Below are 72089 nucleotides of genomic sequence, written 5' to 3'. Positions count from 1 at the left end.
AAGCTGTTCTTTGGTCCCCCCCCCCCTCTAATAGATTTTGTCCGAATCTTGTTCCCTTTACTTGTGTGCTCACGTAATCATCCAATTTAGGTAAACTAATCTTACTTACGTTTTTTTTATTTTTGATCTATATGGTTGATTTAGGAGTTAGGGTTTGTAGCTCATTTGAATGTCAAAACTGATATTTTAAATAAGTGAAATCTTTACTGCATGTGATTGGAATGTGTTTAGGATTGTTCTAGCATAAAACCCCAACCATTATTTTGCCCCGATTTGAACACTACATTGACCGATTCTGACTTTTATGGGAATTCACGACGCGAACTTTGGGCGTGACTATACTAGCTTCCGTTTAATTCTAATATGTTGGATTTCTCTTGTTTGGTTTCTGTTGTTGCTTGTTTTGCAGAAATAGCTCCTAGACGCGAGGTTCCAACAATGGTGGCTAGTTAGCACCCGTTTTATGTTTTCCTAACAAACTTGTCACAAGATGTTCTTACACATTGGAATAACCGTTTGGGGTGGCTACATAATCATGAGTTCGTTGTTGCCTCAACTATTAATTGGCAAAGGTTGAGGGAGGTTGGATATTTTGATCGGTTAAACCCACTTCTTACAAAGTTATTTTTGGGTAATGGCGACTCTTTTTCATGCAAATGATGGAACAACTTCTTTGCTATTCAAGAACGGGTCTATAAGGAATTATGTGTGGAGTTTTCTCAATTGTAGCATTTCATGAGAATGTTCAAGACCCCAATTACCCCCATGCCTTGGTTTTTCGCTTAGGATGAGAATACCAGGAGTCTATCCTGGTTGAATTTTAGTGGAGGATGGGATTGTATGAGACGCATGAGGCTATGTCCACGGATTTTGCTCTGTTCTTACGAGAGGCTATCCGTGGATATGAGGGAGGAATTTCCGGGTCCGAGTTCTAGAGCAATATTACATAGGGGGTTTTTAATTCCGGGGTGTCACCAGAAAGCAGTATCAAGTCGCCAATTCACCGTTTCATTCGCCTACTCATCACTTTTTCCATCCATCATAGGCTCCATGGAGACAAGGTTACAAAGATTAATTTGTTCTTTTTATGGTCTGTTTTGCAGCCGGGAATGTGTTGCAACATCCTATACTTTCTAGCCTGCTACTTGGTGGAGTCTGTAGTGAGTTCCCAACCTAGGAGCCCGATATGTAGTGGACATTTTGTGACCCGGTTGGCCCGGTCCTACGGTATAATAATTCCTAACATCATGAGGACTTTGACTTGCATGGATGTAGGTGAGTTTTCATTGGGATATTTGGAAACAATGCGGGTGGTTAGGAACTATGGGACATATTGGGGGATTGTACATTCCGATGGTGAATAGGATGATGACCAACAAATCGAACAAGGTGATGAACCCGCTCCACAACCAAGATCAAGAGGATGAAGGAATGTTAGAGTAAGAGGCAATAGAGGACAACCGGTGCACCAAAATGCACCCATGGGAGGACCCAACTTTGGGGGAGACATGTCAGGTTACTTTGATCAGTTGTCATTAAGTGTGAATTGGATCAGTAGGAATGTGGAGAATTTGGTGCAACACTTGCATGTTGAGAAACCTTTTCATTTGGGGTATCATTACCCAATTTTCCTAGGTGGAGTGACTATCAAAGTCAAGGAGGAGATGGAGCGGGAACAAGTGTGGAGCTTAAGATGATGAAGATGACGATTGATTATTTTTGATGGGATTAAAACCTTTAATCTATGAAGATCGATTAGATCTTGAACAAGTATATGAATATAAAAACAGTAAGAACGCAATAAAAAGAACAAGACAAGATTGAATCAAACGAGTCGAATGATTAAAATATAATCCTCAGAAGAGCTCGATTAAGAACATCAACTGTAGAGGATTGAAAGGTTACAAAAACGATTAAGAAACCTGCTGTACTCTAGATCAATCGCTATTCGTAAATCTCTATAATCGTAAACCTGTATCTCGTTCTCGTTAACCTAATACGCATGCAAGCATTAACTTATATACAATACATAAAAGGCTCTCGGTTGGACAGGCCCAAACCGGAGTGTACAAGGCTAAACTATCGAGCCCAAAAGACGCAACAACAAAATAAAACTCCAGCCCAACAATCTCCCCCTTTGCGTCAATTTGGAGCGAGACCTTCACTTTTTACTTGGGCCGGCAGCTGAAGCTGGTACCTTCTTCTTCATGGTGCTAAACAGACACTTGGTTATGGAGAGGATGGTCTGTCTAAACCGGATGTACCAATTGATCATATCATTGAAGTACTTGATGTCATCATCTGAATTGTCTTTACACCGCTTGATAATTGATAAGACGTGCTCCAAGCAAGCTGTGGTGTAAAGGTGTTTGTCAGCTAGAGCGAAGAGACATTTCTGTCCTTCGGCTCTAGTGAACATTACCGAGTTTCGCCTTGGATTAATCTTGCCCATTTGCATTTGGTTCAGATCACTGGCCGATCCCACAGGTGCGATCTTCGGTTTCCTTTTGAAAACTGTGGCGACCTCCTGATCCATTAGGGCAACCTCCATGATATAGGAGGCCAACATCCTTTTGACATGGTCTATGATGGGACCATATTCGGTTTCATCAGTCAAAAGGATATTGTATAAGACAATCCAGTCATGAGGATTTAGATTGGGCAGATCCGCCAGGGAGATGATGTGGGCAGTTCTTGCAGATCCTCGGATGAGCTTGAACTTAACGTTTGTGAATCTCCCCACGACATAAGGCTTCAGCACCCGAATGTTTACAATCTTCTGGGCGCTCCAGGTAAGATATTGAGGGCGAGCGGCCTCCAGGTAGAAGTCAATGAGCTCCCTGTCAAGCTCATCGTTCGGATGCGGGACTTCGAAAATGTTAGAGAAGACGTGGAAGATGAACGCCTTTCGAGTCAGCGGCATATCAAACTGCGAATCGACGGTGTTGTTGCAGTCGAATGATATAACCAGCTCGAGCCATAATATGCTTGGAGTTTCTATGGCCTCTTTTATCATACGTTCCCTGGTCCAGGCAGGGAAGAGCAGCTTTCGGCTCTCAAGGAGATCGTGGGCTTCTTTTGCTTGCGTTCGGCTTCTTCAGCTTCACACGCCACACGACTGGCATCACCTTCAGCATTGCGACTGTTCTTTCTTTTTAACATGTCGGCAATGGTCTCCTTGTCTTCATCTTCATCTTCATCTTCCTCAGCTATGTTTTTACCCTTATTCTTCACACCCGAACCCGAAGCATGATCAGCAGAGGGTGGTTCGGTGGTGTGAGTAGCTTTGGAGGAAGGAGGTGGTTTTGATCCCTTCTGCTCATCTCCCCCTTGTTTCGGAATGGACACGAAACTCGGTAGGCCTTCAATCTTGCTTAAAAGGTCCATGGCTGGAGAGAGCTTTTCAGCGAGGGTGCGCCTCACCGAATGGTTTAGGATGGGGTCGTGTGCTTCTAGGATGTTTGATAATGCTGCGTGGACATCCGAAACACACGTCTTTATTACCTCCCTTTCGGATCGAAGAGCTTCCAATTGTTGCTGGGAGTTGGAAAGTTGCGTGCTCTTGACCTTAAGGGCGGTATTCTTGCTCGCCAAAACGTCCATCAGAGAATTTTCAGCTGCAAGATCCTCTTGTAGCTTTGCCAGGCGGGCATCGATGGAGGCACGATGTGCCGAGTTCTCGTCGCTAATATGTTGTCTGAGAGTAGCGAACGAAGACAACTCCGTCGAGACAAACTTGGCCAATTGTTGAACAACTGGTTCCAGAGTTGTCTTAGTGGCGTCGGCGCTCTCCTGCAAGGACTTCAGCAGGACGGAAGCGTTGTTGAATAGTTTATCGACTTTTTCGGTCGCAGCCTCACAGGCTCGGGTGGAGGCATCGATAGCAGCAGTTGCTGAAGCCACCGAATCATGTTGAGCCCTTGAGAAGGCGTCAACAATCTTCTAAAGGGCAGCTTCAGAAAGAGATGACTGCTGGTCGGTGGAGGAGGCGAGAAGTAGATCAACCTTCTCGTTAAGCTCTCGGAGATGCTTCTTTGTTACAGGAGCATCATCCTCCTCATCACTCTGAACTTGAAACGGACTATAGTAGGCCGAATCGAAGTTCATGTGATCACCACCAAGGTATGGGTTGTCGCCATCGGAGGCGTCTTCTGGAGATGAAGGTGGTGGTGAAGCTGGGGGTGTTGTGGGTTTGGTTTGTTCAGGTTGAGTGGGTGGGGGGTTAAATTTGGGTGGTGGTTGAGTATGGGTAGTTTGGGTGGTATGGGTTTCGGTTGGTGGTGGTTCGGTTACAGGAGGGGTTTCGGTAACTTGTGGTGTTTCGGTTGATGTGGTGAATATGGGTGGACGAATGGGGAAAGAGGTGGGGGGAATAGTGGGGTTTATGGTGGGAATGGAAATAGGAATTGTTGGTGGAGGTGAAGGAACTGGAGATTGATGAAGTTCCATCTCTGGGGTTGGGGACCGAGGTGGTGTGTTGCCTCGTTGTGGAGATTCGTCTCCATGTGATCCTTCAGAGTCCGAACTTCCACCTTCGGATTCGCTTGAAGAGGAGGGAATAACTAGCTTTCGCTTCTGTTGGGTCTTCCTTCTCTTCGGCTGTGGGGATGAAGCAGCCTTCGGTTGTTTTCGCTTTTTGGGAGAAGGTCCCTTTGGAGCTTTGGACGCTTGCTTCCCCTTCTCTGCCTTTTTGCCCCTGCCCACCGGTTTGTCGGCATCATGAATCGATCGCAGCATGTCCGGTGTCAGTTCCCTCGGACCAGTTGGCTTAAACTCCTTGATCGTCCGGATCAGTCTGCTGTCGGAGGGCACACTACCATACATTGTCTCCGGGATGGAGCCAATGAATGAAAATTTTGATGCATCTGAGACGATGATCTTCTTGGTATGGAACGTACCAATAGAAGACATCGATGCACCATCAGCAGTTGGAACATCAAACTTGTCCATGGACCATCTTGTTATCAAGATCCAGAACCGGGCCAACGACACCTCAGAGTGTCGGGATGAGGAAGAGAGGCTCTGAACGAGCTGTTGCCATAGGACAAACCCATAGTCCAGGTTTATCCCGTTGTATACCCCATACATTATCGACAGGAAAAGACGACTTGCACCGTCAGATCCTGAGCTCCTCTCTGACAGGCCTTTGAAAAGAACTGTAAAAAGGCCATTCCATTGGGGCGGCAGGCAAGACTTCTTAAACTTGGCGACGGAGGTGAGAACCTCTGTGTATCCCATGTTGTAAAACATGTTATACAAATGGCCGATCGGAATCGTATCCGGATGAACTCGTGAAGGGTCAAATGCAAACCCTAGCATAGTGCAGAACCTTTGTCGTGAAACGGAGGTCTTGTGCTCTACGAGCTCGAAAAATACCCGGTCGACGGCCTTGTCGTAGTAAGCCGTCGCGTAGACCTGTGATAGAGCCACCATAGGCACACTTTCAATTCTGGACAGTGCAGGTGCAAGCTGAGAGTACTTTAGGCATTCAATGACCGGCGACATGTAGGAGTCATACGCCAGTGGGTTTAGATCAATAACGAGACACTGTTGGGGTCGGATGGGAAGAATCTGAGAAGTTGCATGAACAGAAGAAGATTCAGCCATTGTTGCAGGTTTGGAGAAGAAGATGAACGGGAGAGTGTTTGGGAGTATTTGTGCTTTGGGAATTATGGAGGCAGTAAAAAGGTAAATGGTGGTGTAGACGGCTTTTTATAGTAGGTGAGCGGAGAGAGAAAAAAATCGTTTCAAATCTCTTATGGAAATACGAAGCGGGTTTTTGAGTGACTGATTGGGGACAGTTGGGGCGTGCGATGATCACGTAGGAGAGAGAGTGTCAGTATCCTAGGATTACGCCGCCCAATAAGCGCCGGTACAGAGAGAAGAACCGTTTCCATTCCCACACACGCCTTTAATGCCAAAGTGAGGACGCTTCGATATCGCACACACGTCCATAAGTGTCAGAAAAAGCGCGGCCGGTTCAAATTCACGCGCGTCTCCTTTTTACCGCCGTTTGAATTTTTATCCCTTTAACTCCCGCCGAGTCAGCAACTTTTCGTCTTATTCCCTTTTGAACGGCTGTTTTGAATTAATGACCCACGTGGCTAGTTTTTTACCACAACTTCATTATTAACCATCCAGTAATATTCCAGCCTGTAAAATAAGTAGTAACAGAATTTTTGAAAATCTAGGATTTTCGTGCAAAGAGTGTAAAAGAAAAAGAAATAAAGCAACTCTTTTTAGGATAATCTGTGATGTCAATAATGACACGAAACTGATGATCCCGGGCACGAATCTCTTCCTTCAAGGTCAAGAGAGACCTCAAAGTGTTAGTGTGGAATCCCGTTGAATTACGATCAAACATTTATTAATAAATGTTGAAAAACTTCTTTTAATTAGGCTAATTAAGGGTGGTTTCGCTTCTATTCATCAATCCTATTCTTGATATAAGAAAGAAAATGAACAAAGTACTTGTGAGACCGGTGTAGCCTGTTGAACAAGTAGGTAGGAATTGATTTTGTTTTGGCTTGGATTAATATAAAATCTCAGATAAAAATTTAAAACTGGATCCCTTGGGGAGAAATGTTATGGTGTGTAACAATTTCATGGGAATCACGCAAAAGAAAAGGTGAGATATTATAAAGGTACATCCGTCAATTCATTGGTTAAAACTTGAGCAAATTAAATGGTCACCGTCAATTCGTTGGTGTTGTATTTTGGGTTTCACTCAGCTCGTAGTGGCACGAAACTAAGATCATAAACACAGATGTTGTGTAACCATAAACCTCAGTGGTAGTTTCTGAGAGTCTCAAGGGTTACAGTGATGAAACGAATGTAATGGAGAAGTGTAATGGGGATGGGGTAAGAAAACATAGTACCTCTGCTGCGAAAATAGGGACCAAGCAGGAAACTCTTAACTCAAGTGAGAAAAGAGTGAGGTAGCTCACGATGTGAATAAATGTGTTAGCCTTATTGGGAAGACAAGGTTTGTGTATACCAGGTCATGAAGGCTATTATTCAAAATCTTATGAGGTTTGGGACACATACAACAGCATGCTTCTAGGGACACTTAAATAATTCAACAAATATATCCCCACAGATGAACAGACACACAGGAAAAATAAGAAAAGAGAAAAATATATTTTTGGTGTTTTGGAAATTAAAAAGAAATAAAGAAAATAAGAAAATATGAAAAATAAAAGAAAAATAAGCAAAAGAGAAAAAAATTGAGACCAAAAAAAACTTTGGAAAAAGTTGAAAAACCGAACCCGAACCTTCGGTTGGGAAAAAGTTAAAAAAAAAAAAAAAAAAAAACGAACCCGAGCGTTCGGTTGGTTTCGGTTCTCGAAAATTTTGAAAAACCGAACCTGAACCTTCGGTTGGTTTTGGTTTAGGAAAATTTTGAAAAACCGAACCCGAACCTTCGGTTGGTTTCGGTTCCACAAAATTTTGGAAAACCGAACCCGAACCTTCGGTAGGTTTCGGTTTTGGAAAATTTTGAGAAACTAAGGAATTTAGACATACAAGAGATAAATACTTTTATCATAAAAAAAATTGTACAAGAAATATACAACACAGAAAAACTACCTTTGAAGTAATGAGCGAGTCATATGGTTGAACTGAACCCGAACGTTCGGTTGGGTTCGCTTCTTACGTTTGAGGTTGAGAGGTAGTGTGAGGTGCTCACTCTGATTCCATCATACCTAGCCCTTGCAAAATTTTATTGAATGATGCCTTAGGAAGAGCTTTGGTAAAGACGTCAGCCAGTTGATCAGTGGTTCTTACGAAGTGAACTTTGATGTTTCCATCTTCCACATGATCTTTGATGAAGTGATACATCAGTGCTATGTGTTTGGTTTTAGAGTGTTGCACTGGGTTATGACAGATCCTAATTGCACTTTCAGAGTCACAATATAGTGGGATCTTCTTCATATTGAGTCCATAGTCTCGAAGTTGACTTTGGATCCAAATCGCTTGTGATGTGCAGGATGCAGCTGCAATGTATTACGCCTCGGCAGTAGACAGCGACACACACGTTTGTTTCTTGGATTGCCAGCTGACCAACTTCCCGTCAAGGAATTGACAGCCACCAGTTGTGCTTTTACGGTCGAGTCCACATCCTCCAAGGTCAGCATCAGAATAGGCTTGAACAAAGAAGCCTGAGTTGGAAGGATACCATAGACCTAAGGAGGTGGTTCGCTTGAGATAGCGTAAGATGTTCTTCACTGTAAGCATATGAGGTTCACGTGGGTTTGCCTGAAATCGAGCACAATAACACACAGAAAACATAATATCAGGCCTGCTAGCAGTTAGATACATCAGTGAGCCTATCATTTGACGATAGAGCGTGATATCGACAGCCGGTTTGTCTAGAGATGGGGTAACCTTGGTGCCGAATGCCATTGGGACTTTGACTTTTGAGTCTCCCATCATGCCAAACTTTGCTAGGAGAGTCTTTGTGTAAGCTTCCTGATTAATAAAGATGCCTTCGGGTCCCTGTCTTATGTTTAAACCAAGCAAAAAGTTAATAGGACCCATTGAGCTCATTTCAAACTTAGTCTCCATCAACTTTCTGAATTCAGCTGTTAAGCTGGGATTCGTGGAGCCAAAGATGATGTCATCGACATAAATTTGAACTATCATAAGGTGGTTACCTTCCTTTTTGCGAAAGAAGGTTGGGTCAACCGAACCTTGTTTAAATTTAGACATCTTTAAAAATTTTGTAAGTGTTTCATACCAGGCTCTCGGAGCTTGTTTGAGGCCGTACACAGCTTTATCCATAATATAGCAATGATTTGGATACTTTTCGTTCACGAACCCAGGAGGTTGCTCCACATACACAGTTTCTTCGAGTTCTCCATTGAGAAATGCACACTTGACATCCATTTGGAAAACCTCAAAGTTTTTGTGAGCAGCATAGGCCAGGAATATTCTAACAGATTCTAGCCTAGCTACTGGAGCGAAAGTCTCTTCATAGTCTATCCCTTCCTCCTGACAGTATCCCTTAAAAACCAAACAAGCCTTGTTCCTTATGACATTACCTTCCTTGTCCATTTTGTTCCTAAAAACCCATTTGAGACCAACAACCGAAGCATCTGGAGGAGTTGGAATTAGGCGCCAAACTTTGTTCCTTTCAAATTCGTTCAGTTCGTCTTGCATTGCTTGAACCCAATCAGAGTGATTGAGGGCAGTGTTCACTGTCTTCGGTTCAACTTTTGATACGAATGAGTTAAACATACAAAACTCAACCTTTGAAAATAAGGATGTCTGTTTTGCCTTCAGTTGTGATCGCGTTAGAACCTTTTCAGATACATCACCAACTACTTGAGAGATAGGATGATCTCTTGTCCATTTGGTAAGAGGAGGGTAATTCGGATCAAAGGTTGGGTCAAGTTCAGCATTGATCATTTCTTCTGGCTCAGATTGGCTATCGTAATCAAGCGTCATATAATCATGCTCCCCCTCAATTGATGAGTCTTGAGAAACATGAGGTTCAGGGGTTTCTTGTGGTGCTATACTTTCAGGCGTTGAAGCACCTTCGTTTGGAGGGGCATCTTCGGTTGGAGAGGCACCTTCGGTTGGTGAAGGACCTTCGGTTGAAGTTGTAGAGTTTGGCTCCCCCTCGACATGAGAACTTGGCTCCCCCTCGACTGAAGCATTGTTGGATGGAGATTCATCAGTGGGCGATTCTCCTTCATGCATTCTTCTTGCATCATCTTCAACAATCTGCTTCATATGATCAACTTTGTTTTCAGCTGCACTTGCTTCTGAGAGAGAAGCTTTTTCCGGTTCGTCAAAGAGTTCCAGAAATCTCTCGTATAAATTAGCGATGGAGACTGTGACTTGGCCAGTTTGAAGAAAGATTTCCCCGGCAGTGTCTTCTTTGGCATGTAGCTTCTTGACATAGCTATCGTCAAAGGTCACGTAGTATGTCTCTTCAATCCTTCTTGAACGTTTGTTTAGGACCCTGTACGCCTTGGATGTGAGCGAGTAACCCAGAAAAATTCCCTCGTCGGCTTTGACATCAAACTTGTTGCGGTGTTCTTTAGAGTTAAAGATGAAACACCTTGAGCCAAACACATGGAAAAATTTCACATTGGGCTTTCTATTGTTTAATATCTCATATGGTGTGAGCGTGAATCGCTAGTTGAGATAGGACCTGTTCTGTGTAAAGCAAGCAGCAGAAATAGCGTCAGCCCAAAAATAAAGAGGTAAGGAGGCGAAAGTTAGCATAGTTCGGGCAGCTTCACATAAAGACCGGTTTCGCCTTTCGACTATTCCGTTCTGTTGTGGTGTGTAGGGAGCTGAGAAATTGTGACTAATTCCCTTTTCAGCAAGAAACTCTTCAAACTCCCTATTCTTGAATTCAAGGCCATTATCGCTCCTGATGTTGCGAACGACCTTCTTGAGCTGGACTTCAATTTGCTTGATAAACACTTTCAGCTTTTGTGTCGCTTCAGATTTGAGCTTTAGAAAGAACGCCCATGTAAATCGTGAAAAGTCATCAACAATAACAAGAATATACTTGCTACCACCGATGCTTTCGATAGATGAAGGAGCACACAAATCAATATGAAGCAATTCAAGTGGTTCAACAACTTTTGTGTTGATTACAGATGGGTGACTTTGACGACTCTGCTTCCCCATTTCACATGCAGCACACAAATGCTCTCTGTCGAACTTGAGCAATGGAAGACCCCTAACATGACCTCCAGTGACAAGTCGGTTGATATCTTTAAAATTGAGATGAGAGAGTCTTCGGTGCCACAACCAGCTTTCGTCGGATTGAGCTTTTGATAACAGGCATATGGCTGGGTTTCCTTTGATAGGTTTCATGTTTAGAGGAAACATTTCACCCTTTCGCTCTGACTTGAGAATCACTTTCTTTGTCTTTTTCTCTATGATTTCAGAACCTTCATCATCGAATGAGACTTTTAGACCTGTACCTCCAACAAGCTGAGATACACTGATGAGGTTGTGTTGGAGTCCTTCCACATAAGCCACCTTCCTTATAGTGAAGTCTCAATTTGTTATCATTCCATATCCCTTTATGGTGCCGAAGGAGTTATTTCTAAACTTGACGTTGCCACCATTTGCAAGAGATCTATATTCCTTAAGCTCCTCTTTCCTCCCTGTCATGTGACGCGAGCATCCACTATCGATGTACCATTCTTCGTCAAACTGCTCGTCACTTATAACCTGCAAAATTTAAGCAGATTTAGGAACCCAAAGTTTCTTGGGTCCATGTGAGCTTTTCATGGGAACGGGAATAGTAAGAGAGATATCAACTAGATATGTTCGTTTAATTAGAGTTGTTTCATCTTTCTTTTTAATGGTAAAGACTTTTATTTTGTTAGGATTGGGTGAGATCGTTTTAGGCTCTGGTTTGGATTCATTGACCTTCTGCTTTCCCTTTTGTTCAGCGGATGAATAAGATTTTTGAGAACAAGTGGAATTAGCTTTAGAGCAAGATGGAGATGAATCAGTGGAAGTAGAGGAATTAGAAGAACGAGAAGAGTTAGAAAGAGAGGATTTGGATTGAGAGGACTTCCTGGCTGGTGACTCTAGGTGACCCTTTTTCTTTTGATCATTGGAGGGACTGACCTTAAAGTCTTGATCTCTTTTGACTTCAGAACCGAACCTCTGCGTTCGGTTGGAGTTGTTCTTGGAACCGAACCTTTGGTTTCGGTTGAAGTCTTTTTCAGAACCGAACCTTTGCCTTCGGTTGGTATTTTCTTATGAACCGAACCTTGGCTTTCGGTTGTTAGAACATTCAGGCTTTCTTACAGGACTGTTTTCATACTTTAGATTCTTGTCTTGGTGTGAGTAGTATGCATTCTGAGAGTGCCAGAATTGTTTCCTTTCAGAAAGGTTTTTCCTGTATCTTTGGTTCCTTTCTATCTTCTTATTCCTCATCTGCTTAGGTTGATGATGAACGTTCGCTTTCGTTTTCATTGTCTCCTTGGCTGTTTCTTTTGAACTTCAGGAGTTTTACTTTGAGCCGAGGGATCAGAGGGAGTATTTGAAGAAGATCCAGTTTGCACTGAGGGAGTAGAAGGAATATCTGAGGAAGTTCCACTTTGAGCTGAGGGAGTGGAGGGAATGTTTTCTTTTGCCGAACGATCATCCTCCTGAAGAATATCTTTCGTACCACTGGTACTTGGCTCATTGAAATTATCCGGCTTGTTCAATGGTTCAGGGATGTATCTTCCTTTGCTCATCCAGGAGGTTCTTTCAGACAAGCCAACAGTTTCGTTTGCATTGTCAATTGGAGCTTCCCAGAAGTACTCATCATAACCATCAGCATTGTCTTCATTAACAATAGCCATGAGTTCAGCTGTTTGATGTTCGGTTACTCCAGTCACCTTGTATACTTGATTCGGAGTGGTCCTGACCTTTTTATACACAACTGCTTTTTCTACTAATTTCGGGGACTTTTGTTGGGACAATCGAGCGAACTCCACAGAATTTTCAGAAATTAGATTTTTGTGGTTTTCAGTTTCGCTTTTAACAAATTCTGAGCAGTCAACCGTGTCCTCTACAGAAATTTCACTCATGTTTTCGTCCTCGTTAAGCTCAGATGAATTTTCAACATCGATTTTGTTTTCTGAGCTTACATTGGCGTTTAAAGAGTCAAATTTTTGCATGGTTTCGGTTCTCAGTTTAAGTCTGTCATTTTCGTCCAAAAGATTTTTGAGCATGTCCTTGTGGTCTTTGGATTTAATGAAGGACTCAATTTTGTCCAGTCCATACATGTAGGTTGGATTGACATCATCAGACGATATCACACTCTCACAATTGTAGGCTTCGGCATCGATTTCATCCTCCTTAAACTCTAGCAATTAAACATGCGATGGATCTTTTGGCCTATCTCACAATCCAAGTGAAGTTGAGTAATATTGGAATATAAACGTTTAGCAATTAAACAAAAAACATTTCGTTGTTTTAACAATTTTAAATTGTCTCTCTGCAAATAAATGTTCTCGTCTTTAACTTTAACTAATTCCGACTCTTTTAACTCAATCCACATTCGCCGCTCCTCACTCTTCGATGCCACCCTGCTTAATTGATCAGTCAGGTTAGAATTGGTGACTCGAGTTTGAGTTAAGCTACTATCTAAATGAGAAATTCTTGTATTAACATTTTTTAGTTCTTTCTCATATGAGGATGGTGGTACTTTAGATGAAATAAAAACAGATTGTACCTTCTTTATCAGTTCATCGAGCTCATTGAACTGCTGGCTGAGTGGTTTGGCCGTAAAGCACATATCCTCCTGTACCTTCGGTCCATCGCTTCCTCCATCGGTATTGTATCCCCTCATTTGAGATACGTCAGTCACCATGAAGCATTTTCCACTACTGCTTTCCTCCTTAGCCACATAAGCCTTTCCATGGGTAGGCTTCCTCACTTCTTCGTCTTCTGAGTCAGTAGACCAAACTTCTGTGCTACCGAACTCATCGTCATTAACCGAACCCTGCACAATAAGAGCATTGATAGAAGGGTTAGCGGTAGACTTCTTCTTTCTTAACTCATCCAGTCTCTTCTGCAGTACGACTTCCTCATCATTTCCATCATCCTTTTCAGCCATCTTCTTAAGAACACAATCCTTAGCATAGTGGTTTTTGCCACCACAGTAGAAACAACTTACTCCGGAGTCGCCATCTGCCTTCGGTTCCTTCTTGAGCTCCTCAACCTTCGGTTCATTGTTCACCTTTTCAGAGCTGTAACTCCCCTGCCAGTTTCGGTTTTTGTTGCTGGGGAATCTCTTCTTTATGAACCTCTTAGGATTGGATACCATCATGGCATAATCCTCAGACATGAGGTCATATTCCTCCAAGTTGAGCTCTTCATCCTCCATCATAGCTTTACTTTTAGATAGGAGGGCCAACGAACCAAGACTAGAAACAACATTCTTCTCTTGCACCACAATCTTTTCTTGGGACTTCAGAATACCCACCAGTTTCACCAATGAATATGATTTAAACTGCTCATGGGCTTTTACTGTGGAAACCACTGCTCTCCATTCAGACCTCAGTCCGTTCAAGAAAGTAACCTTATGTTCGATAAGCTTCCTTTCAATGTCGTGTTTGATCATCTTACTGAGGAGATGATTGAAGCGATCAAACGTCTGGGTCACTGTTTCTTCGGCCCCTTGCCTGAATTCTCCAAACTCAGATAGAAGCAAGGTTTGGATTGAATGTTCAAGATCTTCGTCTGTGGAATACAGTTCGCGAAGTCTATCCCATACTTCCTTCGCCGTAGTGCATGAACTGACTAGTCTGAATGTGTCGGACTGAAGGGCGAATCTGATCAACCTTAGCGCCTTAATATTGCACTGGAATTTGTCTTTTTCATCTTGTGCAATATCTGTCACGTCCTTAAGCAGATCGTTGTACTCTTTTTGTGTCTTAATGATTCTGGATGTTGCAGAATGAGAAAACGGTCCATTGATGATGGCTTCCCATATGAGGTAACCATTATCCTCCGATCCAATCACGTAGTCTTCAAAATGATGCGACCATACTTCATAGTCATGGGTGTATAAGATTGGAATCTTTGTCGTCGAACCGATGTTGTTGGAAATATTAATAGGGTTTGATTGCGTTGCGTCCATTATGATCGTAAAAACCTGTTCAAAGATTAGACTTGTAATAAAGCAGATTAGGGCAAAACAATAAATATCAAGATACGTCAATTAAGATGACGGCTCAATAAATATCGATGATTGCGGAAAAACCCTAATGGAAATCTTTTTCACAGAAAAGATGTGTATCGATTACACAGCCTCCCGCTCTGATACCAATTGATGGGATTAAAACCTTTAATCTATAAAGATCGATTAGATCTTGAACAAGTATATGAATATAAAAACAGTAAGAACGCAATAAAAAGAACAAGACAAGATTGAATCAAACGAGTCGAATGATTAAAATATAATCCTCAGAAGAGCTCGATTAAGAACATCAACTGTAGAGGATTGAAAGGTTACAAAAACGATTAAGAAACCTGCTGTACTCTAGATGAATCGCTATTCGTAAATCTCTATAATCGTAAACATGTATCTCGTTCTCGTTAACCTAATATGCATCCAAGCATTAACTTATATACAATACATAAAAGGCTCTCGGTTGGACAGGCCCAAACCGGAGTGTACAAGGCTAAACTATCGAGCCCAAAAGACGCAACAACAAAATAAAACTCCAGCCCAACAATTTTGTTTATTTTAGTTTGATTTAGTTTGTTTTTTTCTCTTTTGAGTTTGGAATTTTTTTTTGTTTGTAAAACTCTTTGATCTAGTATGTTACTTTTCTTTTTCCTTTGGTAGTTATTTCCAAATTTGCTAAAGGAGTTACGGGAAAGGAAAGTTGAGATGAGAGTGTTTATGTCTAGCCATGTGTCGTCTAGAGTTGAGAGTCGAAACCCACAATTTAAAATAAGTATGGGGTGAGTCAAGAGAGAGGATAGAGTTAGAGAAGAGCCATAAAATACTGCATTTAGAAGAGTCTTAATCCTTTAAGACATTGGTTGAAGTACACGAATTTAGAAGAAGAGCTGCAGTGTTTCATGTTCTGTTACACAGTTTTCACGTCGTGAGAACCTTATCACTCAGGTCGGGAGCTTAGTTACGAAGGGTTCTAGAATTCACGTTTTAGCGAGCTCACGTCGTGATCCTTATCACTCACATCGTAAGTCAAATATTTTCACAAAAATGAAGCCTTTTCATTCACATTTACTACATGATTCACCACCGTTGTTTTTGGAGTTATCATGAGGACACTTATGGCTCGTTTCCTCTACCCTTAAATGTGGAGTATGCTTTCCCACATTTGTCTTTACGCTTTGGAGATTTGCACCAACTTTATTGAAGATTGAAGTTTCTATTACATATGTTATTGGCACATCTACATCTCTCCCAGTTCAAGATCCAAGTTCCTATTAAGAAGGAGTCCATATTCAAGATGCACATTTCTTCCTTACGTTTGGAGTTCGATCATGCCACTACTATCCCAGGGGAGTCTGTTCCCTTTTCTCCCTTTTATTCCTTTTAAATTATGTCATGCATAAAATGACGACATTGTATGTAATAAGTGTGGGTCAGGGGGTAGAAAAAAGTAAATTTCTAGAAAATTTAGTAAAATTTCAAAGTTTGGAAATAAATTTTAATAGAATTTGAAATAATAATCTAATAATTTAATCTAGTGATAATAATTTGAACTTAAATTGTTGCTATTATATGAGATGATCCGATGAGAGCTCAAATGTTTAGTTGGGCCAATATACGTTATAGTGCATTCGTGGCCCCCATTATTCTGGTGAAATCATGGGACAAAAAGACAACCTCGCTTAGTTTGAAGATCGCAATATGTTTAGCATCGTGTACTATAAATTTGTCCAGGAAAGCTTAACGTAGGCATTGCACTTAGGCTAATACCTTAACCAAGAGGCGATACAGGTTTTGAGTGAAAAAAAGAGTGAGTTACATGTAAGAGAGAGAGAGAGAGAGAGAGAGAGAGATAGATAGATACATAGATAGATAGATAGATAGATACATAGATAGAGAGAGAGAGAGAGAGAGAGAGAATTACAAGAAAATTTGAAGAATTTTGGAACAATCAAGTGAAAATCAAAACATCAGAGTTCTGAAGAATCAAAAGTTGAAGATACCAAAAATCACACAAAAAGGTGGTGAATTCAAAGAAATTAAAGCTCAAATATCAAAGAAGTAAAGAGCTCCATTGTGGTATCAAAATTTGTAATTTCAAGATTATGTGTGCTTGGGTAGCTTTACAAAAATACCTTGTGGTTAGAAAGATTTATGCGGACGGATTCGGAGGGATGCATTAAATAAGCGTTGCTCAAAAGAAGTGGGCGAGTGTTTATGAGGATTGTGAGTATTTAGAATTAGGGGGGGTCCTTAGGAAAATTTTAGACACAAATGCATGCGTTGCGGTCTTAGAATAATGATTGAGTTTGAAATGCATTGCTTTATATGATGTTAGTGATGAGAGTTTGAGTACAAATAATTAGATTTGCTTGAGGGCAAGCAAAGAATAAGTGTGGAGTATTTTGATATAGCCATATTTATACATGTTTTTAGGACATATTTATTTATATTGTTATTAATATTTGGTTATTAGCATAGAATAATGGTACTCATAAGCTTATATTATATTTTGCAGCCAAATAGAAGCATTTTTGAGAAAGAGACTAAAAATGAAAAAACATGGAACTTTGGAGGCTTGGAGAATAAAAGAAGAAAGAAGATTACGTAATCTGCTAACTTCACGTCGTGAGGCTTATAGATTCATGACGTGAACACGAATCTTCCAGAAGATAGACATCGCGAAGAAGATTCCTTAGCCAACACGGATATCTACTATTCACGTCATGAGACATATCCATTCATGGCGTGAGTGCGGAAAAATCAGAAACTACATATTTCGTTGCTAATAATTATGATTGGGGGGGCTTTTTGGCTGATTAAGAGAGTTCCTGGACACGAATTTCAGAAGGAGAAATGGTATGGAATTGGGTTTCAACACCAAAGGAGAATAAAAGTTCATAATTGGATTCTAGTTTTGGTACTTTAATTATGTTATTGAGTATGAGTTATTTGAATTTATTTGTTAGGATGTCCAGCTAAATCTAGCTACTGCTGTTAGCTAGATGAAGCTGGAATTCATGATGTTAATACTTTAGATTTTACTTTACTTGTTGGTTATGACTTGTGCTTGATTGATTGAACCTAGCATGTTTGAATTAAAGGTTGGTTTCTTTAAATTCTTGTTCTGTGTAGTTAGTGAATATGAAGTTGCATGAATTTGAATACCAAATAACTCAGTGAACACTCGTTTATTAGAGCTAAGATCAAACCAATATTAGATAAGTAATTGAACTATTCAATTAAGCTGTGCTAGAGAACTTATATTATGACCGTAAGTGTGTTTTCCAAATCAATCTTACATGGCTCCAATCATATTCAATAATTGATTATGTGTTAACTATTTTGTGACCATACATAAACTTACATGAATTAATTAATGTTAGTAAATTTAGAACTAAATTGCTAATACTATCTTAATTGGTAACCAACAGTAATTGTCATAGTTAATTAATAAATCATTGAGGGAAAGTCTATTCGAACTAACAAAAGTGTTTTGTTTACTGATTGAATTTTTGTTAAGGAATTAAGTTTATCTAAACTTGAAAAATTAGATAAATCCCATTTCTTTGTTAGCAATTAGGTTAATTTAGTAGTAGATAGATTAATTAGTCAAAACCGTTCCCTATGATCGACACCCGACTTACCTGAGTATTCTATAATTTGACTAGGTACACTGCCTAGGTGCAATTTAGTTAGTTAAGTTAGTTAGGTTATAAATATAAAATTAGGTGTATCTATTTTCATGCATCAAATTACAATAAAATTAGTTAAAAATAACTCTATATAAATGATTATATTTTTACTTTTAAAATCAAAAAATAATGTTTAATGTTTTAAATGATTATAATTATTACTGATCAACCATAGATGTAAAAAGATAATTGAGCATATATAAACATGAACGAACATATAATATAGTAATATAGTGAAACACAACTGATCAACATATAAGAATATAAAAGGAACTTAAATGAACAAATATAAACAAATATTAATGACATAAATTAACAAATAAGAGCATTGTTCATGTTCGTTCGTTTAACTAAATAAATGTGAATTTGTGTTTGTGTTCGTCCGTTTATTAAATAAACGAATATAAACAAACTTTTCGTCGAACGGTTCACAAATAATCCGAATGTCTGGTTCGTTTTCAACCATAGGTTAAACACTATCAAAGTCAATGTTTTTACATGGCGTCTTATGCATAATAAAATTCCTACGCGGATTAATCTAGATGAGTAAGGAATAGACATTGGTTGGGTTTTATGTTTGAGTTGGTATAGTGATGTAGTGACGGTCAATCAACCTTTTTAACAACGAGATGGTATGTGATATTTAGAGTTTGTATGCTGGATGGCGGGATGTGTACATGTCGGTATTTTTTTCTATCTGGAATGGACTAGTGGCTTTCTTCTTACAGGATGCTGGGTATTGAACGTAATTGTGTGGATGCGGTTGGAGTGATTCGTATTAGAAAAATAGGGTTTGTAGTGGAGATCCGGATACCAACTTGGATCGTGTGAACACTTTTCGAACTGATATTTCTACCCTATGTCTGGGTTACAAGAAATTCAGCATAGGATAATCCAATAGGACACTTATGATTCTAGGCACCAAAATCGTGTGCCAAATTGCTAGAAAGATTCTGTGATTTTTTAAAGAAAAACGAGAACTAAATTTCATGTGCCTTTTCTAAAAGGAAGAGTCGTTTAAACATAATAAACTAGATTAGGGTTTCATTTGGGTTGGGCGATCATTAGTTTCTTTACAAGCAAGTCAGGGTAATCCGGATTTTAATGAGGATTTAGGGTTTCAAAAACTGACAAATTTCTTCAGTTTTACCATAATCACCCTAATGAATTCGTTTTTCCCACGAATTCATCAGCGGGACCCCAGAAAAGGGCTTTACCCCTTGTACCCCGCTAAGGGCACTGCCCCTTGACCCCGCCAAAGGGGCACCACCCCTTTAGAAACCCCGAACCTAGGGGCGCTGCCACCAGACCCCTAACATATCGTCAAACCGACTTCTAATTCGATCTTATACATGAGTGCACTTCACACAAACGTTGTACATATATTAGAGTACAAATTATGAAGCCCCTTAGCTCACATGTTAGTTCCAGTTACATAAAATGACATGGTGACACTAAAATCACCAACAATCCTCCCATATTTTGGTGTAATCCTTAATCAAACATAACCTTATCAAGAAAAACCAAACTAGTACATAATGAAAATATCGAAGCAATTGAATTTCTACTTAGTCTCATACATTTGGAAATACTCGAGAATCAGGGTGTTTTAAGAATTGAACCCATCAACCCATTTTAATACCAGAAAGTAAAATACATACTAGTTTATTGAATTTCTAGCAAAATACAACTTGACACTATTATAAAGATGTTTTTACCAATCCTATCATGATCATATCAAGGTTGAGTCCACAACCTCTTGAAATGCAACTACACTTCATAATCACGTAGGTAACTCCTTTCCATTTATCTGCACATACATTTATTAAAAGAATTATTAAGAAGTTAAACTTCTACCTAGCTAACTTGCAGAATTGAACACATACCTGTGATGAATAGTTCATGTGTTCCAATCTATAAGTATGAGCTTTCCACATTGAATTCAACTCCTAACATTATATTAGAAGGGAATTGGGTGAGTCATCATTATAGAATTAAATGTACCTTAATCCTCTCCTGGTTGTAGACATGTGTGCTAAGTCTATTGTCAGACCTTTAGTCAAGTGATTTGCCAAATTTTGTTGCGATTTCACAACTCAACCGAAATCACATCATTCATGATTAGTTCTCTGATCATACAATGTCTAACACCTAGGTGTCTTGACTTGCCATTATAAACCTATCTATATGCCTTAGCCAAAGTGGCTGCACTATCATAAATGATAAAAATAGGTGTTATCGGTTTAGATCACAAAGGAATCTTATAGACTAAATTCCTTAGCCACTCTGCTTCTTTACCAGTAACTACTATCACAACAAAGAGTTTGTAATGAAAGATTCCTTCTTGGAAGCCCAAGAAATGACATCTCCGCCAGGCAAGAATACCTAACCAGAAGTCAAGGAATGACCCTCCATGTTAGTTATCCAACTTGCATTTGAATAACCTTCTAAAACCGAAGGACTCCCCAAGTAACTCGAACCATAATTCATGGTTCCCTTGAGATACTTAAACAATCTATTTACTGCTTGGCACTGTTGAGTACTAGGATCACTACTGTACCTGGTCAACTTACCCACAACAAAAGCAGTATCAGGTCTAGTACCTGTCATGACATACATCAATCTACTAGTAGCCTTAGAGTATTCCAATTGTGAAATGGTAATGGCATTATTTGGCATTAATTTAATACTTGATCCATATAAGTACTCATAGGAGAACAATCGGTAAAATTAAACTGCTTGAAAATTTTCTCAATATAATAACTTTGAGTCATTACTAAACCTTTGTTCATCCTTGTAATTCTTATTCCAAGAATTATATCATCCTCTCTTTAATCTTTCATGGAAAACTTAGATGATAACAACTTCTTTGTTTCATCCACTTGATTTTGTTCGGTACCAAAAATCAACATGTCATGTACATATAAGAAAATGATCACTCTAGCTTTAGTAGTGTAACATCCCAAAAATCAAGGATAAAAAATTTCATTTAAATTATAATCGAAACGCTATTGCAACTTTCTCCAAACATTGAAAAACACTTCAAATAAAACAATCATCATAGTTCATTCCTAAAGATCACATATTGCGGAAAACACGGGTGTATGCGTTGTAATTGTCCCGAGCTCTTTTATTTGAAATCTGGAGTACCTGAAAGATAAACTGAAAACTGTAAACACAAAGCTTAGTTAGTTCCCCAAATACCACATACCATACAAGAACATACAATAAACATATAGTGGGCCCCATCCGGCTTCAAACCCCGTCTGACATCGGGCCCCACCCGAATACTGTCGAGCATATATGGGTGCTGGCCTCCCCTTCGGTGTATTTCAACCGGATATTGTCGAGCATATTTGGGTGCTTGCCTTAACATAAACCAAAACTAAGCCCTAAAACCGGAAAGGTCTACAAATGCCAACTAATGGCCCAACTTTCCCAATTAGGCCCCATCCCATATGGGTCTTATCCTAAACCCATATTTTCCTTGAATACAATTCAGGTTATCTCAAACACCCTTTGGGACAAACTTGGTCAAAATCATACGTCAAAAGTCAAAGTAAACGCTCTGAGTTGACTCAACTTTCCGAGTTGTTTGCCAACTTGTCGAGTTCCCCTATAAATCATCAACATTGCGAAAAGTCGATCCAACTCGCTGATCTCACCTATGAGCTCACCGAGTTTCCCTTTTAGTCAGCAGAATCGTGAAAAATCATTCAAACTCTCCGCGTTCACCCATTAACTCGCCGAGTGCTTCAGTTAGCAGAACCTCTTAATCTATTAATCCATTATTCCCAAAACTAAAGGCTCCACCACTCAAATCTCAACTAAAATAGCATCTAGAAGGGTAAAGTTTCCAACTTTACTCTTGAGAACCATCAAAATGGGTTTAAAACCCATACCCTAAGCTTAAAAGGTCAAGGGCTTAATCATTAATCACCAAATTATCTAGACAAGGATCATGGATACAGATCTGGACAATGAAGGCTGAAAGGTCAAGTAAAGTTTCCAACTTTACTCTCATGCAAAGCCATTTGAAGCTTTAGAGGCCAAAACAAGTGCTTAGAAGGAGCATGGAGCTCTTAGGGCCATAAAGTTGGCACCTTTATGCCATGAAAGCTCCCTGAGACCCTAGATCTGAAAGTGATAGTCCAAATGGGGCGTCCAACTCCCAACAACCAATCCATTTGGACCAACACAAGAAAAACAGAACTAAGATGAAGATCTAAGAAACCACAAAGCAAGGTTGAGGCATTTTACCAGAAAGATGTCGAGAATGAAGCAAGGATTCGAGATCTAGCAGCTTGTTCTTGTATGACCAACTCTTACCAAGCTTCCCTTTCCTCTAATGGCTTCAAACACACCACCAAAGTATTCAAAATGGCTCATAATACTCAAAAATACCTTAGAGTTTTGAGGTTAGGGTTTAGGACAATGGTGGCTGGAAATGAGGCCAACAAATAGGGTTTAAGTTGTTTAAATAGGGTGCAACATCCTGAAATTAGGGTTACCCAAGCCATGTATAACTCGTCGAGTTGGTCTTCAAAAACACGCGCGACCAACACTTCCAGCACGTCGAGTTTCTCCCCCAAACTCGACGAGTTGGCCTTTAGAAATGAGGTTTTTATTTCCATATTGACCTTCTAGATTCCGGATGTTACAAGTAGTATCATCAAATCTATTATAAAAACATTTGTTACATTGTTTTGTCATGAACCCATAAGACAAAATAAACTCATCAAATTTTTGATGCCTGTGTTTAGGCATTTGTTTTAACCCATACAAAGATTTGACAAGTTTACAAACCATATGCTCTTTACTGGGCATAATGAAACCTTCTAGTTGTTTCATGTAAACATCATCGTCAATATCACCATTTAAAAATGTTATTTTCACATCCATTTGGTGAACAACAAGATTGTGGATACTTGCTAAGGCAATCAAAAATCTAATAGTAGAAATACGTGCAACCGGAGCATACATATCAAAATAGTAAACAATGTGTTTTTGTCTAGAACCTTGAATGACTAACCGGGCTTTGAAGTCGTCAATATTCCCCTTAATTGCTTCCTTACAAATGGAACTATCACGATAATCCATGGCCTCTTGATATGTCTTAGGATCATCTTCAATACTATAGCAATAAGAGTATTCAAGATTAATTTCATCCCTTGAACCTTCAACCAAATACATTTGGAAGTCAGATCCAAATTTTTTTTGCAATTTGGCCTCTTTTGCTTCTACGAAGCTCTTGTGGTTCTTGTACTTTACCACCATCTTGACTTTCTGAATATCTCATGATTTGATAACAGTGTTATTCGAAACTGAATTATTAGGTTCTATTACATAAAACCTATATGCCTTGGAATGTCCAACATATCCAATGAATATGCAATCAATTCCACGTTCTCCCAAAATTTTCTTTTTGGGCTCGGTGAGTTTACAATTGCGCGACATCCCCAAACCCGAAAATAACTGAAATTTGGCTTTTTGTTGAACCAAAGTTCATATGAGACTGTTTTGTTTCTTCTATTTGGAACCCTATTTAATAAATAGCAGGCTGTTAACATGGCCTCTCCCCAGAATCCTTCAATCAATCCCGAGTATGACAACGAGTTTACCATTTCCTTTAAAACTTGATTTTTGTGTTCAGTAATACCATTATGTTGGGGTGTGTAAGGTGTTATGGTCTCATTAATGATACCTACTGATTGGAGGTATACGGGATCCATATATTCACCTCTGCTATCATTCCTAAGATATTTAACTAGAATGCCCAATTGCAATTCCACCTTCGTTTTGTATATTTTGAATTTATCTAAGGCTTCATCCTTAGAATTTAAGAAATACACATAGCAAAACCGAGTGCAGTCACCATTAAAAGTGAGTACATACTTTTTATTACAAAATAAGGAGTGGAGTGAAAATCACACATGTCACTGTGTACAAGTGTCACAACTAGGAAATTTGATGCCTTGTAAACATTGAACAATGATAACAAATGTGAACCAACAATGTGAAAGCATGTATGATGCTTATTCAATAACAACAAAAATCCAATCAAACACTTCATACAAGCACTGCAAATAGTCAACAATGAATCAGAAACCCTAGAAATCCCGGTTTAAGTCCATTTTGGACTAGGATTTCCTTATTGGGCCCAATGGGCCAATAAGCTTCCAATTGGACTATCTTGGGCTTAGAACTCTTAAATGGGCTCTAATTGGACCCACTTCCATTTATTTTATTATTTTGGGCCATATTGGACCTAGAATGAAATAAAATACCCTAATGGACCTTATAGGCTCACAATGAATTTATATAGGCCTAATGAGTCATAAAAATCATTCCTAGATTTATTTGGGCCAAAAATTACATAATTAAGTCATAATATGGGCTTAAACACAAGAAGCCCAATATTCTTCCTTTCCTTTCTCCTCTTCTCGTCCTAACAACCCAACATGGAAGAGACTTGACTTTCATTTTCCACCTCTTCATTACCTCTTGGATCTCCATACAATTACTCATGTTCCCATACACACATCACTTCAACACTCTCTCTTCTCTCTCTTATCTATCTTCGGCCGAGAGCAAGGGAAAACACACACACACAAAACACTTAAAACTTTCTCTAAGACTTCAAGAACATCTTCTCACTTCTCCTTCAAAACTTTTTTGATTTAAGAGCTTTTCAAGGAGGATTTTCCACAAAATTCATCATCTAAGGTAATTTGATGTTTAATCTATAATCTAACAACTTCATTTCATCAAAAACCTCTTCCTAATCTATTCAAACTCATAATAACCATCTTAGAAGCCTCTAAGTTCGAGATCTTCCAAGAAGGCTTGCTAGGATCGAATCTTCTTCATTTCTCTCTTCAAAAACCGAACCCACAACTCAAGGTGAGCTTCATACCCTTCTCTTTTTGGTTTTCATAAGTTTTATGGGGGACAATCCAAGCAAAATGTGTAGATCTATGTGTATGTGTGTGCTATGTATGATTTTATGCATGTATGTGTGACTATATGTGTTTTGTGTGGAATATGTAAACAAAAAGGGAAGAAATCTCGAGATCTAGGACATAATAAAGAGATCAAACATGATCTAAGTTATCTTACACTAAACAAGTCAAGAATAATAACTTATAAGATTGTGATAAACATATTTCAACATAAAGCCCGTTCTTGGGCTTAAATTGTCAAAAATACAAAATTTGGGTTAAAGGTTGCCAAATCACGGTTTCTGAAGGGTTAAAGAGTCAAAATAGTTATAATAATTGTTTTATGAACATTAAAGTTTTCAAAGGACATGAAATGTAAATCTTTAGCTTAATGGGCTAATTTTGGGCTTTTCGATCCTATAAGCCCAAAATTGCGAAAAATGAGATTTAAAGGGGCTGAAATGATAATTTATTCAAAACAGGGGATAAAAAGTGTAGCAAAACTATTTCAAGGATTGAAAATGTTTTTTATTTCGAAAAAGGATAAAAAATGTAAAGTTTTTGGACTTTGGACTAAAAGTGTAAAAATTGCAAAAAGTTGGGCTTTAACCGGAAAATATCATTCTGGAAGGGCTGAAACTGTTAACAAAATAAGTTTTGAGTTAAAAAATACCATTTCAACAAATCTATGATTCAAAACTGTCAAGAAAATATTTTCAGGACCTAAAATTACTTTTCTTTTATATTAACGACTACATTTGTTATTTTACAAAAGGAATGGGCTGAAAAGGTCAAACCACTATTTTTAAACCAATTATTTTATTTATAGAATATTGAGTCAAAAATACTAATCTACAGTTTACAAAAAAAAATTGAGAGACAAATACACGTATAACTCCAAATATCGTTATAAACAAATCGACCGGTCTCGAGTCGATACAAAACAACAATCGTTAAGTCGAACTCTCCAGTAGATATGCGATACCTAAGACAAGTAAACATTCGACACTTGGGCTTGAAAGTCTCAAATCATGCTTGTTGGACCTTGCAAGTCCGTTAACATAATCTTTGGGCCAAAGGGATAATGCTTATATGTTATTGGGCCTTCTATGACCCAATCCCATATAAAGGGACCTTCAATGGCTCTCAAGCACTAATGGGCCATAATGATCCAATAGTATTGCCAGTAAGGTCAAAGTAATCAAATGCTAGATGGGCCAATGAGTCTTTCGCATCCCCGACGGCCTAAAGTAAACTCATGGAAGTAGCATGAATTGTACTCCTCTTTTCCTCGTTTGTTAGGTTTATGAGTAATCAAAGTAAACAGATTCAGGTTGTTAATCAAAAGTAAAAAAGTTTGTTTGGATTTAAGTGAGTAATAACGGGCGACACCTCTAAGGATTGTTCGTAGTTTGTATTTATGACTAGTCATTATCATGCACGGTTATAACAACTCACAAACCTTAATTAATCCAACACTACCCAAGTAATCAAGGAATAGTAATTAAAATCATTCATTGTGGCGGTATAACAATTTGAGAAATCACTGTATTTTATGTTTTTGGAAAACATCGGGTTTTCTGGGGAAGTTCAACATTTTCACTTGTACGTTTGATACTACGTTCTTCAATTACACATGTCTTTTTGAAATCATCGTGCATATATGTACGGATCTTCACACTTTTTTTTTACAATGGTCTTTTCAGAAAATATCGGATTTTTTGGGTTTTTCAAACTACACAAATCATTTTACCACAACATACTTATGAACTCACCAACATTCCATATGTTGACCGTTTTTCTAAGTAACTTGTATTCTCAGGTAATAGGTAAGCCGAGGAATAAGTACCAAGTATGTTAGGGTGTTTTGCTTATGAAAACTATCAAACAATTTATGTATGGATTTGTAATGTTAAAACAATGTACTTGATGTGAACAATTCCAGTTGTAATATATTGATGCATGGTGGTGTTTATGTTATGATTCATGTATATTCATTGTGATGATATTCAATTTAAGTCACGCGATCCCTCAGACGTTTCCGCCGTCTGGTTCGGGGGTGTGACAGGTTGGTATCAAAGCTCTGTTTATAGTGAACTAGCATATCTAACCCCACATTGATATTCAACTATAAACCAAAAAGGGGACAAAACAACTCTAAACAAAACAAAACAAATAAAAACACAACGATAAAACACTCTTACTCGTAAGACACAAGAAAAACAACATAGTACTGAACCAAACAAGATAATGTTGACATCTCGGTTAAGCCGGGACTATTCATAGTCGTATTAAGGAGTGAATGTAGCCTTATCAACTACATTTCCTCTGAGGTACAACTATCGCATGCCCCGAGGAAATCGCGATAGTAAGTAAACCTAAAAACGTACCCCTCTATTACCAAAAAGAAGAACATCAACTAAACATATACAATAATTAAAACATCTTAGAAGTGATGATAGCTTATTCATATACCTCCTCTCAGCTGCTATGGAAGGGGAACACCAGGGCGTTCAGTTTTACCAGGCCCTAGTGGCCCATGGAATGATCGAGGATGAGCCTGAGGGAGATCAGGGGGAAGCACACGTCGTTGGGCCTGGCGAATACACATACACTGACTACGAGTTTGACGAGACTGATGATGACATGGAGGAAGAACAAGACTCAGGCGAGGACTCTGCCACACCACCTGTCAGCGAGGTGCAGCAGGATCACCCCGCCCAACCAGGAAATACTGCAACGGAGAATCGCTCTCCAAAAGCTGAGATTTCTGCTCTGCGGAAACAGCTATTCGCCATGGAAGCATGGGCAGTGCAAGTTGAACATGAGAGGGATGAAGTCACTGGAAAAATGACTGAGATGGCCCAGTTGTTGGCACAACACTTCGGTATATGATCTCCCTGTAGTCGTAGGGCGCCTATGGAGTGTTAGGAGTAGACTTATCTTACTAGTACTATGATCTATACTATGTAACGTCGACTCTATGTTTAAGTAATTACACTACTCATAGAGTCGTTATCCTATCGAACTTGCACCACTTATGTATGCTCTTTAGAGCAAATTTTCATGTAACAAAGTACAAATATTATTAATGGAAAATATATGGGTTTTGTTGTGATGTTATTACTTGTTATTGATGGGTTTTGGTCATAAGACATCCTATGTGCTCATACAAACCCTACTGCTTGGATCTAGGTTTCTCTATTGTACATGCAAGTTATCCAAGGCTATAAACCCTAATTCTAGCATATGGGAATCCATATTAACATATAATTAGGTTTAAGATATTACCTTGATTGTTATGTAGCAATAACAATCCAATTCCTCCTTGTATTGACTTTAGAAAGCTGAGAGTCACAAGTGTCACTCCTCTAATGGCTTACAAACACTAAGAATAAATGGAGAAGGTATAAAGAGAGAGGAGAGGTATAAGATTTCGTCCCTAAGAAGCCTTGGGAAGGTCTGGACGAAATCATGAGCCAAAGGGGGTTTATATAGGTGTAGAGATAGGGTTTCAGTCCTTATCCTTATCTAGTTACTTGCTTACCAAGCAACCCATAAGATAAGCCTTGAATCCTTATCATGGTCGAATTCTAAGGCCCTTATCACCTCAAAATTTTCCAACCTATGCTTAAGATAATCCTTACCTTATTTTGTAACTATCACATAATTACAATTCAGCCCCTCTAGTTTAATTAATTACATTTGACCACAAAACTAATTCTTAATTAATTATTAACCAATATTAATTAAACAATTATGATTTCTCCTTTAATATATTATTCTTATAACATATTAATAAATCATAATAACCTCTCTCTCTAGTTATTTCTCCAATCAAGTTGCTTTGGTGAAGGCAACCCAAAAGGACCATGCACCATCGGGTCAAGTACATACCAAAATAGTTATGGACTTAGACACTAATCCAACAGTCTCCTACTTGGATAAGTCTAATAACTATTCTGCGTATGACTTCAGATCCTGATCTGCAATCATAGCTTTCCAAAGCCGCTGTCAACTCATCCTATCAGATACGCGTGTCCTTAGATAAGGGATCATATATTCCTCCATTCTAGATATCATATGAGATATGATTTCAAATCATTCTCTTTGTACTATATCTCGATTCCGATTTATGATGACTGACTAATTGAACAAATTAAATTAGCCCTAGCCCGGCCAAGCATTTACGTTTGTCATCACTAAATCATCGAGGGGCCCAAAGATATCGCTTTTATCCTACTTTAGATAAAAGGAACGAATAAACTTTGATACAATGCTTGCTTGCACTCACTAACCAAATCACACACAACAATATGTTTTATAACACCAAGTTACTATTGCGTTTACATAATATCAATGTGCAACCGATTCGCAAGATACAACTCACACATCTCGGTTTCAAGAATATAAGATGTTATCGTCTCACTAATCACTCGTGATACAATTTCATGGAGTGATCCAAGTGAGCGTGGGTTTAATCCAATGCTCAAATCATATTCATGAGCACTCATGAACGTTGCAGCAAAAATTTGCTTATGTCTAATGCTCTTTAGACAATCCACACACCAATTCACGACAGTCTTCATTCATATCTACTTCCAACATATGAATGACTGTGGCCCATTTGAATAATTCGTATATTCTTTATAAACTCAATTATTCTGGAAGTCAAAACATGCAAAGTGAAACACAAGAATAATACTAATCCCATATGGCCTCAAACCTTTGAGTATAAATAAAACACCTTTTATTTATCACCATATCGATTACTTATTATTTGTCGTTTTGGGTAATCAACTTCTTACTTGAATTATTACACTTGTCCCATGCTCCGAGCATGCACACAATGTTTACCTATGGTTCTTACTTTGTGAAATAGATCACATTGAACACATTTCCAATCATTCTCATTTCACAACTCCAAATCCATTTTTCATCAGTTTAAGAATATCAAATTCTTGCCACTTATAAAATATGCTAGATTCTAACATTTTATGCAATGATCCTTTCGTAATGTCAATGCACCAAAGTCACAAAGACTATTGCCAATGATATTACAAAGTCCTCTATCGGAGATTGTTACAAGACAATTCCTTAGATATGATGCCTCTCACTCAAAGTACATTCCTTTGAACATCCTTTTGCATAAAAGTTTCTAATCTAGTCATAGATTTTCAATATTCAATTCCCAATATGGATACATTTCCATATTTTCCATATGACAACTTATTCTTAATAGAATCTTATCTATTCCTAATAATGTCGATAAGGTCCATCCAATATGAAAACATTTCCATATCTTCCAATATTATACTTCCAACTACTCACAAGCAACCAATCCTCGTCAAACTTGGATTGTCCTTTGATAGTTGTTTAATTATTTTAGTCAAAACCGATTCTAGTCCCTTTTCCCTCTAAATGCGCTAGACATTTGGAAAAATTTTAGAATGGTCAAACATTAAAGCATTTGCAATCGATCCTATACCCGAAGCGTGTGGGACATGACGCATAATGTTTTATTTGCTATGTTCTCAAAATTCGAATTGTGAAGAGGAATGCCGTAATCATAATCGAAATTTTAAGAACACACTATGTACCTTCGACTAAATTTATTAACATTTCTTAACCTAAGCCTTTATATTTGAAATGAAGCACAATATTCTCTCCCTTAATTATAGCAAAACATCTTTTCAACTCTTACAACTTTGCAAAGTATGACTCTTGTTTTCTATAATTAATATTGCCAACTTGCAATACGTGCCTTAATAATCATACAATCATAACATTTATGCTCCCACTATCATGATGATTATTATAAAACATAACACTTATGCTCCCACTAGCTTCGACATGTATTCATAAACATCTTAACTTTCAGAAAAACAATGCTTATTGAATTTCTTAAGTTCATGTTTCTAATAGTTAGTGCTTTGATAATCTTTTATCAAGGCTTCTTGAACTTATACACCTTTGCCTTCGATAGTTCATATGTGTGTCTAAACACTTAAGACTAATTGCCAAACCTCACAATTCAAATTATGGAAAGGGATACCGTAACCATAATCGAATTTGAGAATGCAATTTTACAATCACTATCTTCTTAAAATATTTCTTAGTGAAAGCATTTCCTCACAATCATTTTCATGAAGGAGGAAATCTTATGACACTTAGATTTAAACGGTGTATGTGTTCCTATCCATGTGAATTTGTTAAAACCAAAGTTTACGACAAATTCAAACTCATATGGACCGAACTTTCTTAATCTTGATTTCTTGCCTTATGGTAGCACAGCTGCCCACCATGTCTTCCGAGTAGTTAAGCAGCTCACCCTTTCCTATCAATGTACCTTTCATTGATTAAGGTGCTTTGCCTTTTATGCGTTCAAAACGAGAACTCATAGAACTCACAAGCATAATTAACTCAATTGGAATAGCACAGAAACAAAATAATGTCAACACGATAGGTTGTAAACTTCAACTCGTGTGCTAGTGATGATCGATAACGTTTATTTGATTTTTTCTTGAAACCTTTCAAGACCATTAAGACTCCTACTGACTCCTTGACATATAAGATTCTCTTGTCAATAACCATTTCTTGACAAAAAAATATTTAAGAGTTAGTGTAGCTTTTATCAAAACACTTCATAAATTGGTCCTAGCTGGTCTTTGTCTTATCCAAGACATCACAACTTTCCACATTTAATGAATGTTATAAACCTTCTTTATACTTATCATTCAATGTCACAATCTTAACTCTGAGACTTGTTTTGGAACGAAGTATGATTGACCTTTTGATTTAACCATTTCTTCAATTCTTGATTCCTCTTCTTAGACATACAATTGTACTAAGACTCACTTAGAGGATCAATTGAGATATGGTTCTTAATCATTAAGACCTATCATAAAGCATAAAAGCTACTCTCCCTTCTTCTTAGAATGGAGAAACTTTTATCTTTCTGCCTACATGATTCTTCTTATTCGTTTTGCTATTGATTTAAACCTTTTTAATCAATTCCGAATTACACTTAATCTTATAAGTATAATCATATTTACTGAACTTTTAGTAATCCATGACGAATATCTTGTTACTCATATGGTGGACTTTGACCAACACACGACTTTGTGTTCTCGATATCCTAGTCCTTCACATGACACTTTGTCAATGAATTAGTCTAATTTCCAAATATGAAATTTCTCATTGCATGATTCCAAATTTCTGTCCAATTGAAACTTGGGCGATGAGAAACTCTCCCTATTTGGTAAATTCTCGACTTTTCCATAGACACCATAAATAAGAATCATATCCATTTGTTGTAGAAATATGCAAACACCAATTTTCATAACGATTTCATTGCAAGGAAATAAACATATAAATAAGTCAAGCGAAAAACATTTGTCCTTACAATGCAAAATCCATTGAAAACTATGTATTTCAAAAGGAAAATTTCTAACAACTCTATCATAACTATCTAAGCTCAAAATCTAATCTTCAAGTCTATGCGACCAAGATCCATTCCTCGTGATTAGATTCATCTTGCTCTTTCACCAAGCTTCCTTTCTTTTCACCTGATCCTGCAAAACATTCAAATGCAATCTCATCACATCATGTATTAAGAATCAATGAATAGGAAATTAACGGAGTTAGATAGTGGGTTTTACCTTAAGCGTAGCTATACTCCTTGACCCTCCCATCTTCTGGACTCTTCAGGCTCTTTGGGCAGACATGTACCCAACGCCCTTTCTTTTGGCAGCAAACGCGGGTCGGTTCTCCTAGAACGTCCTCGGAAGCATGGTCGGTCGACTTTCCCAAAAAATACACTCCATTACTTCGCCAAATCATTTCTGATTCAGCAGCAATGAGCATGTAAGTTAGGTCGATGAGGTTGTCGTCATGATCCATCATATAATACTTTCTTTTGAACTCATTATATGATTCAGGAAGTGACTGCAAAACCCAATTCACAGCCAACTCATCTGGGAATGACACACCCAGCATTATCAACCTATCAATGTGTGATTTCATTCCCAGAACATGGGCACACACGGGTTTACCATCTTCATGTTTCATTTCCAATAGGGCTTTAGTGATATTGAACCTTTTAATTCTTCGATCTTGTGGGTTAGGGAGAACAATAGGAGGAGGAGGAGGAACTGAAGCATGATTTGTCGTTCCTCGATTGAATCGTGGAATACCATCTTCATGTGGAATGCTTGTTCCACGGGATTTGGGAAGACCATAGTTGTCGAACTTTGACGTCTACAAAACGGGAGAAAAACAAATTCAAGTTAGTTGATAGATTGAGTCCTTAGTAAATCACCCAAATGAAATACTAAGGCTAGGACCCAACACAATATTCTACAACTCGGGAGAGGGATGCCGTAACCCTAATTGCAGAATATTTGAAGGTAAGTGAATGACGATTCACTAATTTCCACCATGAAAAACGAAAAAGAAATTTAAGCTTTAAATCTATGAAAACTCCTAGATCCTTTGAGATTCATTGAACATTTCAATGGCATGTTTTAATCTCGATATGCCCCTCTTGTTTGTGACTGGGATGCTGAGGATCACAAAGCGGGTGTGAATAACCATGCAAACTTACATGGTGCCCTCACATTTTACAGTCACCTATTCGATGTGCCGGTAAACCACACACGCTCCACCGAACTATGACAAACATTGAGTCACCCTTTGCTACCTTTGCTTAGAACCATTTAGTGTGCCGCTAAACCACACACGCTCCACTAACGTCTTCGCAAGGGCACAAAGTGTAATTTCATGGAATTGCATCAATTCACTTTTGCCTAAGTAACTAAGACTGGGAATTTTAAGAAAACATTTAGTTACTTTTATACTTCATTATACTTATAATGGGAGGTTTCGTCATATCCTACCCGTTTGGCTAACGACCCTCCACTAGTCAAGAGTGCGGTGGGTAAGAGTGGATACCCATTCAATCGCCATTTTATAGGCAATTTCCTTAAACACCCCTTATAGACCAGCTTCGTGAATGAGGCCTACTAACGGTAAGACTGACTTTAACTCATTCATATATATAATGTTAGACTTTTAATGTTATATATATAGTATAGGGTGTATTCTAATACTTTTAAAATACTATGTGGTTAAATTTAATAATTATACCTTTAATTCAATTAAATTGTAATCCTAAACTTTTATGGATTTATTAAACTTCTTTTAATTATACACCTTAACTAATTATTAAAACCATAAGGGTGTAATTTGAACTTTTTGAAAACAATACTAGGGTTTTAGAATTTAACATTCCTAATTAAACTTTTAATTAACTTTTAAATTGCAAAACTTGAGGGCAAGTTTTGAAACATTTCAAAACATTAGTGTTTAGAATTTAAATATACATCAAAATTTAAATTCCAAAACTTGAGGGCAAGTTTTGAAACCTTTTTTTTTCAAAACATTAGGGTTTTTACTATTTAAATTTAAAAACAACAAAACCTTTGGGTTCAAATTTAAACTATAAAACCTAAAGGGGAAAATAAGAAAGTTTTCATAACATAAGGATCAAATAACAAATAATCTAAATTAACAATTAATCACATAATTATCCATATTCGATTTATTTAATGATTTCTTGCAAAACAATTTATCAATTTAGTCAAAATAATTAATCAATTATCACATAAGGAAACAATTATCTTATTAATTGATAAATATCTTCAATTAGATCAAGAATATAGTCAAATATATCTTAAAATCGGATTTATATAGATCTAATATGATAAGATAACTATCTCAAAGCAAAAACAACAAGAAATCCCGAGAAATACTCCATCTGACGAGTTGACTCGTCATGTCAAGCTTAGACTCATCGAGTCTGCATGGACTTGGCGAGTTCAGCTATGGACTCGGCGACTCTAGCCTCCAGAACATCAAAAATCGAATTTTTTGAACATGTAATGCATCAATACAATTGAAACCAGTCTAGGCTCTGATACCACTGATGGGTTTTCGTCATAAGACATCCTATGTCCTCATACAAACCCTAATGCTTGGATCTAGGTTTCTCTATTGTACATGCAGGTTATCCAAGGCTATAAACCCTAATTCTAGCATATGGGAATCGATATTAACATATAATTAGGTTTAAGATATTACCTTGATTGTTATGTAGCAATAACAATCCAATTCCTCCTTGTATTGACTTTAAAAAGCTGAGAGTCACAAGTGTCACTCCTCTAATGGCTTACAAACACCAAGAGCAAATGGAGAAGGTATAAAGAGAGAGGAGAGGTATAAGATTTCGTCCCTAAGAAGCCTTGGGAAGGTCTGGACGAAATCATGAGCCAAAGGGGGTTTATATAGGTGTAGAGATAGGGTTTCAGCCCTTATCCTTATCTAGTTGCTTTCTTACCAAGCAACCCATAAGATAAGCCTTGAATCCTTATCATGGTCAAATTGTAAGGCCCTTATCACCTCAAATTCGTCCAACCTATCCTTAAGATAATCCTTACCTTATTTTGTAACTATCACATAATTACAATTCAGCCCCTCTAGTTTAATTAATTACATTTGACCACAAAATTAATTCTTAATTAATTATTGACCAATATTAATTAAACAAATATGATTTCTCCTTTAATATATTATTTTTATAACATATTAATAAGTCATAATAACCTCTCTCTCTAGTTATTTCTCCAATCAAGTTGCTTTGGTGAAGGCAACCCAAAAGGACCATGCACCATCGGGTCAAGTACATACCAAAATAGTTATGGACTTAGACACTAATCCAACAGTTATGTGCTATGCTGATATGTTTATATGTTGATATGCATAACTACCTAAATACATGATATAAACCTAGTCATGAGGCCATAAACCCACAAAAACTTGGGCACTCAACATCTTCCCGTTTCGTGACAGAAAGATGCCTCGACGACCAGCCCACAGAAACCCTGGACCAACCCCACCCGAAGTCAACTTAGCTGCATTCCAAGCGGCTGTATCTACTGCAGTTACTACAGCAATGGCACAAATTCACCAAGGGAACAATGGAGGAGTCAATGGGCAAGGGGCTGGAAGTTCAAACAAAGGGATAAATCAAGGACCTACCAAGACATGCTCCTACAAGGTCTTCACCAACGCCAAGCCACAAACCTTTAATGGCACTGGGGGAGTGATAACTCTGAAAAGATGGATCGAGAAGGTAGAATCGGTGTTCGAGATATGCGAATGCCCGAAGGAAATGAAGGTGAAGTTTGCCGCATGCACCTTCGTTGATCAAGCTCTCACTTGGTGGAATGGACATGTAGAGGCCATGACTCTCCCCGTAGCCAACGCTATGCCATGGATGGCTGAGTACTGCCCTCATGGCGAAATTCAGAAAATGGAGCAAGAGCTGTGGAATCTCACCGTCCGAAACTCTGATATAGATGCATAAATATCAAGGTTTAGTGAGTTGTCATTGTTGTGCCCTGGCATGATCACTTCAGAAGGAAAGAAAATCGAACGATTCATCTGGGGATTAACCTCCCCAATTCAGGGAAATGTAATAGCTGCAAATCCTGAAACATTCGACAGCGCCAATAGATTGGCTAAGAAACTATACGACCACAACAAGAAAGGCAAGAAGCCAGTGGAAATTGAAGGCAAGAAGGAGGGTGACAACAAGAAAGGGAAGAACAACAAGAGAAAAGGGGGACAAGGCTCGGAATCAACCAAGAAGCAACAAACAGTAACAGTCAATGCTGCAACCACCCAAGCTCCATCCACACCACATGCTCCAGCCTCAGCTGCTCCAAGTGCTCCTAAGCAATATTCCGGTAAACGTCCTAAGTGCAACAAGTGCGGTCTCCATCATAATGGGGAGTGCAGAGAGATGCATTGCACCAGTTGCAATCGAAAGGGTCACATGACAAGATATTGCAGGACCTGTCCTCCCCAAAATCAACAACAAAGAAACAACAACAGCAACACCAACAATAGTGGCAATAACATAGGGTCAAGCCCAACCTGCTATGGATGCGGAAAGACTAGGCATATTCGTCGAAACTACCCCAACACCAACAACCCTGGAAACGGAGGAGCAGGAAGGGTGCTAGCTATGGGTCAGGGAGAAGCGGTTCAGGATCCCGCCGTTGTTACCGGTACGTTTCTCCTAAACCACACTTATGCATACATCCTATTTGATACCGGAGCAGAGCGAAATTTTGTGAGCAATAAATTTAAACACTTGTTAAAACAACAACCCCAAAAGCTCAATGAAACCTTCACGGTGGAAATGGCTAATGGGAAACAGAATCCACCGGGGAAATCTATATCGGATGTTCCCTAGCCTTAAATCATCACGTCTTTCAAAAAAACTTAATGCCTGTTTCCATTAGGATTTTCGATGGGATTATTGGCATGGATTGGTTAAGCCCCCACCATGCCAAAGTTATGTGTCACGAGAAGACCATTCACCTTCACCTTCCAAATCGTGAAACCCTAATTATATACGGAGACAAACCCAGCACGAACCTCCGTCTTATCTCGTACATCAAGGCACAAAAGTATCTGCGAAGGAAAGACTTGACGTTCCTGGCTCATATAGTAGACAAATCCAAGGAAGAGGTCAATGTTCGTGACATCCCAGTAGCTCGCGAATTCCCGGATTTCTTCCCTGATGATCTTCCGAGGATACCCCCAGAAAGACAAACTGAATTTCAAATTGACCTTGTGCTAGGAGCCACTCCCATCGCTAAATTGCCTTACTGATTAGCTCCTGCGGAGATCCAAGAATTATCCAGTCAACTCAGTGAACTTTTGGACAAAGGATTCATCCGACCCAGCTTCTCACCATGGGGAGCTCCGATTCTCTTTTTCAAAAAGAAGGATGTATCTTTTAGGATGTGCATTGATTAAAGAGAACTAAATAAGCTCACCGTCAAAAATCGCTATCCACTCCCGCGAATCAATTATCTATTTGACCAGCTCCAAGGAGCAAGTTATTTCTCTAAAATAGATCTGCGATCTGGTTACCATCAACTCAAGATCCGGGAAGAGGATATCCCCAAAACCGCTTTTCGAACTCGTTATTGACATTATGAATTTGTTGTAATGCCCTTCAGTCTAACGAATGCCCATGCCTCATTCATGGACCTAATGAATCGAATCTGCCGACCATTCCTAGACAACATTGTAATTGTTTTCATTGACGACATTCTATTTTACTCTCGAAGCGAAGAAGAGCATGGCCAACATCTCTGACAAATCCTGGAAACCCTAAGAACCGAAAAGCTATACGCAAAGCTCTCTACGTGTGAGTTCTGGCTTCGTAGTGTGAACTTTTTGGGTCATGTTGTTAGCCAAGAAGGAATACACATGGATCCTTCTAAGGTCAATGCCATCGAAGGATGGGCGGTCCCAACAACACCCACAGAAATTCGCCACTTTCTAGGTCTAGTAGGATATTATAGGAGATTCATCCAGAACTTCTCTAAGATAGCCAAGCTGCTTACCATACTTACACAAAAGGGCGTACCCTTCGAATGGACGGACAAGCAAGAAGCTGCATTCTGAACTCTGAAGCAAGCACTCTGCAGGGCGCCGGTGCTATCATTACCAGAAGGAACAAAAGATTTCGTAGTATACTGCGACGCGTCGAATCAGGGTTTAGGTTGCGTACCTATGCAATGTGGGAAGGTGATAGCTTATGTATCACGACAACTAAAGACACACGAAGTGAATTATACAAACCACGATCTGGAGTTGGGAGCTTTGGTCTTCGCCTTGAAAATCTAGAGGCACTACCTTTTACGATACAAAGTGCACCATTTTTACGGACCACAACAGCCTCCAACATATCGTAAATCAAAAAGAGTTGAACATGAGGCAACAAAGATGGGTTGAGTTACTAAACGATTATGAGTGTGAAATCAAGTACCACCCAGGCAAGGCTAACGTGGTAGTTGAAGCCTTGAGTCGGATAGAATACTCAAATCGTCGTGTGAAAACTCTATCGATAACCATCCAATCCTAGATAACCATTCAGATTAGGGCAGCCCAGTTCGATGCCATCAAGGCAGAGAACAAAACAAGCAAAGCATTATGTGGAATAGAAAAGAATCTCGAAGTGAAAGAGGGTGGAGCATATTATTTCATGAACCGCATTTGGGTCCCTAAACTTGGGGGATTCAGAGAGGTAGTCATGAATGAAGCCCACAAGACGCGATACTCCATCCATCCGGGTTCAGACAAAATGTACTTAGATATTAAGCAACACCATTGGTAGCCTAACATGAATGCATAGATTGCCACCTATGTTAGCAAATGCCTTACTTGCGCTAAAGTAAAGGTGGAATATCAAAAGCCCTCGGGACTATTACAGTAACCAGTAATTCCCGAGTGGAAATGGGAGAGGATTACTATGGACTTTATGAACCAAACTACCCAAGTCATCAGATGGATTGGACACCATATGGGTAATAGTCGAAAAATTGACGAAATTCGCTCATTTCCTGCCAGTAAAAGAATCTTACAAGATGGAGAGATTGACGAGGATATACATCAAGGAAATTGTGAGACTCCACAGAGTGCTAGTGTCTATTATCTCAAATAGAGATAGTAGATTCACTTCGCGTTTTTGGCAATGACTTCAAAAAGCTCTAGGAACACATCTCGACATGAGCATTGCTTATCATCCACAAACGGATGGTCAAAGCGAACGAACTATTCAGACACTTGAAGACATGCTTTGCGCATGTGTGATAGAATTTGGGAAGTCATGGGATACCCACTTACCCTTAGTCGAATTCTCATACAACAACAATTACCACACGAGCATCAAAGTTGCTCCTTTCGAGGCATTGTATGGGCGTAAATGTAGATCACTATTGTGTTGGACTGAGGTAGGCGACACCCAGCTAGCGAAGGAACTAACATCAGACAAGACGTTAATGGGACCAGAGATCATACGTGAAACAACAAAAAAGATAGTTCAAATCAGAGCTCGACTACAAGCATCCCGCGACTGACAGAAGAGCTACGCTGATAAACGGCGAAAGCCCTTGGACTTTCAAGTCGGAGAATAGGTGTTGTTAAATGTCTCTCCCTGGAAAGGGGTTATTCATTTTGGAAGACAGGGAAAATTGAATCCGCGATACATTGGACCTTTCAAGATTCTTGCTCGAATTGGTCCAGTGGCGTATAGACTGCAGCTACCCGTTGAGCTCAGTAGTGTACACCCCGTATTCCATGTTTCCAATCTAAAGAAATTTTTATCTGATGAAACCCTCGTCATTCCTTTAGAAGAAATCAAAATCAACGAGAATTTCCTATTCGTCAAAGAACCAGTCGAAATCATGGACAGGGAGGTGAAGCGTACTAAGCAAAGTCGCTTTACGATAGTGAAGGTACGGTGGAACGCGAAGCGTGGGCCAAAATTCACATGGGAACACGAAGACTAGATGAAGCAGAAGTACCCTCACCGATTCTCACATTCTCAAATCTAGCTTTCAAAAGAATTTTGGGATGAAATTCCCTCTAACGGGGGGATGATGTCACAACTAGGAATTTTGATGCCTTGTAAACATTGAACAATGATAACAAATGTGAACCAACAATGTGAAAGCATGTATGATGCTTATTCAATAATAACAATGTGAAATTCCCTCTCAGTTGACCTGACTCGCCGAGTTGGGCCGCCAACTCGCCGAGTCCCTATTCTCACTCCTCGACCCTACTCGTTGCTACTCGTCGAGTATGGCATCGACTCGACGAGTACCCTCTCGATCCAAGAACTCAGAAAATCTTCATCCGACTCGCCGAGTCATATGAACAACTCGACGAGTTGTTCTTGAGCTTAAGAAGATTGCCTTGGACTCGCCGAGTTGTATGAACAACTCGCCGAGTCCCTCCATTACTGAGTCTACCGTCAAACTCGCTGAGTCCACTCCACTACTCACTGGTCCCACTCGACACCGCTCAAAAGGAAGAAATCGGGGACTCGCGACTCAACTCGCCGAGTCACAACCATGCAACTATTCTAAACTCGATTATGCTTGAATCCATTACATACAAATGATAGATCTGAGTCCAATAAGCTGATTTACCACGTAAAGTTTCCAACTTTACGTGTACAAACACATGAAAAAGGGAATAAAGGCTAAAAAAAGCACTTAAAAGGGTAGATCTACGGTTATGATGCAAAATAGCTCCATAAAGGCAATAGATCTGGGCTCTACAACTCCTAAATGAACAGATCTAAGGATATCTCGGCATAATAGGGCTTCCATATCAACATAAGGCTTGAGAAAAGCATCAACTAGATCTAGAGGGGGTTTTAAAGCATAAAAGGGAAGGAAATCCAAAGAATACCTCAAAGAGCTCTTGTTTTCCCTTGAATCTCTGCTCTACAATTCTTCTCCTTGCTCCTTTCTTCTTCTCCTTCTTCAAGCCTTCACAAATGCACACAAGATCACTTAAAACACTCAAGAACGAATTAGGGTTTTCTCACAACTTCTGAGGGTGAAAGAGGCGAGATTGGGGGCCATACGGTGGCTTAAATAGTGGGCAACCCAGGGATTTATGGTTTCTCCCAGACAGACAGACTCGCCGAGTCCAGAATATGGACTCGCCGAGTCCAGAATATGGACTCGCCGAGTCGCCAGCTGACACGTGCTCGAAATCCCGTCCCTACTCGGCGAGTCAGGCTATGAACTCGCCGAGTCCCTCTTGAAAAACTTCAAAATAAATACCAAGGTTGTTCGGATTTAAGTGAGTAATCAAAGTAAACAGATTCAGGTTGTTAATCAAAAGTAATCAAGGTTGTTCGGATTTAAGTGAGTAATAATGGGCGACACCTCTAAGGATCGTTCGTAGTTTTCAGTTATGACTAGTCATTATCATGCACAGTTATAACAACTCAAAAATCTTAATTAATCCAACACCACCCGAGTAATCAAAATCATTCATTGTGGCGGTATAACAATTTGAGAAATCACTGTATTTTATGTTTTTGGAAAACATCGGATTTTTTGGGGAAGTTCAACATTTTCACTTGTACGTTTAATACTAAGTTCTTCAATTATACATTTCTTTTTGAAATCATCATGCATATATATACAGATCTTCACACTTTTTTTTAACAATGGTCTTTTCAGAAAATATCGGATTTTCTGGGTTTTACAAACTACACAAATCATTTTACCACAACATATTTATGAACTCACCAACATTCCATATGTTGACCGTTTTTCAAAATAACTTGTATTCTCAGGTAACAGGTAATCCGAGCAATATGTACCAAGTATGTTCGGGTGTTTTGCTTATGAAAACTATCAAACAATTTATGTATGGATTTGTAATGTTAAAATAATGTACATGATGTGAACAATTCCAGTTGTAATATATTGATGCATGGTGATGTTTATGTTATGATTCATGTATATTCATTGTGATGATATTCAATTTAAGTCACGCGAGCCCTCGGACGTTTCCGCCGTCTGGTTGGCGGTGTGACAACAAGTTCAAAAACAGCTGAATTTCTAGTAATACTAGGAAATGACTGTTTTGTCACTTTTGTAAGCATGCATGTTTTACATTTATCAGATGTCGTATCAAAGGCTAAAATTAATCCATTTTTTGACATCTCATGCATCCTTTTAAAGTTTTCATGACCTAATATTAAATCCCAAAGCATAGATTTATCAAGATTAGAAGTAGAAGTTGGAAATGCACAATTTTGAATAGGTATTAATTTGTCAATAATATTCAAACGAAACATTCTATTACTTAAATATCCAAATCCAACAAACATTCCAACCTTAGATAAAATAAACTTATCCGACTCAATAACTTGTTTAAAACCATCAGAATTCAAACAAGTAGAACTGACAAGATTCTTGCGAATCTTGGGAACAAACAAAACAACAAATAACCTAATTGTCTTTCCAAAAGTAAGTTCAAGAGACACGACACCAAAACCACAAATAGGAATAAAATAATCGTCTCCCCTTTTCAACACTGACCCATATTCAAATGGAGTTAATGTTTCAAACATCTGTTTATCCTTGCATACATGGTTGGTTGCCCTGGAGTCGATCCACCAAGCAACATCATCATCATGTACATAGGATGATTCAGGAATGAATCAAAACATAGTAAACATAATACTGATTAGAATTATCAAAGTTATTCAAAAACTGACCCCCTTTAACTTGGGTAGAAGACCCGTTCACTTTCCCATTGGCTCCACTATTTCCAGCACCTTTGTTGCCTAAATTCACATGGCAATCACGCTTGCAATGCCCAACTTGATTACACCTCCAACAAACCAAATCTTTTCTCTTTTTGTTGGAGTTGATTGGGACATGTTCCTGCTTGTGTTTGCCATGTCCATTTTGGTTCTGATTCCTTGTTTTTTTTCAACCATATGAACCGAGGGCTGTCCAAATTCAAGTTTTCCCTTAGGTTTATCAGATTTGTCACTTTCCTTCGCACAAAGAGATTCTTCAATACGAATGTTACTAGAAAGTTGAACCAAAGACAATTCGTACTTTTGATGTTTCAAGTTATGTTTTAAGTCTTTCCAAGATGGAGGCGGTTTGTTAATGATGGTTGACACAACAATGGATTCATCCATGTTCATACGGTGCAGTTTAAACTGACCGTATATGCAACAAAGTTTATTGAATTGTTCAGTAACAGACCATGAATCGTCCATCTTATAATTGTTAAAGTCACCGATTAGAAACTTCTTCCTAGAAGAATCCCCAGGTGATATATTTCAATTCAAGGGTGTCCTACAACTCCTTTCTACACAAGTCTTCAAGGATATAAAATAAAGCATCAGACATCCCGTTCAGAATGTGACCTTTGCAGATGTAGTCATCGTTATCCCACTTCTGTCTCCTTCTTATCTCTTTAAATGTCTCAGCAACACCTTCCTCATCATCCGCTGGTTTTGGAGTAGTTAGCACGTATGTTTCTTTCAGAGTAGTCAGCATGAGGTGCATTTTCTTCTTCCAACGCCTGAAGTCGACACCTTCGAACTTCTCCAGCTTGGCAAACTTAGTGTTCATCTCGCGGATTGAGTCACCCATCTCTAGGAACATATAATATAAGTTCGATTGTTAGAAAAATAGGTTTTATAGTGGAAATCTGGATACTAACTTGGATCGTGTGAACACTTTCCGAACTGATATTTCTACCCTATGTCTGGGTTACAAAAAATTCAGCCTAGGATAATCCAAGAGGACACTTACGATTCGAGGCATAGAAATCATAAGCCAAATTGCAAAAAAAGATTCTGTGAGTGTTTGAAGAAAAACGAGAGCTAAATTTCGTGTGCTGCTTCTAAAAGGAAGAGTCGTTTATATATAATAAATGAGATTAGGGTTTCATTAGGGTTGGGCGGTCATCAGTTGCTTTGCAAGCAAATCAGGGTAATCCAGATTTTAATGAGGATTTAGGGTTTCCAGAACTGACGAATTTCGCCAGTTTTACCATAATCACTCTCAAGAATTTGTTTTTCCCATAAATTTTGTCAGCGGAACCCCAGCTAGGGGCTCTGCCCCTTGGACCGCGCTACGGGCGCTACCCTTAGACCCAACCAAAGGGTCGCCTCTCCTTCGGAAACCCCGGGCCCAGGGGCACTGCCCTCGGACCCCTGACATGTTGTCAAACGAGCTTGTAATTCGATCTTATATATGTGTGCACTCCGTACAAACCCCATACATATATTAGGTACAAATTATAAAGTCTCTTAGCTTATATGTTGTTCCAGTTACATAAAATGATATGATGACACTAAAATTACCAACAATTCGTACGTGGGTTATGTTGATTTTTAATTTCGAATAAGCTCTTGTTTGATTATAAAAAGCATTTGAAAAGAACTTTATAGGATTTTGTTGTTTCTAATTCTTTGTTTTGGATTATAGCCAGGAAGGCTAAATGTAGTCTTAATTAGGTTGGGTGGTTACGAAATCGTAATATAGCTATTTCCTATATGTAATTTCTAGATCTTTGCTAATTAGTGTTCATGATATGGTCCAAATATAATAGTAGTACTAATATTTAACTAACTGCAAATTAATGATTATCGATTAAAAAACTAGTTTGCTAATTTATATATATAAGATTAAAATAATAAAAAGTATATCATCAGCTAAAAAATTAACCAAAAGATAGTGTAATTTAATAGTATAAAGCGTTCAACGACCATATTATTAAAATGACATATTATTAAAATGATAATTAAAAGAAGATATAGAAAGAAGCTAGAAATAAAAAACATAGTACATAACATATTGCCATCAAAAGACCACCTTGATGAAACGCAATGCACTCAAGGTCAAGCAACTTTCATTCACCATTCTCAGCAACATCCCTTCGATGTGGGTCGGCATCATCCATCCCTCTACACATTTTTTGGAAAGCAATAAGAAAATTACAATAAAGAACTAGCCAAAAGCTAGAATTATAATTTGGAAATACATTCGGTTTTTGGATCATTACACCAATCATTCCACTCTAAAGTAACACCTTTCTTGACTCTAGTTTTAAGCCACAGGAAACTAGCCACCTTGATTTCAACAACTAAAGCCCGACTACCCTTTATCTTAGAGTTGAATATGTGATCGTTCCATGGTTCCAGATTATCGAAATAGTTGCCAAAAGAATAACACCCACCTAAAGACCCACCTTTTTTGACAGCTCAACCCTACTTCCAAATCCACCATTCCAACCAACGTATGATGATCATACAGAACTTTGCCCCATGAATTATCTGTTAAAGCCCTAACCTCTTTAACAACAGAGCAAACAAGAAAAATATGGTCACCATATTCAGGAAAAGCATTCTGCAGAGCGCATTGCATAATCGACGTTTGCACACCTCTTTGTGCAAGGTTTACCCTTGTTGGAATTCTGTCAAGGTGGGCCCTCCATGCTAGAATATTCACTTTTGAAGGTACCTAGCGGTTCCAAGTAATGCTGATTGAGATCTGATCCAAGGTATGTTCATCAATTAGTCTTCTATGAGACTTCACCGAGTATATACCATCGTCTACAAGCTCCCATCAGTAAACATTATTATTGCTTGAAAATAGGGAGCCCAAATCGATTTGGTAGTTCATCAGGTCAGATTTAAGGTGAAATTATATTCCCCAAACACGCTTTCTCAATACATGACCCGTAGAGATACCAAGACTACCCAACGGTCCTAGGAGCACCTTAATCACAAGCTTCCAAACATCATCGATCGTCTTCTCCTCTAAACCTCCACCACCATTTACCATGTATATCTAGATTGAAGCTTTCAAGGCTACCAATGTTTACTCCCCAGCTATCTTCGGAGTTCAAGACTTTAGTCTATGCAATCCAAGGTATCTTTTTGTTTTCAAAGTTGCCACCCCACAAGAAGTTATGACAAATACTCTTAAGTTGCTTAGTCACCTTAGTCGGTGCCCCTATATAGGGAAAAAAAATAGGACGCGAGGCTGCCCAAAACTGTGTGTGTGTGTGTGTTACATGCCCTAATTTAATTAACACACAAAAAAAATTCCAGCCATCAAGAGAGTTAGAGAGAGTAAGAAGAAAAAGAGGGTTTTTTTTTTCACAATTCTCGTTTTTGAAGATACACTTGCAGTTTTTGGTAATTTTTTGGAGATCCAACGGTCTGTTTTCTTTGATTTTTGAATAAAAGCTTCCAAACATTGATACCTTCAGATCCAACGGTTGAATTATCGAGATCAGCTCCAAAGTCTCCGGAATCGTTGCTTCTGTTTGCTATTGGGAATCAGGAACATTTTTGGTGATATTCTTCTTTTTCTTTGCTTATTTGATTCTATATGCTTGATGTGACTTAGTTCCAAATATATGATGATTACTGTATGCCTCTAGTACATCTAGAAAAGACTTTGTATTGCTCTAATATTTGTGATAGTGGATTTGAAGGGGCTCTAGTAGTCCCGTGGTTTTACTCTTCTTTCTTGAGAGATTTCCACGCTAAAATTTTGGTGTCTTTATTCGTTGATTACTTATTGTTTTGAGTTGATTATATTGATCATATAACTTGCATTGGGTCTAATTCGTTGCAAGTGAAAATATCATATTCATTTGCATCCTAAAAGATTCATTCAAGGCGGGAATAGTTTATTCAAACGAAGTATTATTTTGCATTGTTATTTACCAGTGTGGATGCGTTTTTTCCACCAGATTGGTATTAGAGACTGGTTCTTGTTATTAGGTTACTTGTTTGAACAATGCAAGCTAATACAAATAGGATTGTAAATTTGAATGGTTCTAATTATCAAGTTTGGAGAGGCAAGATGGAAGACCTTCTTTATGCGAAGGATTATTATATGCATGTGTTTAATACTGAAAAACCTGAAGATAAAACAGATGTAGAGTGGAATATTTTTCAAAGAAAAGTTTTTGGGTATATTCGACAATGGGTAGATGATAATGTTTTGAAGCATATTGGCGTGGAGACTCATGCTCGTAATTTGTGGAACAAGCCTGAACAATTGTATGCTCGGAAGACCGGGAACAATAAGTGGTTCTTGATTAAACAATTGATTGGCTTGAAGTACCATGATGGAAATTCTATTAGTGATCATTTGAATTCTTTCCGGGGAATTATTAATCAGCTTGCAGGAATGGGTATCAAGTTTGAAGATGAGTTACAAGGTTTATGGCTCCTTCGCACTTTACCGGATTCTTGGGAAATTTTTAGGACATCTTTGTCCAACTCTTCTGTAACGACCCAAAATATGACCCAAAATTTTTCGTTTAAATAATACAAAGGTTATCAACGGTCTATAATATATCATAAAATCGTACGTCATAAATCCCAAAAGTTATAATAGATGTGTCATAACAAAGGACTGTAACAACATATCATAGTATATGAAAGAAACTCCCAGGACAAAAGCTGAAGTTGTGGTGTGTGCAATGCCATCATCCCGAGCCCTTCCCTTTGCTTGCGGAAGTACCTGAAACCAAAATTGAAACTGTAAGTACAAAGCTTAGTGAGCTCCCCAGACTACCAAATACTATACAATTATATAATCACATATTGGGCCTTGCCCACTGCATCGGACCAAAGTCCGAAACTAACCAGGGCCTTGCCCTCTGCATCGGACCGCAGTCGGGAACTGACTGGGACCTTGTCCCCTGCATCGGACCGAAGTCTGGAACTAACTGCATCAGATCGAAATCCGGAACTGACTGGGACCTTGTCCCCTGCATCGGACCGAAGTCCGGAAACTGACTGAGCATAACATAGCATAGCATAAACATATCAACTAGCATAAACACATATATTGCATACTGCATCGGACCGAAGTCCTGAACACATAACACAAAGACATAATTGAATCACAAAGACATCAAGCACACTGAACTACTGCATCGGACAAAAGTCCGAAACTACCGCTAACTAGACGGGCCGGCATTATGGACATAGACCCGTTCCTACTGGAAGGAAAACTCACCTCGTAGTGCTGGCTGATGAGATGCTAACTCTAAAGGTAGCTGACTGCTGCTCCGGGACTGCCCGAGTACAATTTCAAAAAACACTAAATCAGTTACTGTTAAATGCTCTCGGGGTCAACTGACTATATTACCTCTAGTCAATGTCAACTCCCTGGTTAAAGTCAACTTCCAGTTGACCAGACTCGCCGAGTCAGGTCACAGACTCGTCGAGTCCCTCCTTCACTAACTCTGACTTTAACTCACCAAGCCCCTTTCCCACTCACTGATTCACTCTGAACTCACAACTCGAAGGGAAAACGAAGACTCGCGACTCGACTCATCGAGTCCGAAGAATAAGTCGCCAAGTCCTATCACAGATTCCATACAATCGAATTCTAATCCATTCCAGGGCCTTAAACTCGTAAATCTGATCCCTTGGGACCATCTGAACATGTAAAGTTGCTGACTTTACATGTAACTACGAAGGAATGAAGCCATTTCACTCAAACACTACTTTTCTTTGGGAAAAACTCATCCGACTTGCTAAGTTGTATAACAACTCGTCGAGTCTAAGGCAAGCTTCATTGGACTCGTCAAGTTGCTCATCCAACTCGTCGAGTCCAAGGCTATCTTCTTATGACTCGCCGAGTCAAGCTTGTGACTCACCGAGTTCATTCAGTCCCTTTTCCATACAGGCCTGATTTGAGCCATGCAGCGGCTCTAGGTCATAGACCCATGCTTCTATGGCATGCTTATCACGTAAAGTTGCAAACTTTATGTCCTTGCATGGCTTTAAAGGCTTCAAATGCCAAAACTAAGCTCTTAATGGGGTTCTAAGCTCAAGAGGGACCTCAATCACGACCATAGCTGAAACTTTACACTACTATAATGCAATGAGGGTCTAGATCTGAAGTATGACCCAAACATAAGGCTTAATCATAAAGGATTTGGGGTTTTTGGGGTTTAAGGCAACAATTTCGGGACATCCAAGATCTACTAGATCAATAGAAAAGATGGAGGCTTTATTACCAGAAAAGATGACCACAACTGAGTGTGCTCTGGCTCTACTTCCTCTTCCTTGAACTCTTCAATCTTCTCCTTCTTCTACTTGCTCCAAAAATTCCTTCCCAAATCAACAATCACTCACACACTCAAAAAGGGGCTAGGGTTTGTTAAGAGATGCTCTGAGAGTGATGGAGGCCAGACAGGCGGACTCGCCGAGTTGTCAGCTTAACTCGCGTGATCAATCCGTCTTATACACGACGAGTCGGGCTACAGACTCGTCGAGTACCCTTCAAAAAGAAAAGCTATAATTAAATCACATACCAGAAACGTTGCGTTACAACTCTCCCCCACTTATCTTAGACTTCGTCCTCGATGTCTGCTGATGCGGCTGAATCTGAAAAAACTATTCTCCCTCGTCTCCCCCTCGGACTCCCACGTCCACTCTGAATCCCTTCAATGCTGCCACTGCACCTTCACCAACTGAACCACCTTGTTCCTCAAGGTCTTCATTTTTCGGTCTAGGATTGTAACTAGTCTCTCAATATAATTCAAGATGCTATCAACCTGAATGTCCTCCAAGGGTACAACTGCCGCCTCGTCCACTAAACACTTTCTCAACTGAGAAACATGGAAAGTGTTGTGGATCTGCCTAAGCTCTGCCCGAAGATCCAACCGATAAGCCATCCGACCCGCCTGGGCCATAACCCTAAAAGGACCAATGAACCTGGGGCCCATCTTACCCCTCTTCCGAAACCTAATAACACCCTTCCAGGGTGATACCTTCAGAAGGACCATATCGCCCACCTGAAACTCTAGGTCTGAACGCCTCTTGTCGTCGTAACTCTTCTGCCTACTCTGCGCAGTCTGCAGTCTGCTACGAACCTGCTGAATCAGCTTTATGGTCTTGAGCACCAGCTCGGTGCTCCCGATGACTTGCTGACCGACCTCGCCCCAACAAATCGGGGTCCGACACTTCCTTTCGTATAAAATCTCGAAAGGAGGACTGTCAATGCTAGAGTGGTAACTGTTGTTACACAAAAATTCTGCTAGTGGAACATATGTATCCCAACTACCACCGAAGTCTAAAACACATGCTCGGAGCATGTCCTCGAGACACTAAATCGTCCTCTCACTCTGTCCGTTTGTCTGGGGGTGGAAAGTGGTGCTAAAATGAAGACGAGTCCCCATCTCGTCGTGAAACCGCTTCCAAAATCTGGAAGTAAAACGGACATCTCGGTCTGACATTACCGAAACAGGCACTCTGTGTCATGCTACTACCTCACGCACATAGATGTCGGCTAGCTTCTCAATCGATATGTTCTCCTGGATTGGTATAAAGTGCGCGCTCTTGGTCAGCCGATCCACTATGACCCAAATCGAATACACTCCCCGCACGGTCTTGGGAAGCTTACTGATAAAATACATGGTAATGTCCTCCCATTTCCATACGGGAATGTCTAACGGCTGCATCTTGTCATGGGGTCTTTGGTGCTCTTCCTTGACCATCCTGCAGGTCAGGCATCTCTCTACATACCAGGCGACATCCGGCTTCATGCAGGGCCACCAATATTCGGGTCGAAGATCCCTGTACATCTTCGTCGCCCATGGGTGGATGAAAAATCGAGACTTATGGGCCTCTTCCTTCAACACCTGCCATACTCCGCCCCAGTACGGTACCCAAACTCTCCCATGAAGAGTCAACAACCCCCGAGTGTCATAATCAAAAGAAGCTACTCGACCCATGATCCTCTCACACTTCTGCCGCTCCTCCTTGAGGCCCTCAACCTGTGCCTCCCTGATCCGCTCCAACAGCGGAGTAATCACTATCATCCTCAAGCATATATCCCTGATCGGGGCCACTGCCGTCTTGCGGCTCAAGGTGTCGGCCATGACGTTGGCCTTCCCCAGGTGATAAAGGATCTCACAATCATAATCCTTCACCACATCTAACCACCGACGCTGCCTCATGTTAAGGTTCGGCTGGTCCATGAGGTATCTCAGACTCTTGTGATCCGTGAAGATGGTACAATGGACCCCATAGAGGTAGTGTCTCCAAGTCTTGAGGGCGAACACCACTACCCCCAACTCTAAATCGTGTGTCCGATAGTTAGCCTCGTAAGGCTTCAACTGTCTAAAGGCGTAAGCTATCACATGCCCCCGCTGCACCAACACTTTTCCTAAACCTGTGATCGAGGCATCACAGTAGACTACAAAATCATCCACTCCCTCGGGCAGGGTAAGAATCGGTGCCTCACACAATCGCTGTCTGTGGTTCTCAAATGTTGCCTGCTGCTGAGGCCCCCAACAAAACACCACCGACTTCTTGGTCAGTCAGGTGAGTGGTACTGCTATCTTGGAGAAATCCTGTATGAATCTCCTGTAGTACCCTGCCAAACCTAGGAAGCTCTGAATCTCAGATGGAGACCTCGGGTCCTCCCACTGCATCAAGGCCTCGATCTTGGCCGGATCCACTAGAATATCCTTCTGGTTGACGAAGTTACGAAGGAATTGCACCTCCCGCATCCAGAACTCACACTTGGAGAACTTCGCAAAATGCCACTCCCTCCTCAGTGTCTCAAGCACCTCTCTTAGATGCTCCTCGTGTTGCTCCTGTGTCTAGGAGTAAACCAAGATGTTGTCAATGAATACTGTCACAGACGGATCCAGCATCGTTCTGCACACGCGGTACATGAGATCTATGAACGCGGATGGAGCATTGGTGAGCCCAAAAGGCATCACCACAAACTCATAATGACCATAACGGGTCCTAAAAGTTGTCTTCTGAACATCCTCATTCCTGACCCGCATCTAGTGATAATCGGAGCATAGATCGATATAGGAAAACCAAGATGCTCCATGAAGCTGATCGAACAAGTGGTCTATCCTCGGGAGCGGGTAACGGTTCTTCACCGTTACCTTTTTCAACTCCCAATAATCTATGCACATACGGTGCGACCCATCCTTCTTCTTCACAAACAGGATCGGGGCTACCTATGGTGAACTACTGGATCTAATGAAACCCTTTTCTAGCAGCTCCTATAGCTGCGTAGACAACTCCTGCATCTCTAGAGGAGCCAACCGATATGGTTCCTTGGCTATCGGAGCCGCACCAGGGATTAGGTCAATCCTAAACTCAACCTGTCTCTCTGGAGGTATCCCACGCAAATCCTCCAGGAATACATCCGGGTAGTCTCGCACTACTGGTACATCGTCGACTGTCGCCTTGCCCTTCTCCCGGGCATCTAGAACGTAGGCAACGAACCCTGCGCAACCCTGCTGGAAGTAACGCCTTGCTATCGCTAAAGAGCAAAGAATCGTTCCACGTTGTGGCCTCTCGCCCTGAATCACTAACTCTCCCCCACTTAGGGTGCGGACCCTCACTAGCTGTAGCTCACAATCAATCACCACCCCATTGGAGCTCAGCCAATCTGTACCCACTATAACCTTATTCCTTCGCAGAGGAATAGGAACCAGGTCTACTAAAAACTAGTCATCGAATAACTAAAGCGAACACCCCTTATGCACTCTCGCAACCCAGACAGTCCTGTCATCAACTATCTCAACCTCAAGTGGACAATCTAGCTCCCCCGGAGCTCTGCTAAACCTCTTGCTAAGCGCAAGCAAAACAAATGATCGGGCAGCCCCCAAATCAAACAAGACTGTAGCTGATATGCCGTTCACTAAGAACGACCCTATATATAGAAACACATAACTATAAGAACAGTCAACAATCAAAAATCAACAATAATAAAGAGATGAAGGAAAATACATACCCGTCACCACATCAGGAGTCGCTCGTGCCTCCTCTGCTGTCATCTGAAAAGCTCAAATCTTCGCCACTGGCGCCTCACTTCGGCCCTGACGGCCGTCTATAATCCTCAATATTGCAGGGGCAGGTACTACCACCTTCCCTACTGCTGCTGCTATCAAACTCGGACACTAGGACTTTTTATGTCCCCTCTGATTGCAATGGAAGCAAATTAGATCAGATGTTGCGGTAACGGTGGGAGTAGCTATACAATCTCTGCTCATATGCCCAGTCCGGCCGCACTTCTAGCAACCAAGACTCCCTGCCTTGCACGCCCCATCATCGTAAAATCTCCCACACTTGCCACACCGACTATGGCTCTGCTGTCCTCTAGATCTATAATCTGATACCTTGGGCTTCTTGCCCGAACTCCCTGTACCCGAAGCCACCTCCGACTTCCTCTTTCTCTCCATCTCAAGGTCAATCTCTCTCCCACGAGCCCTAGCAATCATGTCATCAAGCGTTTTACAGCTGGACTGGCTCACAAATTGGCGGATATCACTCCACAACATCTCATGATATCGGGCCTTCTTCATTTCCTCATCAGCTACGTACTGAGGACCGAGAAGAGCCCTCTCCCTGAACATGGCGGTAATCTCCGCCACCGTCTCTATAGTCTGAGTAAGATCTTGAAACTCCCTGACTAACTGTTGCACCTCAATGACCGATGCAAACTCGGCTCTAAACCTGGTAGTAAAATCAGCCCAAGTCATAGCATCAAGTGTTGCGTCATCCCTGATGACATGCCCAATCTCCTCCCACCAATCTCGTGCCCTATCCTTCAGAAGGCAGGATGCTAATCTGACCTTGTCCCCCTCAGGACATCTGCTGGTGCGGAACGCATTGGTAACATCTTCCAACCACTTAGTACTCCCAATGGGGTCCCATGCCCCATGCTAGTCTGGAGCTCCACAAGCCCGCAACTCCCTGAAGGTGAGTGTGCGCGACCCCATCATGGCCGCCATCTCAACACGGAACGTGCTCAACTTCTCATCCATCATCTCTAAAATACCCTCCTTGATCGAAACAAAGATCAAAGGAGTCTGCTCAAGTATGATGCGGGTAACCTCTGAAGTGAAAAACTCCCTAGTCTGCTCATCCAACTGCTCGGCCCCCGAGCCTGATCCTGATCCCTCCCCGGCACCTGAACTGCCGCCTGCTGGTCTAGGGCGTAAAACCACCATTCTAAAAACACATTATGATAAACATCAGAAACACTGATATATCTCGAGGGATCATTACTACTACAGGTTTTCCGGTCTCATCTCAGCCTTCCTTCATTCAAGTATGGATCCTCTGCTTCCAGTAGTAGGGGCCCTTACTACCTTCCACATCTATCTGTACCTTCCTCAAGAACTGCCTCGACTCCACCAAGCCACTACTACTGCTACTGATCTCTGCTACTCTCATCCTAGGCTTGCCCTAGGGAAATCTCCTACTCAACCAAAACCAGTCCTCAACTGCTGAAGGCCCCCTTGTAATGCCAATTAGCCATCACCTGAATACCACCACATGTGACGAGGCTCAGATAATCCTTCGAGTAGAAGACTCGTTCCTACCACGGTTGGACTCAAACAAGAGCTGAGTAGTAGGGCCAAATCCAACACTCTGAGATTATCCAACCCTGATCACATGTGATGTGACGTATTCACCTAATGGCTAACTCCCATCACTTGGAATCCCACAAAGCACAAAGTAAGCAACATTTGGACATAGGAACAAATCAAGCAACTCTATTCTCATAAGAAGAAATTGTACTGGCTTACAATGCTAGGCTCAGAATATCAGACATAACCTAATCAAGCTATCCCACTGTTGTCTACTCATACTAGCATGCAATTCTCATAAGGCCGAAACACATATAGCAGCCACATAAGGCATCTCCCTAGATCCTTAGTCTTATTATAGCATGTTGTTCTACTATAACTGAAATAGATAATCATAATGTAAACTTGTATAGGTAATCTGGGAGTACTTACTTGAGCTTGGCTGATCGCATGCACCACACCCTTTTCTCGTTTTCAAAATCCTTGTCTTTGTAAGTATCTTTTTCAAAAATTCTTTTGAAAACAGTTTTCTTTCAAAAATCTTTTACTATTCCATTAGTTTGAGTTCAGTCATACCCATAAGTGTGCCTGAATCCCTCAAACCAAGGCTCTGATACCAACTTGTAACGACCCAAAATACAACCCAAAATTTTTCGTTTAAATAATACTAAGGTTATCAACGGTCTATAATATATCATAAAATCGTACGTCATAAATCCCAAAAGTTATAATAGAGGTGTCATAACAAAGGACTATAAAAACATATCATAGTATATGAAATAAACTCCCTGGAAAAAAGCTGAAGCTGTGGTGTGTGCAATGTCATCATCCCGAGCCCTTCCCTTTGCTTGCGGAAGTACCTGAAACCAAAACTAAAATTGTAAGCACAAAGCTTAGTGAGTTCCCCCGGACTACCACATACCATGCAATCATATAAACACATATTGGGCCTTGCCCACTGCATCGGACCAAAGTCCGGAAACTGCATCGTACCGAAGTTTGGAACTAACCAGGGCCTTGCCCTATGCATCGGATAGAAGTCCGGAACTGACTCGGACCTTGTCCACTACATCAGACCGAAATCCGGAACTAACTGCATTGGATCGAAATCCGGAACTGACTAAGACCTTGTCCCTTGCATCAGACCGAAGTCCGGAAACTTGCTGAGCATAACATAGCATAGCATAAACATATCAACTAGCATAAACACATATACTGCATACTGCATCGGACCGAAGTCCGGAACACATAACACAAAGAAATATTTGAATCACAAAGACATCAAGCACACTGAACTACTACATCGGACCAAAGTCCGGAACTACCGCTAACTAGTCGGTCCGGCATTGTGGCCGTAGACCCGTTCCTACTGGAAGGAAAACTCACCTCGTAGTGCTGGTTGCTGAGATGCTAACTCCAAAGGTGGCTGACTGCTGCTCCGAGACTGCCCGGCTATAATTTCCAAAAACACTAGATCAATTACTGGTAAATGCTCTCTGGGTCAAATGACTATATTACCCCTAGTTAAAGTTAACTCCCTGGTCAAAGTCAACTTCCAGTTGACCGGACTCGCCGATTCAGGGCGCAGACTCTCCGAGTCTCTCCTTCGCTAACTCTGACTTTAACTCACCGAGTCCCTTTCCCACTCACTGATTCACTCTGAACTCGCAACTCGAAGGGAAAACGAGGACTCGCGACTCGACTCGTCGAGTCCGAAGAACAAGTCGCCAAGTCCTATCACATATTCCATACAATCGAATTCTAATCCATTCCAGGGCCTTAAACTCGTAAATCTGAGCCCTTGGGACCATCTGAACATGTAAAGTTGCTGACTTTACATGTAACTATGAAGGAATGAAGCCATTTCACTCAAACACTACTTTTCTTTGGGAAAAACTCATCCGAATTGCCGAGTTGTATAATAACTCGTAGAGTCTAAGGCAAGCTTCATCGGACTCGCCAAGTTGCTCATCCAACTCGTCGAGTCCAAGGCTATCTTCTTATGAATCGCCGAGTCAAGCTTGTGACTCACCGAGTTCATTCAGTCCCTTTTCCATACAGGCCTGATTTGAGCCATGCAGCAGTTCTAAGTCACAGATCCATGCTTCTAGGGCATGCTTATCACGTAAAGTTGCAAACTTTATGTGCTTGCATGGCTTTAAAGGCTTCAAATGCCAAAACTAAGCTCTTAATGGGGTTCTAAGCTCAAGAGAGACCTTAATCACAACCATAGCTGAAACTTTACACTACTATAATGCAATGAGGGTCCAGATCTGAAGTATGACCCAAATATAAGGCTTAATCATAAAGGATTTGGGGTTTTTGGGGTTTAAAGCAACAATTTCGGGACAACCAAGATCTACTAGATCAATAATAAAGATGGAGGCTTTATTACCAGAAAAGATGACCACAACTGAGTGTGCTCTGGATCTACTTCCTCTTCCTTAAACTCTTCAATCTTCTCCTTCTTCTACTTGCTCCAAAAATTCCTTCACAAAGCAACAATCACTCACACACTCAAAAAGGGGCTAGGGTTTGTTAAGAGATGCTCTAAGAGTGATGGTGGCGAGGTTAGGGGTATAAGTGTGTTTAAATAGGGTGCAAACCCTTAACTTAGGGCTTCACCCAGATAGGCGGACTTGCCGAGTCCAACGTATGGACTTGCCGAGTTGCCAGCTTAACTCGCGTGATCAACCCGTCTTCTACTCGACGAGTCGGGCTACAGACTCATCGAGTACCCTTCAAAAAGAAAAGCTATAATTAAATCACATACCAGAAACACAGAGTTACATCTGCACCATATGGTATTATCACCAAGGAATTGGCTAAAGGCGATGTTTGAAATGAAGAGACGAGAAGAAAGTCACAAGGTTCCTCTTCACATTCAGATGTGTTGGTCACAGAAAGCAAGGGGAGAAGTCAAAGTAATGGTCCGAATAACAAAGGGAAGCATCACAGTAAATCTAAAGGAAAGTTTGTTGACTATGTATGTAATCATTGTGGTAGAAAGGGGTATACAATACGCTTCTGCAGACAGCTAAAAAGGGAGAACAAGAAGGCAAATTACAACAATCGAAAGAACAACCACAAGAAAGATGGTGGTGGTAATGATATTGTTGATTTTAACACTGCTACTAAAGAGTTCCTTATTTGTTGTGATTATGATATGGTTAGGTTGTTGATAGTGGTGCTACCTGTCACGTGACATCACAAAGGGATTTTTACACATCTTACACTCCTGGTGATTTTGTGAATGCTAAGATGGGTAATAATGGGTTATCAAAGATTGTTGGTGTCAGAGATATTTGTTTGAAGTTTGAGACTGGGATGGTGTTGGTTTTACACATTGTGAAATGTGTTCTAGATATTAGACTTAGTTTGATCTCTGTTGGCTTACTTGATGATAACAGTTACCATAGTACCTTTGGTGGTGGAATTAGGAAACTCACTCATGGTTCTTTGATAGTGACAAGAGGTGAAAGAAGCTCAAAGTTATACATGACACATCCGGAGATCTCCAAAGAATCGATCCATGCATCAATACATTGTGACATGAACGGTTTGTGGCGTAAGAGACTTGGTCAAATGAGTGAAAAGGAGATGTCTTTATTATTGAAGAAAAATGTGTTGACCGATGTGTATGATGTGAATTTGAAGAGATATTCTCATTGTTTAGCAGGTAAGCAAAATAGAGTTTCCTTTAAGAACCATCCTCCTTCCAGGAAGGAGAATATACTTGATATGGTACATTTTGATGTATGTGGTCCCATGAAGACTAGGACACTTGGGGGTTGCTTGTATTTTGTCACATTCATTGATGACTATTCAAGGAAGGTATGGGTTTACAATTTGAAGACTAAAGATCAAGTATTGGATGTGTCAATACTAGAAAAAAGGCCTTTTACGACGCTCATTGCGCATCGTAAAACACTCAGACGACGCGCAAATGCGTGTCAAGGAAGGCCCTGTCATAAAGAGAGACGACGCGCATTTACGACGCGCGGTTACGACACGCAATGCGTATCAAGGAAGGCCCTGTCATAAAGGAAGACGACACACATTCGCGTGTCGTAACCTTACGACGCGCGTGTTAATGACACGCAATGCGTATCAAGAAAGCCCCTGTCAAGAAAGGCCATGTCATAAATGAAGATGACACACATTTTTGCGTATCGTAATTTTAAATTTAAAAAAAAAATTATTTATGGATTTACTTATTTTCATATTAAATTTGCATTTTATGTCACATAATGGAAAATAAAATACCAACATACTTTTCTATGAAGAGCATTAACACTATTCTTTTCCATCAAAAACTTCAAAACCTGCATAATTAATTTAATGTTTAATTAGCTACAGGTCAATAAGGTAGGTTTAAGCAAAAGAGGTTCATAGTAGTAAGATTTTACTTACCACTGTTGTTAATGACATTGAAAGAAGCAGCCCAACAAACACCCCCTCAGAAGGATTATTACTAAATGAAACCACAAACAAAGTTAAAAAGTCAAGTATTTTGTGACAACCCCGGAACTAGGGGCAAGGCTGTTTTTACCCATGGTATGACCTAATACATGATAATAAAGACTTGTTTAACAAAAAGAAAAATGATTTCTCACGTGAAATCACTATTAAGAATTGATGAAAGAGGGTACTCCACACTGTATTGCCAACAAGCTTGACACCAACACCTAAAAGCTGGAAAAAACAATAACATAAATAAAAATAAATGTAAGATTTGAGATAACAGATGCATAATTCACATGTCTACTTTTACCAATTTATTTTATGCAACATACATGCAGCTAACATGAATGAATTATACAACAAGTTAGGAGTAAAATAAGGGATGGTTGCATATTTAGTATGATAAATAAAGAGATTTGTGGCATAAGGGTGCATAAATAATAAAAAGCAAAAAGGAAGAGGAAAGCTGACTTACATAATCAGCAAATTTCTGAATTGGTGCTTTTAACATAATACATAAGAGTGGTCCCGAAGGGATAGCTGGCAGCAAAAAATCTCAGGCAAAAAAAATTCCAGGAGAAAACAGTTAGTACCTCAAAAGCAAAGGTTTTATAGGGTTAGGCATGCACCAGCAAGACAGGGACTAAGATTATAAGTGATGTGAATGGGACATAGTAATTAAAGGAATTTTTGTTACCATTGTTCCATGCATAGTGGTTGGGGTAGAGTGTTTTTCCATCACTGTTAACACGGAAGGGTCCAAGTTCTTCCATGGCTCCATATCCAAACAACAAGCATCCTAGCCCAGTAGAATACCTTCATTAATAGTGGTTCTTACTCTAAATTTTGGTGCATTTGGATTAGAATCTCCATTCTGATTCATGAATATTCTAATTAATTTGGTATTGTAGAATGTAGATTGGTATCTGCATTATTAAAGTTCATAGGACTTACTACTGACTCACTTTTCTTTTTTTAATCATTAGCCTTATGCAACTCTCAAAGCTAGAGAATATCTTGATAAGCCTGCAATACATGAGACAATGGTGAAGGTATGTAGATTATATCTTATATTTCCTACACAAATATAGACAACTATATGCTGATGTCATTATGCAGGTTAGCGCTTATCTGCTTGGAGAATACAGCCATCTTTTGGCCAGACGACCTGGTTGTAGCCCAAAGGACATTTTTGTCATTATACATGAGAAACTTCCTACTGTATCGTGAGTATTTCTATTTCTATACATCTATGTTTTCTTTTGTGATCATCATCTATTTTTTTTTCTACAGGACTCCAACAATATCCAATCTTCTCTCAACATACGCAAAGATTTTGATGCACTCTCAACCACCAGATCCCGAATTACAAAACCAGATCTGGGCAATATTCAGCAAGTGAGTTTATAATAAATAGGAGCTACACTTTTTTTTTGTATATGCAAAATTTGATAATATTTAATTTCACACACATTGACAGATATGAAACATGCATTGATACTGAGATACAACAAAGAGCTGTGGAGTATTTTGCATTGAGTAGGAAAGGTGAAGCCCTGATGGATATATTAGCAGAAATGCCAAAGTTCCCTGAACGTGAGGTATATTTAAGCGTAGGGTTTTAATTGATTGATTGATTGAGCATATAATAATAATAATAATAATAATAATAATAATAATAATTTATCTGATATGGTGATTGTTGTTGACTTTGATTTACCTTTTTGAAGTTTTCATTGATCAAGAAAGCAGAAGACACTGAAGCTGATACTGCAGAGCTAAGTGCTATCAAGTCACGCACACAACAGCAGGCTTCTAATGCTTTAGTGGTGACATCTGAGCGCGAACCTCCCCAACTTGGTATGGTCAAAATCCCCAGCGTTGACCATAACTCTGTGAGCGTTGACCAAGAGTTGACTCAAGCTAATGGAATTTCACATGAAGTTGACCACCCTCAACCTGATATTCTTGGAGGTCTTTTAAGCCCACTGGCTATTGAAGCACCTCCTCCTCCTGTAAGTGAAGATGATGCATTAGCTCTTGCACCTGTTCAAGAGCAAGATAATATTGTAAAGGTACTACTGTCTGCCACATGTCCTATCCTCATTGGCTATAAATATCATTTATTTCTTTATATTATTTTAACTTTCTGTTGACAACCTTACACAGCCAATAGGAGACACTGCAGAAAGATTTCATGCCCTGTGTCTTAAAGATAGTGGAGTTCTATATGAAGATCCTTATGTTCAGGTACTAAAAAGTCAAGTTATATATATATATATATATATATATATATATATATATATATATATATATATATATATATCACATATCATATATTGCATTAGATTTTATTTATTTTTTTGATTAATTATTATTATTCCAGATTGGTATCAAAGCAGACTGGCGAGGTCATCAAGGTCGCCTAGTCATCTTTTTGGGGAACAAAACAACTTCTTCACTCACTTCAGTTCAAGCAGTGGTTTTGCCTCCATCTCATTTAAAACTGGAACTCTCATCAGCAAAGAACAAGCTTCAAACCAAGCAAACCATGGTGTTTGTCGTCCATACACAGCCTTCTCTAACAACCCATCTTTTTTCCAGGGCAAAAGAGTTGGGCATGATGGGTGAAGGATACATGTGGATCATAACAAGTAAGACTACCAACTTGTTGAATTCCATGGATGTTGAAGCAATCAAATCGATGCAGGGGCTGTGGGTTTCAGATCGTATTTTCCAGCATCAAGAAAGCTTCACAACTTTGCTTCAAAATGGAGGGAGGAACATTATGCAATTAATAAAAGAAACCATTTCAAGAAAGTCAATTATAGACTTCATTCAAGTAAGAATGAATCAAGAAGAGCCCTTGAATGAATTGGTCAAGCAATTAAAAACAAGATAGTATTTTAAAGATGTTAAAATTAGGTAAATTTACATCACAATGAAAAGTTCAATCCTACAAGTTTTTAAGCAATTAATAAAAGAAACCATTTCAAGAAAGTCAAACATCTATAAAATTGTCTATTCATGGAAGATGGAACTACCAAAGAATTTGCTGATTAATTGCTTGAAGGTAACAAAGTTCAAACTTTTTAAAGAAATAGAAACAAATTCAAGTAGATTGTAACAAAGAACCCTTGATTAGAAACGTTCAAACAATTGAAATCAAGAAAGTAATGTAAGTTTCAAGCACACACTAAGTTCGACCATGGCAAATTTCAAGCAATTCAAAATAACCCACTTCGAGTAAGATCAGATTAGTAAGTTTATTCAGTGATACGACCATATATAAACCAAGATTAGATCTATAAGAACGCTCCACTGATCTACTCAAATAGTAGACATCGAAGTCAAAGGATAGTTTTTAAAAATTATTAAACAGGGCAATCTCTGATCATAATCCTTTTCATCCATGGTAAGATATAGTAAGGTTATAAAGCATAAATAAAGAGAAATTTACCTTGCATAGAAGGTCTAGGGCAAACAAAGCCATCATTCACTAGAGAAATATTTGAAGGCATATGAACAGCAGGCGAGTCGACTCTGAACTGCATACCCACAAAATCGACCTCAACCGACATCTGATTCACATCTACAACAGTTTCAATAGCAGTCTTGAGATCAGCACTTGGAAATCCAGCAAAAACGGTGCCGTTTCCAACCGGACCCGGAAAAGTAGCAGACCCATCAGCAAAATCGACAAACACCCTCCATGATTTAAGCTCTTCGTCGGCGTTATTGAGCACTCTGAGGGTTGATTCGAAGTGGTAGGGTTGATTTGATGTTCGGTTTGGTGGGAGCTTGGATCCGGATGTGTAAGTGTAGGATAAGTAGACGCTGTTGCAGGAATCGGACACTGGTGGCGGTGACGGTGGTGTTGGAGTTGGAGTTTGGGCGGCGGTAATGGTGGCGAGAAGCGTCGCTGCTTCTCCCTTCTCTTTTTGTCAAATCGATCCCTCACCAGAGGTGCTTCCCCTTTCTCGATTGATTTCCATCATCGAGCCACCATGGCTGCTTGCGTTCCCATCTTCCTTTCTCAATAGATGAACCACGACCACCGGACCAAAACTCCCGCTACCTTCGTCATTCTAATTCCCCTTTTTCTTTTTATCTGTGGGGAATAAGAAACAAACGAGAATTAATATTTGGATTCTAATATTGAGACTTGAGAGTATAATACTTAATTAGGGCTTTTTCTGAAAATTTCAACATCGAGTGGGGAATAAGAAAACTATTGGCGAGTATTCTCAATAACAGCAGAGAGATGAAGAAGGTGAAATTACAGCAACGATGAAGTAGATGAATGGAAATCAGAAGCCCTTTTTCTTGATTGAGATGATGAAGTCGGGAGATGGAGATGAAATCGTAACCTTCAATCTTTGATTGAGAAGTTGCACAACAGTGTGAGGAGAACGAAAGATGCGTGAAAATGCTTAGGGCAGGGAGGGTAGCGGGCTTTTCTAATTTTTTGGCTTTTCTTTTCCCGCTTGTAACTAAGGAACGCGCGTTCATTAAAATTATAAAGCGACACATATAGAGGGTGCGCATTTAAGGTACAGCGCCCTCCGTGTTTCTAATTTTTTTTTTCTTTTGACACTAATTTAAAGGCACGCAATAATGCGTGACCTAAATCCTTAAATTTTCTGAAGAGATGACACTTTTTTAATGTCACTCTCGTTTGCGTAACATAAATTAATGAGTGTCGTAATTTGCGCGTCGTAAAAGGCTATTTTTCTAGTAGTGTGTTTAAGCAGTTTCATGCATTTTTGGGTGACAAACTAGGAGAAATTGAAGTGTGTTCCGACAGAGAATGGCGGTGAATACATGCTTATTATAGAGAGCAAGGTATTTGGCACCAAAAGACTCCTTCGAAGAAACCAAAGTAGAATGGTTTAGAAGAACGTATGAATAGCACATTGAGTGAAAGAGTTAGATGCTTTCCTTTACATGCAAGATTGCCTGATTCTTTTTGGGAGAAGCTTTGAATATGGCGGTACATGTTATTAAGCTTACTCTTTTTGTTCCTTTGTCTTTTAATATTCCTGATAGGGTTTGGAGTGGCAAAGATGTTTTGCATCATCATTTACAAATCTTTGGATGCAAGGCTTTTGTGCATATTCCTAAAGATGAAAGATCAACGCTTGATGTGAAGACCAAGCCATGTATATTCCTTTGTTATGGCCAAGATGAATTCCATTATATGTTATATGATACAGTTTTAAAGAAACTCATCAGGAGTAGTGATGTTGTATTTGTTGAAGATCAGTTTTTAAAAGATATTGAGAAGACAAAGATAGTTCCTCAATCTACTGATGATCGTGTTGATTTGCATCTGGTTCCCCTTCAACATTTTGAGCCAACTAATAAAGATGTTCAGAATGATGAACAACATGGTACTGATGACAATGATGTTCCAAAGCAGTCGGAGTTGGATGAGGATCTTCATCCAGAGTTGCCTGTAACTGATATACCACCATTTGTCCCACTTAGGCGATTTACGAGAGATCGTCATCCTTCCACCCGTTATTCTGCTGATGAGTATGTTTAGTCACCGATGGTGAAGAACTTGATTGTTATGTAGAAGCTATGGAAGATGAGCATTAGAGAGAGTGGGTTGAAGCTATGCAAGATGGGATGAATTCCTTGCATGAAAATGTGACAACCTGAAATTTCTATCTTGTACATTCCGTCGCCTCAATCAAAGTCAGACTTGTTTTGGCTATCTTTTAGCCCAATTTAAGGTCTGTTTGGTGTTATAAGCCTAGTACCTTGAAGAAGGAATGTTAGGAAGTGTATTCTAGAGTGCACTGTGCAGCATACAAGCCGGAAACTCCATTCATAAGAAGTTTACGGTCGTAAACACCTCCTTGGCCGTAAAATCATACCCATATATGAGTTTTACCCTCATTTCTAGTCTTTTCTTACACTACCAAGCCTAGATTTCGGATTTCTCTCTCAACTATCATCAAGCTTTCACCTTGATCTTCCAAAATGTAAGAATTCCTTCCATTTTAATTGATGTTATCCTTCTAAGTCTTGTATCACCTATTGATTTCATCCATATCAATCATGTTTTTAGGTGATCTTCAAGTGTTCATCACTTTCATCAAGAACACCTACTAGTTCTTTCGCCGTGAACCCCTTCAAGCTCCAAAGTGTAAGTATCTTGTCCATCTTCTAGTTAGGATTGATAAACACTTCATTCCTTTCCTTAAAACATAATTTAGAGCATGAACACCAAGAGTTTACGGCCATAAACCCTTGTGTTGGTTCATGTTTTGGCCTTAAACTCATCTAAGACCAAGCCTAGGACCAAGAACACTTAGGAAATGCTTGTTAGGGCCTTAGAATACCTCGTTTACAAGCTTTTAAATGAGTGTACAACCGTAAACTCCATGACCGTACACTCATTGGCGGAAAACTCCCCTTGGCCGTGAACTCCTGGCCGTACACTCCCATGTGTGGCCGTAAACCCCTTTATGTGCAATCACACGTGATTGTAACACTTCCATTCAAGTGTTTCCTAGTCCCTAAGGTGTTCCCTTACATGATTAAGTTGTATAAACACTAATTATATCCATATATGTGTTAATATATGCTAAATAGAATCCATGTGTACTCGAGTCTTCACTTGAGACTTAGCAACCTATACCGATCTTTCATTCGCATCACTCACATCAGGTGAGTTCATACCCCTAACTAGCCTTTTAAGTGATTTTAAATGCTTTTATGGGGGGGGGATACAAGTTGAAACATTATAGTTGTTATATCAATCACATGTGATTAATAACTATCAAATAGATGGATTTCTTATACTTCAAATCTATGTTATCAAACAACTATTTCAAAACATTTTATCAAACTCTTTTATGTGCTAAAACTCTTTATCAAACTCTTTTAAACTTATGTATTGTGAAAATCATGTCTATTCAGATATAGTTATATAAATAAGGTTGAAAGAACTTAGTACTGATAACTCGCTTTATTTCCTATTCCTTGTTTGGTTGTGGACTTAGGTATCGGTTGTTTGTCCGAATGTCATTTGAATCTCAGTTATATATCATGTATATATGTATAGATATAGAAGTTCTTACAATTGTTCAATACTTTTAGATAACAAAGTTGTATAAACGTACTCTGTCATTCAAACAACATTACTAATAAATTATAATAGATATAGTTTAGGATATTTCTACTCAGTATTTCTAGTACAATGAAACATACAAGAGTCAGTTCAAACATACTATAACGAGAAACAAGGAGGAACATTCTATACACTATACAAAGAGAAGATACTACATACTATACAAAGAGAACATACAATACACTGGAACAGATAGAGCATACTATACGAATACAAGAATACTATAACATAAATGTGAGCCAATACTTCGGGGCATGGCATCATACTGTTGTGTCTCGTTTTGTAACCAAAGTCTCCTGGAGGGAGAGTGTGAATTTGTGTATAGATCTATACTGGACTGACCATCCTACACCTTGCTGCTAGCTACAGTGGGACCTGCAGGTCTACGGGTGACGAACGTCGTGTTTACCATTAGTCGATCAAGCATGGTTACAATCATATCACATTTTACCTTAACTAACAATTGATTTAACGTAGTTCGAATAATAGTAGTTACTATATACAATACCACAGTAATTTATTATTTTCCCATTGCATTCACATTGTGATCTTCTCACATAAACGGTAATGTAAAACTATATTTTGTTAATGATAGTCACACTTAGGAAAATACACACTTTTACAAGAAACAAACATTCATAACATTCGAGTTTTGGTAGAAGGCCGCATTTCAGTAGAAAATATAGGATTTTCTAGGAGATTCAAACATTTATAACAAACTTTCATTACAAACATTTACAGATATTTATAACATTTACAAACACTTTTGTTCAAACTTATACAACATTTGACACAAAAAACTTATGAACTCACCAGCTTAAATGTTGATCCTCTCTTTCAATATAACTTGTATTCTCAGGTCATCAGTAGACAGGTACCGATGGCAGGTTTTGAGAAGACGGAGCACTTTTAGACTGTAACGCCCGCGTTTCCAGGCCAGGCATTTTCGTTGATGTAATAGTCTAGGTTAACCATTGTAACCCGTTTTGAAATAATAAAAGTGTATTATTTGAGTATTATGTGTTTTGTGCTTAACTGCTTAATTATGTGGTTTGATTAATTAAGAATAAAAATAAGCGTCAAAACTTAAGTGTAAAATAAACTCGTTATCTTTGGATAATTTTGTAGTAGTTGAAATGAGGTTTCCGAATATATATATAGAACGCCCAAATCTGACTTCGTATGAGGAAGTTATGATTTTCTGAAGTTTCGACTTAGCAGTATGCAGCCCGAATACTTGATTTGACATCGAGCGGTTTTTAGCCGAAACAATCTAAACGAATACCGAAGATCGCGTTGTTGGTATCGAAGCGATGAAAAGTAAGGCGAGAACAGACGTCAAACGAAGAAGTTATGAATTTATAACAAAGTTTTACTGTCCGGGCCTACTAAAAATAAATAATAAAAATAAAGTCAAAATTAGCCGACAAAGTCTAAACGAAAGTTGTAGAGCGTAGTCTCACCTACGCATGGATATAAAGAACGTCGAAAACGGAGTACGTATGAAGATGATATGAATTTCTGAAGTTTATTAAATAATTAGTATTTAAGTTTAATCTTTAATTCGGATGTATATCCGAAGGAGTCACCGATCTGATCCGAAGTACGCCCAGCGTACAGCGAAGCATGACACGCCTCACACTCGAGTTCTTCGAATGACGCATGCAGTGACGAATTCGGACGTGTACGCCCCGCGTACTGCTGTATGCCCAGCGTACTGCGAGGCCTCAGCCTCTTATAAATAGGATGCGAGGGTTCCGGGCATATTTGCTCAATTCTTCTCTTTTTCGTGCCGAAGCTCTGCGTGTGAACCCCCGAAGCCATCCCGACACCCCACATCTCATATCCAAGTTAAGAAGGAAGTTTGGTAAACATTCTTTTATCACGCTTTGTTTTTGGGAACAAATTCCGCAACTCTTTCAAATCAAAAGGATTTACTCTGAAATTATTTTAAAAGCATTAATGAAAATCGGTCTTTTCTGGCCGAGATTTTGGGGATGTCACAGTTGGTATCAGAGCATTAGTTTAAGCGAACTAGGAATTTGTAGGATTTCTAGACTTAAACTTAGAATGCTAAGTGGAATTTTGAGATATGTGTCTATTATATTCTAGACACGAGCACTAGTTTATTTTAGGAAAGTTGCCTAAAATGCTTTATGTGTTAAATGTTATATGTTGCCATTTATGATCTTATTTGTTCGGATCTATGGTCTGTTGCCGACCGGATCTAGAAACTTTATGTGTGTAGGATTCTAAGCGTACGTCTACGATATTAGAACTAGCATGTAAACGTTTCGGAGTGATAAGGATGATTTGAATATCTATCGTGAATGAGGATCTAATTTCACCTTATTCGGTGTGTAGATCAAAAATGGTGAGAACAAGAAGTGGAGTTGGAAATGCTGATGAAAACAGGAATCAACCACTTGTGATTGAACAAATACCTGTCGTAGCAGCAGCACCTGAGCCAATAACCATGGCTATGTGCAAATGATGATTCAAACAATGTTGGATCGTCAGATGGATGAAACTAGGCGGTTGCTTCAACATAATCGTGAAGAACTGTCAATTTGTGTGGAAGAGCCCGAATTAAATGAAGGGTACTCGGAAGGTGGAAACTTTAGTGGGTCTGTTGGTCAAGCCAACCCACCGATAGTTAGGCAAGACAACCATGATGGAAGGAATGATGAAATGGGATGCAAGTACAAGGACTTTCTAACTTGCAAAACATCGACCTTCAATGGAAAGGAGGATCCGATTGGAGTTATGGATTGGATATCAGAAATGGAATTGGCCTTCATGACTTGTGTGCGAAGGGACTCCCATGGTAGTACCGGTATGCGAAGGGACTCCCATGGTAGTACGAGGTGCCAGTACGTCAGGCACATACTCTAGAGGCAGCTATCTGGGCTGCCAAGTCTGTTGAGAACATGATTAAGGGGAGAACCACCGACAAGATTGAGGTTGGTGAGAAGAGAAAGTTTGAGGGAACATCTGGTTCCGGTAAGAAAATCAAATTTTCGAAATCTGATTCGAAAAAGTTTGGTGGAGGAAAAGGTGGCGAAGCGAAGTGGTGTAATAAGTGTAAGGAAAAGCACTTTGGGAAATGTAGCGAGGATGTAACCTGCTACAAGTGTGGAAAGATTGGGCATTTTGCCAATGAGTGTCCAAACAACAAAAGGATGTGTTTTGGTTGTAATGAAGAGGGGCATATTTTGAAAGACTGTCTGAAGAAGAAGGAGGCAGCTAAGCCCAATATTCCACCAAAGCCGAAGGTGAGAGCCTTCCAGATGACACTTGAGGCCGCGAAAGCTGAAGCTGATGTCGCTTCAGGTACCTTTCTCGTAAACTAATTACCTGCTCAAATTTTGTTTGATTCTGGAGCTAACTACTCCTTTATTTCGCATGAGTTTGGTAGGAAACTAGCTTTGCCTGTTGATAGACTAGATAATGCTTTATTAGTCGAAATTTCTAGTGGCAAGTTTGTACCTGTTAGCCATCGTATGAAAAACATCTTAATCAACCTTAATGGGAATAAGTTTCATGAGGAATTATTACCTATCGAACTTAATGGTTTCGACATTGTGTTGGGAATGGATTGGCTTAGCGCCAATGATGCCGAAATTTTATGCAATAAGAAGATAGTTAAAGTAAACCCGCCTGGGAAAGATTCATTTATGGTGTATGGGGACAAACGCAGAGTGAATTCTGGAATCATTTCCCTAATGAATGCCAGAAAGTGTTTGACCAAGGGATGTACATCATATTTAGCATTCGTGATTAATGCTAAGAAGGAAAAGAAGGTGATGCAGAGTATTCCAGTGCTGTGTGATTATCCGGAAGTATTTCCCGAAGATCTTCCTGGATTAACACCTGATAGACAAGTGGAGTTCAGAATTGACTTGTTACCAGGATCCACGCCAATAGCAAAAGCACCTTATCGATTAGCACCGACGGAGATGAAGGAGCTGATGATGCAACTTCAGGAGTTACTGGACCAAGGTTTCATTAGACCTAGTTCATCGCCCTGGGGAGCTCCGGTGTTATTCGTAAAGAAGAAAGATGGAAGTATGAGAATGTGCGTTGATTACAGAGAGCTGAACAAGGCAACAATAAAGAATAGATATCCGTTGCCGAGGATTGATGACCTATTTGATCAATTGCAAGATTCGAGCTATTTCTCGAAGATCGATCTAAGGTCAGGATATAATCAGCTAAAAGTAAGAGAGCAAGATATCGAGAAGACTGCATTCAAAACTAGATATGGACACTACGAGTTCTTGGTTATGTTGTTTGGACTAACCAATGCTCTAGCAGCATTCATGGATTTAATGAATAGGGTTTGTAATCCGTTCCTTGATAAATCCGTGATAATGTTCATAGACGACATTCTGATTTACTCAAAAAGCCAAGAGGAGCATGGCAGACACTTGCGAGAAGTGTTAGAAGTCTTGAAGAAGGAGAAGTTCTATGCAAAGTTCTCTAAATGTGATTTTTGGATTCGTGAAGTCCAATTCTTGGGTCACGTGGTCAACCAGGAAGGGATAATGGTCGATCCAGCAAAGATTGAGGCTGTAATGAAGTGGGAACAACCAAAAAGTCCCACAGAGATCCGAAGCTTTTTAGGATTAGCCGGATATTACCGAAGGTTTATCCAAGGCTTTTCTTTGATTGCTAGTCCATTAACAGGTTTGACCCACAAAGGAGCTACTTATGCTTGGAGTGATAAGCATAAAGAAGCATTCGAGAAGCTAAAGAAGAAGCTATGCGAGGCACCGATACTTTCTCTACCTGATGGAGTTGAAGACTTCACTGTTTATAGCGATGCGTCTGGAGTTGGATTGGGTTGTGTTTTAACCCAAAGAGAAAAGGTGATAGCATATGTGTCTCGACAACTAAAGGAGCATGAAAAGAATTACCCGACTCATGATTTGGAGTTGGCAACCGTAGTTTTTTGCTTTGAAAATATGGAGGCATTACCTCTATGGCACGAAGTGTAAACTTTTCACTGATCATAAGAGTCTCCAATATCTCTTTAATCAGAAAGAGTTAAATATGAGGCAACGACGCTGGCTAGAGTTACTCAAGGACTATGACTATGAGATACTTTACCACCCCGGTAAAGCTAATGTTGTTACTGATGCTCTCAGTCGAAAAGTCAATGTTGAGAGAAAAAGGCCAAGAGCGTTGAGAATAGAAGTTGTCTCGACAATTGTGGAGAGTATAAAGAAAGCTCAAGAGAAAGCTTCTAAGAAGAATGGCCGAAAGGAGGAACGTTTGGGCAAAACGTTGGTGTTTGGTACAAACGGTCATGGACTGAAGGTATTCCAAGATTGTATTTGCGTACCTAAGTTAGGAGGAATTAAAGATCTTCTGAT

At 39.5% G+C, this 72089-nt stretch overlaps 2 protein-coding genes across 2 annotated transcripts; both read left to right on the top strand.

Moving 5' to 3' along the window:
* Window positions 1–60569: 60569 nt before the first annotated feature.
* Window positions 60570–61205, top strand: LOC128133935 (AP-2 complex subunit alpha-2-like). Its single transcript, XM_052771442.1, has 3 exons — window positions 60570–60793; window positions 60861–60965; window positions 61048–61205. Exons 1-3 carry the CDS (start codon window positions 60681–60683, stop codon window positions 61190–61192), a joined length of 363 nt encoding a protein of 120 aa, XP_052627402.1. The 5' UTR covers window positions 60570–60680; the 3' UTR covers window positions 61193–61205.
* Window positions 61206–61305: 100 nt separating this feature from the next.
* Window positions 61306–62469, top strand: LOC128133702 (AP-2 complex subunit alpha-1-like). Its single transcript, XM_052771222.1, has 3 exons — window positions 61306–61642; window positions 61737–61817; window positions 61954–62469. Exons 1-3 carry the CDS (start codon window positions 61430–61432, stop codon window positions 62467–62469), a joined length of 810 nt encoding a protein of 269 aa, XP_052627182.1. The 5' UTR covers window positions 61306–61429.
* Window positions 62470–72089: the final 9620 nt, after the last annotated feature.

The sequence above is a fragment of the Lactuca sativa genome, chromosome 4, assembly GCF_002870075.4.
Source record: "Lactuca sativa cultivar Salinas chromosome 4, Lsat_Salinas_v11, whole genome shotgun sequence".
In the NCBI taxonomy this organism is placed as follows: Eukaryota; Viridiplantae; Streptophyta; class Magnoliopsida; order Asterales; family Asteraceae; genus Lactuca; species Lactuca sativa.
This window is presented reverse-complemented; position numbering and strand designations above follow the sequence as displayed.

What these genes read in the sequence shown, in the direction of transcription:
- LOC128133935 (XM_052771442.1), top strand. Translation starts at nt 60,681, where the DNA reads ATGCAGGTTAGCGCTTATCTGCTTGGAGAATACAGCCATCTTTTGGCC. An exon ending in GAGAAACTTCCTACTGTATC is followed by an intron (nt 60,794 to 60,860) that starts GTGAGTATTTCT and finishes TTTTTTCTACAG; the next exon opens with GACTCCAACAATATCCAATC. An exon ending in ATCTGGGCAATATTCAGCAA is followed by an intron (nt 60,966 to 61,047) that starts GTGAGTTTATAA and finishes ACACATTGACAG; the next exon opens with ATATGAAACATGCATTGATA.
- LOC128133702 (XM_052771222.1), top strand. Translation starts at nt 61,430, where the DNA reads ATGGTCAAAATCCCCAGCGTTGACCATAACTCTGTGAGCGTTGACCAA. An exon ending in AGCAAGATAATATTGTAAAG is followed by an intron (nt 61,643 to 61,736) that starts GTACTACTGTCT and finishes AACCTTACACAG; the next exon opens with CCAATAGGAGACACTGCAGA. An exon ending in ATGAAGATCCTTATGTTCAG is followed by an intron (nt 61,818 to 61,953) that starts GTACTAAAAAGT and finishes TTATTATTCCAG; the next exon opens with ATTGGTATCAAAGCAGACTG.